This window comes from Arvicanthis niloticus, chromosome 22, assembly GCF_011762505.2.
Source record: "Arvicanthis niloticus isolate mArvNil1 chromosome 22, mArvNil1.pat.X, whole genome shotgun sequence".
Classification (NCBI taxonomy): Eukaryota; Metazoa; Chordata; class Mammalia; order Rodentia; family Muridae; genus Arvicanthis; species Arvicanthis niloticus.
The window spans coordinates 5376200-5437147 of record NC_133429.1 but is presented as its reverse complement, the minus strand read 5'-3'; the positions used below and the strand labels follow the sequence as shown (position 1 = coordinate 5437147).

At 45.9% G+C, this 60948-nt stretch overlaps 2 protein-coding genes, 1 long non-coding RNA gene and 1 other non-coding gene across 6 annotated transcripts; 2 read left to right on the top strand and 2 right to left on the bottom strand.

Moving 5' to 3' along the window:
• Positions 1-1414: 1414 nt before the first annotated feature.
• On the top strand, positions 1415-14743 carry Rab11b (RAB11B, member RAS oncogene family). The gene is made up of 5 exons (XM_076919756.1): positions 1415-1703; positions 11539-11734; positions 12462-12655; positions 12949-13029; positions 13728-14743. Exons 1-5 carry the CDS (start codon positions 1664-1666, stop codon positions 13871-13873), a joined length of 657 nt encoding a protein of 218 aa, XP_076775871.1. The 5' UTR covers positions 1415-1663; the 3' UTR covers positions 13874-14743.
• An 11217-nt stretch (positions 14744-25960) lies between these two features.
• On the bottom strand, positions 25961-26069 carry LOC143436520 (U6 spliceosomal RNA). The gene has a single exon (XR_013106487.1). It is a non-coding gene; the product is annotated as a U6 spliceosomal RNA (small nuclear RNA).
• A 3966-nt stretch (positions 26070-30035) lies between these two features.
• LOC143435963 (uncharacterized) lies at positions 30036-39131 on the bottom strand. Its single transcript, XR_013106245.1, has 4 exons — positions 38452-39131; positions 38101-38173; positions 31307-31339; positions 30036-30251 (listed from the first exon to the last, which is right to left on the bottom strand). It is a non-coding gene; the product is annotated as an uncharacterized LOC143435963 (long non-coding RNA).
• Positions 32788-56885, top strand: Marchf2 (membrane associated ring-CH-type finger 2). Of its 3 annotated transcripts, none has more exons than XM_076919752.1 (5): positions 32788-32946; positions 42160-42387; positions 48660-48855; positions 52617-52826; positions 56254-56885. In XM_076919752.1, the coding sequence occupies exons 2-5, from the start codon at positions 42212-42214 to the stop codon at positions 56410-56412; spliced, it is 741 nt and encodes a 246-aa protein (XP_076775867.1). In that variant the 5' UTR covers positions 32788-32946; positions 42160-42211; the 3' UTR covers positions 56413-56885. The 3 variants fall into 3 exon arrangements, with proteins under 3 accessions (XP_076775867.1, XP_076775869.1, XP_076775868.1); XM_076919754.1 differs by having other exon boundaries at positions 56240-56885; XM_076919753.1 differs by having other exon boundaries at positions 56204-56885.
• Positions 56886-60948: the final 4063 nt, after the last annotated feature.

Genomic DNA, 60948 nt, shown 5'->3' with positions numbered 1-60948 from the left:
CACATAATCTCAAGAATACATAAGCAGAGGAAGAAAATGAGATCAGAGAGGGAACTTCTAAGTTACCAGCGTACAAGAGAATCAGTTCAAAGTTGATTGCATGAGGTGGAACGTCTTTTAATCCCAGCACTGGTGTGTGTGTGTGTGTGTGTGTGTGTGTGTGTGTGTATGTGTGGCAGAGCCAGGTGAATCTCTACACAGCAAGTTCTAGGCTATCTGGAGCTACACAGGGATACCCTGTGTCCAAATAAACAGAACAACAAAAAAGGAAGTTAGTTCAAAGTAATCCATAAATACACATTGTTAGCATTCCTTCTAGGCTCCGTCCCAGTTACCTGGCAATAGCTAGGTATGCCTGACTCACTAGAAAAGGGGCTTTTTGCCCCACTCCTCTTTTTTGGGGTTGTTTTTGTTGTTTTTTGAGACAGGGTTTCTCTGTGTAGCCCTGGCTATCCTGGAACTCACTCTATAGACCAGGCTGGCCTCGAACTCAGAAATCAATGTGCCTCTGCCTCCCAAGTGCTGGGATTAAAGGGGTGCGCCACCACTGCCAGGCACCTCTTTGCTCTCTTATCCTCCTACTTTCTAGGCCTTCTCTCCCGCCCTCCAAGTACTCCTGGCTAGCCTCTCCTCTAGAGACTACCCCCCCACCCCACCCCCCATCCCCGTCTCTACTCCTGCTTCAATTTGAAGCTAGCCAGGTAACAGGAGGCCTTGTCTCAAAATATAAACAGACAAAAAAAAAAAAAAAAAAAAAAAAAAAAAAAAAGCCGTGCAGTAGTGGCAAACTACTACCCATTTGGGAGGCAGGGAAAGGAGCCTGAGTTTGAGGCTAGCCTGGTCTACAGAGCAAGTTCCGGACAGCCAGGGCTACATGGAGAGACTCTGTCACAAAAAACCAATGAAGAAAAAAGAAAAAGGAAACCAGACAGGTATGGTCTGATTCGTATCACCAATTCCAGTCTAGCTAGGGTTTCATAGTGAAAATGTGTCTTAAAAAATATGAGTAATGGTGAAAGCAAAAAACAAGAGAACTTTTCAAGAAGAGGAATAAAAATGCCTAGGATCCTCATTTGTTTTGGAGGTACTGACATAAGCTTTAGGTTTAAACAAAGAACTGGGACACTGCAAACCAGAGAAGGCACCCCAATCAACACACATACGCCCGGAAATGGTCATTTATGGGGCTAGAATAAGAGGCCAGAGGAAACCCACTGATCTATGATGTCATCAGGACGTTTAAGTCCGTAACATCACCTAGAGGTAGCTCAATTTTCCTTCCCCTACAGGTCCGCTGGAAGGCCGAGTCAGAGTCCAGTCTCTCATTGGTTATGCACTCTGTCAATCCACTTCATTGTTCAAGTCTTCCGCCCCGCCTTCCCCCATCTGCTTTTGATAGGCTGCTGAATCTGTCACTTCGAAAAGGTCCGCATTCCTTCCGCCTTTCTCCAGGAGACCGAGGGCTAGAAGGGTGGATCCCAGGAGGCTCCCACCTCCCTGAGCTCGGCTCCTCAGTCTGATTGGTTTACCCAGGTGCCTGTCACTACCGCTTTCACCGTTGACTGGCCATCAGACCGCCGCTCTGCGCGGCGCCGGTTCCGCCCCCGTCGGGTGTTTGTGGTGGGGCTGCGGAGTCGCCGATCCCGCCGGAAGCGCCAGGACAATGGGGACCCGGGACGACGAGTACGATTACCTATTCAAAGGTGCGCCCAGTGGGGTACAAACAGGCGAGGTCGCGGTAGCGACTGGAGGGCCAAAGCCGTGCTACGGGAACAGAGGGCTCAGGGTGGAGCCCGGGGCTTCAGCGGGGCCTATCCGGGGTAGAGAGTCGGAGGAAGCCGGGGCAAGTGGAGTTCGCTAGGCTTCGGGCCCTAGTGCGCAGCGGTGAGAAAAGGGAGGCTCGGCGAGGCCTATGGACCCCGGATGCGCCGGGGCGGGGCCGGGGCCTTGAGGGGGTGGGGCTCGAAGTGGTAGGAGAGGCCGTTGGGGGCGGGGCGTCCTGGGGGCGGGGCTTTCCTGGGTTTGGCGGGCGAACTACGTTGAAAGAGGGCTTATAGGTGGTGTTAGGGCGATGGAGAAGGTTGTGGGCGTGCCCGCAAAGCCTGATTGGTTTGGGCCTTCTAGAGCTGATTGTTACAGGCGGGACCTACCTTGGAGTGGAGCCTGGGTCATGTGGTGCAGGAACCCTAAATTATGGTGCTTTGGAATTGAGTAGATTGGGGCCTGTCTGTGCATCACTAGTTCAGACTCTTGGTAATTGACGAAGATGTGATTCAGTTGGTAGCATGCCTCGCAATAGCATGCTCAAAGTCCTGGGTTTTATCCCCAACACCACATAAACCTTGGTGACAGTGCAGGCCTGTAGTCTCAACACTTGGGAGGTAGAGGTAGGAAGATAAAAGGTGCAGAGGCCAGGCTGGATTAACGGAACCCTTTCTAAAAGAAAAAAAGAAACACCATACACGGATGACATTAAATGCAGTACCTGCACTATTATGAGACTTTACAATAATGACTCCTTTTAGTCCTCTTTATGAGTTTATACAGCCCATATTATCCAGGAAACAGAGTTGGAGGATCTCTTTCCAAGCCAGCCTGGGCTGGTGAAGTAGCTCAGGTGTTGGTGTGTACTGCCAAGCCTGATAACCTGAGTTCAATCTTGAGGCCTACATGCTGAGAGTCAGCAAATTGTCCTCTGCCCTTCACGTGTACTCCATGTCACATGAGCCCGCATACATAGATACACAGAAAAAAATAGTGTAATTTATAGAGTGTGGTGGCACACACCTGTAATCCCAGCACTCAGGAAGCAGAGACAGACACAGCTCTGATTTCAAGACTAGCCTGGTCTACATAAAGGGGAGAGGCAGGAGTGGCAGGTCAACAGAATAAGAATTTTTCTTTTTAATTTTTTTTAAAGCTAACTTAGGTTACACAGCCATAGTATGTCCTCAAAACAAAAGGGAAAAACTGAAGTTCAAAGAGACAAGTTCCTAAGGGTGGAGTAGGGTTGAGCCCAGGACAGGTTTTGCCACTTACAGTATAAGTTTAGGGGCAAGGATTGAAGCTTAGGTATGGAAAAGACAGGTGTCATACCTCCCTTTGACACATGTCCAACTACAGGAAGTGCTTTCCTACTTAGTGAACCTCCATTTGTGTCATTGGGGTTCCTCATTTTTCTGTTGAGGATATTTAGGGATCTCTGGCATTGTGACACCTTCTATGCCAAGCTGGGCTTTTGGGTCCTCTAACCATTCAAGCTAGACTCTCTGATTGACAGTGAGTGATTTTTGAGAACTAACTCACACAGCACCATGGGCTGGGAGTGGGCTATATCTTAAGTGTGAGACTGATTAGCAGGTGTTAGATTCCAGGTATCACTTCAGAGGCAGAGTATGACCAGAGATTTGAAGGGCTCTCTGGTGACAGGTGGAACAGATTCAAGTTGTGCTGTGTCAGGGGCCTGTCCCCACTCAGACCACCCTGAGGAAGCTTCCAGGCAAAGCAGAGGATCTTTTCTCTTCAAGTCAGCACATCCAGGCGTCTGTGGTCATTCCCTGCTTGTTTTCGGCCTTTCACTGTTATAAATAGCCTGGCATTGAATGTGTGCCCAAGTCCTCTCTTTGCCCTGTGGATTGTTTCCTTGATGTGCATTCCCAGAAGTGCAGTTACTAGGTCAGGGGCGATGGAACTCCATTGCCATTCCTGGTACTTGTCTCCAGAGCTCACTTCCTGGAAGCACCAATCAGCTCCTGCAGCAGCTGGCAACAGGGGAGTGGCCGCCTGCCCCCACTGGCCTCCTTTCCTGGTCTGGCAGGTACCTTCTTCAGTAAGTCATAGTAGCTGCCTAACCCCCAAGGTTAGCATTCTGCCAGTGCTCACCCCAGGTCTCCTCTCCATTCCTTGGGTCTCATCTGAGGATTAACATTTGTCCTTTTCCTTCAGACTTTAAACCATTAAATCAGAAAACGGAGCACTGGGAAATTAAAAGGGGAGAGAGAAAACTAGCAGCAGGCAGGCCACTATCATCTATCGCATCACTTGCCTGCGTATGGCAAATCCGTAAGAATGTGAATACGCTACACCTGCCAGCCCCCTTTGAGACTCACAGCCTTCAGATGCTCAGGCTTAGGGCAGGTCAGCCATTATACCAACAGTGATGACCTGGCCAGCCTTGGGGAGGCGTCTTATATTCAGTGGCAAGATGAATTCAAGGCCAGCGTAGGCTACGTGGCAAGACCTTGTCTCAAGAAAAAACAAAACAAAATCTGTTGTTGCAGTAGAAGTATTGACGGGCCGATTGTCACTACACGGCTCTCTTTGCCACCTGTAGGAGCTCTGGAGCCCTGCCTTACCCTGAAAGCCCTGTGCTGAACTCCCCAACTTTGCCTGTCCCTATCTCCTTATCCCAGGCTTTGGTCACATTTCTTTGACATGGAGGGCCACGGGTCTGTGCTTGAGGCAGTGGCTGCTCTGCACAAACACAGTTTTGGCAGCTGCATCATCCTTTGGCTCCTTTGACCTTAAGACTAGGGCCAAGAGGTCTCAAGAGTGGGTGGCCACATGCCATCTGTTTTCCTCCATAAATAGTCTCTTTTGCCCCAGGAGTGAGGTTGTTTATTTTTACCTAATTATAGATCCTCACGTTTCTTCTACCAACATTTTCTCCTGTTAGCCACTGGCCATTTTCCCAACCTGCTGGTGGGTCTCCAGGGATAGCCCTGACTTCTCTGAGGAACACCGAGTTAGGGTTACTGCACTGGGACCACCTAAGCCCCAGAGTTCCCAGCCATTAGTGCCTACCCAGTCTTCAAGGACATAGGTCATGTGGGAAGTACAGGGAGTCTGTTGTTTTGAGTTGACCCAACCCTGCCCAAGGACATAAAAATGACTAGACACCAGGGACAGGGCTAGCCCTAGAATTTATAGTCCTCTGCCAAGTACACCACACTAGGCAGCATGTCTCCCAGGCCTTCTGTGCTAGTGACTGTCACTAGCTTCAGAGATTAAGGCGACAATCCTCCCCGTGCCAGTCCTGGAATAGTTAGCACCACTTCCTGTAGTACACCTTCCCTACATCAGGTCTCCAGGGGTGCCATCCTGTCACAGGACAGGCCGGAGCATCCAGGGCTCCTGAGAGATGTCAGATCTTTGTTTTTGCCAACTGGGCTTGCCTGTTCAAGCAGCCAAATGGCATATCCAGAGGGACCTTTTCCCAGCCAGCAAATCCACGACTTTGGAAATGCTGGGGGCTGTGTCCTGAAGGGCCCATTATTTTCCCAGGACAACTGATCACTTGTTTTCTTGACAATGCTATTTCACACCCATTCTACATGTAGAGCCAGCCCAGTCACCGCTCTGGTGTATCAGGCACCCTGTGCCAGGGATGGCCTGAGCAGCCTAGCCTTCCTGCCGTTCCCTTGGGCATGGTCTATTGACTCTCAGCCTGGTCTGTGCATTCTTGTCCTAAGTGTGTTACCTCGGACGGAGGATTTGGTCTCTGGGGTTGAGTATTCCTAGCTGCAGTGGGATTATTGACATTTGTGTCTGTCCTTGGGGTGGCCCTGGGAATTTACTAAGCATAGGCCCATGATGCATTTGGGCATAAGCTTGCCCCCAGATACAGTCCTGGTCATAGTGCAGATGCTGTGGCTAAGGGTCTCAGAGGCTGTGCAACAGAGGCAAGAGTGAGAAGACAGCAAGGGTGTGAGGGACCTCCTGAGCAGGGCACATTTTCCATGTTACTCCTGTGGGCATGAGAATTGGGAACAAAATTCTCCTGGCTGTGGCAGCTCCTGAGGGAAGGAAGTGAAGGGCGGGTGCTGTGGGGAGTGATTCCTGCAGTCCAGCCTGCTTCTCTATGGCTCAGAAGTCAGTCAGTCCTTGGCTCTGGGCTATAGGCTCTCGTGTGCTAGCTCCACATCTAGCCTTCTCAGAACTTGGCTTCTTTTTTCATTGTTTTATTTATTTATATCCAAAATGCTGCCCCCTCCCAGAACCTGATATTCTAATTCTGGGTACCCACAAAGTCTTGGAAGCCTGTCATTACAGTCTTGCGAATCGGGCATGTGATAGTTACATGGAGAACAAAAGCCTCAAGTGAGGAATCTCACAGAATATTGGATTTTGAAGATGAGGCAGAGTTTGCTGGCTATCCCTGATGAATGCCCAGGTGGTGGGAACCTGGGAAATAGGCAGGCTGGAGTGCACTGGGCTTCACTGCCTGTAGGAGTAGAACCAGGACCCCTGAGTTGTGTGCCAGGGAGAATGACAGGGAAGACATGAGATTAAGATGGAAGAGAAATACCTTGTTCCAGAGACCTGAATTCAGATTCTGCTTAGATAATTTCCCAGGCAATGCATAGTTGCCCTAGACATGCATTGCTTGGTGAATGTGTTCGGGGCGTGGGGGGCAGATCTGCAGATAAACACAGGCTCTCTTCTTTGCCTCCACTTCCCTGATCTCATTCCTCAACTGAACCTCAGTCTCCTTTTCTGTATAATGGGCTGTATGTGGTGGTGTATGTCATCTTAGCAGCCTCTTTTTGTTCCCCCTCTTAGTAATCAGTTTGTGGATTTAGGGGTGTTGTTTGTTTTGTAGTTTTATTTTTTTGGGGGGGTTTGGTTTGAGATAGAGTCTCACCATGTATCCCTGGCTGGCCTACACTTGCCTTCCAAGTGCTAGGATTAAAGTCATGTGCCACCACACCAGGCTTATTTTCTTTTTGAGAGTCTCATGAAGCTTAGACCTGTTTCACACTCACTATGTAACCAAGGATGATAATGAATTTCTGATCTTCTGTCTCCATGTCCAGAGTAATTTCAGGGTATACCATCAGGCCTGGTTTTATGCCCACCACACCCAGTTTAATGCAGTGCTAGGGGTTAAACCCAGGGCTTTATGCGGATTTAGACAAGCACTGTACCAACTGAGCAGCATCCCCAGTACTGTTTGTCCATTGAGACAGGGACTCAACATGTAGTTCAAGCTGACATTGAGTTTACTATGTAGCCCAAGGTGTCTTTAAACTCATAATTCTCTTGCTGCAGTCTCCTGAGTCCTGGAATTATAGGCATGTATCACTATGCTTGCATGCCTCAGTCTTATTATTCTTGGCTCTAAAGCAGCCATCCCCAGAGGTGAAATGGGTTAGGCTCCCTGTTTTGCCCCATCCTCACCTGTGTCCTGAGTGGGGTGACCTGGGCATCTTCCCAGTATGTTACAGGTGTGTCTGGATTCAGACAAGATAGGCAGGGGAGACCCTTCCAGATGCTTTGGGGTGTGCTCTATTTTACAGTCATTTGTTGGCACTTACTGTGTGCCAGGCCCTGTGCCAGGCCTGGGGATACAACAGGGAGCAAGACTATCGAAGATTCCTGCTTATGGGACAGATAGCCACAAAAAAGAAAAAGTGAAACTAGACCCATGTGAAGATTGCAAGAGCTGGGGGCGTAGTGGGAGGGACCGAGGACAGAGAACAGGGAGGGTTGGGAAAGCAGAGTTAGAGTAGGAGTGTGGGAAGAGTCTTCCTGACCAGTGGCGTCCAAAGAGCTTACAAAGACATGAGCGAGGGCCAGAGAGAGAATGATCAGACCCTCAGTTAGGACTGTGTTGATGTGTTAGGGGCAGAGCAAGGGGCCCATGTAGCTGGCTGTTGTGTATGGGAGAGAGAAGAAGGAAGAGAAGGAGGCTTCAGGACACATACGACTGTGCCTTGTAGGCACCAGGGAAGACCTGGGCTTTGATTCTTAGGGACTTAGGACCCATCTAAGTTCTTAGGCTCCTAAGACCCTGGCTGGGGCATGCAGTGTGGCTCTGGTGCTCACAGTTGTTTGCTTCTGGCTGTGAGGAGTACACGCTTTTGGCTGGGACCTCAAGAGAAAGGTGATACTGTGGTAACAGTGTAAGTTGAAAATGTGGCCTTTGAAGGTGGTAAAGAACAGGAATCCAGATAGACAGATAGTTTCTCTCTCTCTCTCTCTCTCTCTCTCTCTCTCTCTCTCTCTCTCTCTCTCTCTCTGTCAAGCAATTGAGTTTATATAGACAAGTACACATACAGCCTAGAATGCATGAGACCCTGGATTCTCAACCCTAGCATCACACACAGCAGGTAGGCAAGGTACCAAATACCTGTAGTCCCCACACTCGAGAGGAAGAGGCAAAATGATCAATATTTCTAGGTATTTCTCAGGTACATAGTGAACTGAAGGCCAGCTTGGGCTACTTGAGACCCTATCTCAAAAGAAAGTAGACATATAGGTATAATCCAGTATGTCTTCAGCATCTGAAGCCACCTGATGGAACGCATATGGAAACAGAACATTGTATTGCTGGTCCCTAGAAGCATCCTAGTGTCCCTTCAGTTACAAAGGGGGTGCAGGATTGATCATAGAGTATGAGAGGAAGAAAGAACTGAAGATGACTGTGACTATCAGTAGTTAGCATGAGTACCTTCCAGATTGAGTGAGTCATTGACTGAGCTAGGGAATGTGAAGGTGGCACCTAGTAAGTTGATTTGGGTGAGTAGGACACTCTAGTCTGTTGTGCTGATCTGAAACACCGGGGCTAGTGTCAGGATATAAAGGCAGAGGGTACACCAATCTGGGCTGGCAGAGTGGAGGTTAATGTAAGAGTCACCAGCAGTATTTGCAGCCAGAAGTCTGGATAGGGTCACCTGGGGACCCAGACCTGTGGCTTCTTTCTGTTTTCAAGTAGAAGGAAGGATAGCTTACAGTAGCTCTAAGATGGGCAGACAGTGTGGCATCACCGAAGCACAGGAAGAAACAATGTAGGAGGAGGAGAGCCTTCTGAGCTGCTGCATGGAGACCAGGCACTGACAGTTGTTCTCTTTCTTGTTGTAGCCACTGGGGTATCTGTAGGTTGGTATATAGGGCCCTGAGTTCCCCCTGAGGGCTCTTCCTACTGCGTGCTCTTCAGTCTGCTCAGCAGGGCCAGTGAGCTTGGCTTCAAGTCTGTTGCCTGGCTGTATCCTGTCCACTGTACCATGGGGTTCTGATCCCAGGATGGATGCCCCTTCCACTCCCCATACCCTGGATGACAATGCTCAGTCTGGGGCCTGGGAGGCCTTGGAGAACTGGAGGCAGAGACAGAAATACAGATAGTACTTTCTAGGGATTAAGTGTGCAGAAAGGAGAAAATTAGGGCAATGCCCAGAGTGGTAAAGCATCAAGAGAGTGTATTCTTAGCCTGGCCTTTTGGTACACTCCTATAATCCCAGCACCTAGGAGGCTGAGGCTTTGTGCATGAGAAGATGAAAATGGGGTCAGCAGAGCTACATTGTAAGACCCTGCCTCACTGTCCTCTTACTCTCCCCCTTCCCCCACAAAAATGTATTCTTTTCTAGAAAGAGAAATCAGACAGGTAAGCTGAGCAGCTAACCGTGGCTGTAGGAGAGGAAGGGGGCTACCTGTTGGGCCTTGGGCCCTCCAGGCCTTCAAAGTCCCATGTAGGTCCTGGGTTCTTCCTGAGAGCTCTCCCACTGCTTGTCTCTCACATGCTCAGTAGAGCCAGTGAGCTCAGGTTCAGTCTGTGGCCCTGCCATGCTTGACTCTCCCTAGGCTGGGAGCCAGATCCTGGGTGAATACCCTTTCCTGTTCCTCAGGCCTTGGATAACCAGGCCTGCCGCTCTCTCCCTTGGCTCTCCACTGGTAGGCCCAACCTCAGCCACAGAGTTCCACACTTCTGCCTTAGGGACCACAAGATTTCTGCCTGAGGTATCTGATTAGATGTCTACTGCCTATTACATCTGCATTGTATACATGTGAGCACACATACACGGGTACAGACATGTGAGCATGTGCACAAGTGAATCCTGGGACTAAGAACAGCCCTCCCAGGCCCTAGAGCCCCTGGAGGCTGTGTCTTCCAAGCCAGGTTAGGGTTCACATTACATCCTGAAACCAGTCAGTTCTCCTGCATAGTTTGTCTATTGATGTCACAACCTGTATCCTTTTTTTTTTTTTTTTTTGGTTTTCCAAGACAGGGTTTCTCTGTGTAGTCCTGGCTGGCTGTCCTGGAACTCACTCTGTAGACCAGGCTGGCCTCGAACTCAGAAATCCGCCTGCCTCTGCCTCCCAAGTGCTGGGATTAAAGGTGTGCGCCACCACCGCCCGGCGGGATCTTTAACCCATAATACTTTCTCCTAGCCATGTTGTCCTGATAACCATTCTGGAATAGATTTCCATTTTGTTACTGTTGTTGTTTTGAGACACTGTCTCATGTAGCACAGGCTTGCCTCATGAAGTTTGTTAGGTAGCCAAGAATAACCTTTTATTTCTTCCCTTTTATTTCTTTTCTTTCTTTCTTTCTTTCTTTCTTTCTTTCTTTCTTTCTTTCTTTCTTTCTTTTTTTTTAATGGGGGTGGGGAGCAAGCATAGCTTTTTGAGACAGGATCTCACTGTGTAGCCTTGAATGTCCTGGAGTTTGATATGTAGACCAGGCTGGCCTCTCAAGTGCTGGGATTAAAGATCTTAGATTTCTGATCTGCCTGCCTCCACTTCTTGAGTTCTGGGATTACAGTTCTGTTATTACAGGCATGCACCACCACGCTCAGTTTATACAGTGCTGGAGATTGAACCCAAGGCTTGACCCATGGTAGACAGACAGTCTTCCATCTGAGCTGCAGCCCTAGGTTTACATCTTCATGATTGGCTCCAGCTGCAAGGAGGCATGCACAGGACTACACAGAGACCTTTTCTTCCTGTCACTGTTACAAGGCTAGCTTTTAGGCTGAAGGAAGCCATACACACATATACCTTGTAAAGAGATGATAGTGATGGGACCCTCTAGGAGCACTGAGTAGAGTAATCCTGACCTCAGGCAGGAGTGTATTTGGGCTGCAGCTGGAACACATGTTTCTGTTGCTCATTTAACTGTCAGTAGTACTACAGGTGAATGAAGTTGGTTTGTCTGAAGCAGCTGGAGAAGGAGAAGCATGGGCAGGGGAGGAGTATTGCTTCCTATTACTTAAAACAGCAGACACAAATTCTAGTGGATATTAACCCTACTGAATGACCCATCCTGTGCCCTGAACAAAGCCACGGTAATAATGACAAATGCTCACCTGTGTCCCTTCCTGTGAACTGCATGCTGGCCAGGTCCTGACTGTGTACTCTCATTTCCATCTTTCAAGTAAGCCAACTGCCTTCCTGTTCACACATGTAGAATTGGTGGCCCAGAAAGGTTAAATAACTTGCTCAAGGTCACTCAGCTCCAGGACTTTCTGTGACCATTCTTGACTTACTCAGCTATCAGACTATGGGGTTGGTGAGTCTCAAGCCATCCTGCCTGCAGCTTGGCCTGGGAGGTCACCATATTCTAGCTGGGACAGTCTTCTTCTGAAGACAAGAGACAAGCAAAGGTATCTGTGCTGACTGTTTCTGTTACCTGTGTGTGTTCCCAGCATGTCTGTGGGTGGCAGAAGTCGGGAAGCCATCATGTAGGTTTGGAGGGTGGATATGGGAAGCAGTGGGTGCTGCCAGATCCTCACCTCTCTTTCCTCTCTCCCCGCCCCCAAGTGGTGCTCATTGGGGACTCGGGTGTAGGTAAGAGCAACCTGCTGTCCCGCTTCACCAGGAACGAGTTCAACCTAGAGAGCAAGAGCACCATTGGAGTGGAGTTCGCCACTCGCAGCATTCAGGTGGACGGCAAGACCATCAAGGCGCAGATCTGGGACACTGCGGGCCAGGAGCGCTACCGTGCCATTACCTCTGCGTGAGTCTAGCTCCGGTCCAGACCTGGAGATGGCTAGGGTGTGTGGGCATGGGACATGGGGGCTTGGAAGAGTGTGTAGTGGCTGAGCTGGAGCACAGAAAGCCTGGGATCAGGAAGTAGGAGGGTACCCAAGAGCTGGGGGACCCAGAGGCAGACCAGCACCCAGCCTGTTGCAGAACCTGGCCATGAGGTTATTACTGGGTGAACAGTGAAGCTGTAGCTTAGGTCTTCCATTTTCACCCAACCTCACCCAGGCAGCCTACCTGCTTTCCTGTTCCTGGCATCATCTCCCAGTCTTAACATACATTTTGCCTTCCAATTGCTAAGACCCACCCAGCCTGCCTCTTTCTGCATCCCTGAGCCCCCTGGCTGTCCTCTCACCTCACTTCCTATGCTTTGCATTTTCTTCACCATGGCCTCATCATGGGTCCTTCATCTTCAGAGGATGGAAATGGTCCCATCTGTGGTATAGGCCTGTTTGCACAGTGGTCATTGGTGCTTCTCCCTACACAGCTGCTGTATCTTCTCCTTCTGTTGATGGCCTTTGGGTGTCTTCTGTTCCTGAGCCCCAGATTCCCTCCTCAGTCTCTCCCATTCCTGAAGGGCCTCCTTCAAAGATAGGATGGCTGCCCTTTGTCTGGGCCCCGTGCTTGGGCCATTCTCTGGGGTTCCCATGAGGCTGCCACCGACCTCCTGTCTAAGGTTCATGTCTGCACCTACTCTGCAGGTATTACCGTGGTGCAGTGGGTGCACTGCTGGTGTATGACATTGCCAAGCACTTGACATATGAGAATGTGGAGCGCTGGCTGAAGGAGCTACGGGATCATGCAGATAGCAACATTGTCATCATGCTGGTGGGAAACAAGAGTGACCTGCGCCACCTTCGGGCTGTGCCCACTGACGAGGCCCGTGCCTTTGCAGGTGAGCTTGTAGCAGACATGCCAGTAAGTGGTAGGACTGTGCTCTGAGAACTAGACTGACAGGTTCAGAGAATCATCTAGAAGTCAGGCACCCACCTCCTCCAGTCATAGTGCTTGTGTTCAGCTTCTTGTCCCTGAGCAGACAACCTCTTGGTTCCACACACTAGCAGCAGATCCTGAGTTGGCAGGTGGCAGGTATGATCCTGGAGAGGGTTACACTGAGAGGAGTATCGTGAGAGGGGTGTGGGAGCCAGACCCTCTCCTCTCATCAAGAGAGAATTTTCTCTTTTCCAGAAAAGAACAACTTGTCCTTCATTGAGACCTCAGCCCTGGATTCCACCAATGTAGAGGAAGCATTCAAGAACATCCTCACAGGTAGGTCCAGGGTCTGGGTGGATATAAGGATGGTGCTTTATGTGTAGGACCCAGTACAGACCTTCCTGCCCCACAGAGTCAGGACGTATCTAGCCCTTGCTGGCATATGGGCACAGAGGTCCGCACCTAAGTCCCTGTGATATGGGCCCTTCTGAGGCTGCAGGGGAAAGAAGGAACAAGCAGCCTGGGCTAGGTAGGACCAGTTCTGTGACCTGCTCCTGCCCCTGCCCACTTGCCTGTGCCTGGGAACCTCCAGGAGCCTAGCCCTGAATTCTGTTTTGCTGTGATATGGTAGGGGCTCCTTACAGCATGGTGGGGAATTGTCTTTGTTTCCTATTGCTGTGATAAAATACTCTTTTTTTAAAAAGGCAAATTCAGCATTTATTTTGGCTGACAGCTCAAGGTACTAGAAGCAGCTGGTCACATCATCACAGTCAGGAGACTGGGGATGCATGCAAGCTACTGCTTAGATCCCTCTCTCCATTGTACAGTCCAGCATCCCTGCAGGGAATGGCTCTGCCCGTGTCAATTAACGTCATCAAGATCCTCCCCTATGGGCATGCACAGAGGCCCTTCTCCCAGGTGATTCTAGGTTCTGTCAAGCTGAAGATTAGGAATCATCTAGCCTGTATCCCGAAGAAAGGTAAATTGCCTTCACCAGGGTACACAACTTGCTCACTAAAACCTCTCTGTTGCAGAAATCTACCGCATTGTGTCACAGAAGCAAATCGCTGACCGTGCAGCCCATGATGAGTCCCCTGGCAACAATGTGGTAGACATCAGTGTGCCGCCCACCACCGATGGACAGAAACCCAATAAGCTGCAGTGCTGCCAGAACCTGTGACTGCCCTGCGCCTCCACCCAGCGTGCGTGCACGTCCTCGGTCCTTGGCCAGCCCCTCACCAGTGTCCTCCCGGCCCCTCCCTTGTCCCTCTAGGACAGGCTGCTCCCACCCTCCAAGTGAGCTCCGCCTGCCAGCCCGATGGCCCAGGAAGAGCAGGAGTCCAGTGGCCTCTCCTGTCCAGCCTGCTCGAGAGAAGCTAGAAGCCCTTTGCTTAAGTACCTGCTCTTGGATATTGTGGGCATCTTGACAGGGTAGGGAGGTTGGTAAGATGGACAGGGCCAGCCAGAGGTGAGGAAGATGAGTGGAAGGAGCTGGCTTCTCCTGTTTTCCATGTCAGACTCCAGGGAGCGATCACCTCCTTCCCTCTCTGGCCAGTTGACCCAGCTGGCCCTGCATCCCCACCCCAAACCCTCTATGAGCTGATACCCGAAGAGCCAGGCATCAGGGGCTGAGCAGGTGGACTTTCTGGGCTCTGCCTCCTGCCTATACCACCATAGCCAGCGCCAGCACGGCCTCCAGCATTCCCAGGCCTGCGCACTCCTGCTCCTGCCTGTAGATTTATGCTGGGAGAAGACACCCTTGCCCCATCTCCCTCCTCCTCTGCACGCAGCGCTCTCCTCTGCCCGAACCCACTTCTCTGTCTCGTCTCCTTGTCTGGTCAGGAACCTGTCTGCAAGTGAAGCAATATCTCCATGTTTTGTATATACAACTGCTCTTGTAGCCTTTGGTTTTTGTTATTGTAGAGAAACACAGATTCTTTATACACTTTGTAAAATTTACGCCAAACCCCAGCTCTCGAACTCTTATTCTCCCTGTAGCCCTTGCACTGTTGCCCGTTACTAAAATGTATAAGCCACTTCTGTACAGAAACCCACCGCTCAAGCCTCTGTCTTCTTTCTTTCCACCAAGTGATGCACCTGAACCAGGGCCCTTTTACTTGTCCCCAATAGTAGGTTAGTCTAGTACCTGCCGAAGGCAGTGGGTAGGCATACTGATCTTGCACAATAGGCTGTTAGATGAGGATCCTGGGCCCCAAGGAAGAGGGGTGGGGGGGTGAGTCCTATGCAAGTGGCTCCTGTAGTATGGAAGAAGGAAATGCTGGTGGCCTGAAGTGGCAGCCTTCACTTGGAAGAAGCTTCACCTGGGAGAAGCTGTACCTGTCTTCCCCAAATAGCTTGTATGTAGGATTGCCAGACCTGGGGGTGCCCCCTGGTGTGAAGGGGAAACATGAGCATATCCATGGCTAGCCATTTCCACCTGCTGCCAACAATGGCCTCCTCGTCTGGGGTCCTGGCAAGAGGGCTTCTTTGGTAACAGTAGGTGATGTCAGCCCTACCATGGCTGTCTTTACTCAAGACTGACACTTGATGAGGACAGTGGAGGATGCCAGTACTACAAGGTGAGTGCCTCTTGATTTTCACTGGCTCTTCCCAGAACCCATCTCCCTTTCCCCTGTGTCGAAAGCTGACAGTAGCAAGATGTGTGCTTCCCTATCCCTGAAGGAAATCTTACGCTCCAGGTACAGCCAGCTGCTCTAGAAGCCCTAGTCTCTGGATTAAGAGAACCTGGGGTGCCCTGCCTCCTGACTCTGGAATGAATGTAGCATCCTTGTGTTGGGGGGCGGGGTGTCAATCCCAGATATATCTCTGATCCAAGCTGGGCACACTGGCTCACACTTGTTATCTTATACTTTGGAGATAGTAACAGGAGATCAGGAGTTCAAGGCTAGCTTCAACTACATGAGACCCTGTCTAAGAAAATTAAAATAAAGGAAAAACTAAAGACCCCAAAGAAGCTGGAGTGGATCTTCAGGGCATGTCACAAACCAGAAGTCAGCCTAGGTCAAAGCTGCTGATGGGAGGTGGACTGCCTAGCAGACATAAGCAGGAAGTGGCACAGATCTCAGACTCAGTTCACAAGAACTGCCAATGGGGTTGACATATTGGAAGGATCAGTTGTCCTCTGATTCCCACATAACGCTAAATATTAAAAATTATATATCATTGGGCTGGGCCGATGGCTCTGGGTAAAAGTACTGCATGAGTTTAGATCCCAGAACTCACTACTCACTTAAAACTGGACTCACTAATGCAAACACCTGTAATCCTAGCAATCCTTCTGGGAAATGAAAGGCAGAGACAGGATATTCAGAAGCTCATAGTCAGCTTCTGCAGGAGTGAAACAAGAAAGACCCTATCTCACCGGGCGGTGGTGGCGCACGCCTTTAATCCCAGCACTTGGGAGGCAGAGACAGGCGGATTTCTGAGTTCGAGACCAGCCTGGTCTACAGATTGAGTTCTAGGACAGCCAGGGCTACACAGAGATATCCTGTCTTGGTGGGGAGATGGGAAAGACCCTATCTCAAACCATGTGGAAGATGAGGACTCTCTACAAAGTTGTCCTCTGACCTCCACCCTTAGGAAAGACTATTTGCACACATAAATGTGCACACATAAGCCCACATGCAATGTACACACAAATATGCACATGTACAGCCACGTGTAATGTGCACACACAAATGTATCCACATAGAGTGTACACTTAGATGCTCTCATAGTGTACACACATACATAAGTAGACATGCACTCACATGCAAAGTACATGCAACAACACATACTTTGGTTGTAAAAAGTGGAAACAACCGCCGGGCAGTGGTGGTGCAGGCCTTTAGTCCCAACACTTGGGAGGCAGAGGCAGGCAGATTTCTGAGTTTTCTGAGTTCGAGGCCAGCCTGGTCTACAGAGTGAGTTCCAGGACAGCCAGAGCTACACAGAGAAACCCTGTTTCCGAAAAAAAAAAAAAAAACCAAAACAAAACAAACAACAACAACAAAAAAAAGTGGAAACAATCAAGCTAGACCTGATCTGGAAACTTCCTGCCTAGCTTTCATAATGCCAGAAGCTATGTAGGCTGCTAGAGGAAAACCATCACTGATAGCTCTGCCTGTAGACCCTGTATGCTACAGTCCTAGTATGTTAGGTAAGATATGACTGCTGGTGCAATAGTGGCATGACTTTATTGAGTAGCAGTGCCTTTCCGATTTAAAACTAAAGCCCATTCCACAGAGGAGAGTTCACATTTAGTACTGTAAGCCTAGTCAAAAGCCTGCAGCTAAGGATGCTGTAAGCTCTTGTAGGGTACACATGACTGCATTCACCTACACCAGCGTGGTCTCTCATAACAATAAGTAAATAAAATTAAAGTGCATATAACTCATTTGTTGTTTGGTCAAGCTTTTAGCTGCTGTGTCCAGGTAGGGACTAGACTACAGCCTGGATTATTATAGAATTGTTGGATTTATAACTTAGCCCACTGTCATAGTGTAGCAAGGGACTGGGGAAAACAGTATCAAGATCAACACATGAAAGACAAAAAGAGACAAACAAAAGCATCGGAAACCCTTGCCCACATGCAACAAACAACATGCTCAAGAAAGCCCATGAACTTGGGAGACAGGAGTATCTCTGAGTTTGAGGCCAGTCTGGTCTACATAGCAATTTGCAGGACAAACAGAACTACACAGGAAAAAGAAAAAGCCCAAGATATAAAAATGTGGGGAAGTAGGAACAATGCTAATGACCTCTAAAGAATCACGAGCCTTGTGGCTTAGCACTTCTGAGTACATCTTTTCCTCTCAGCTCACAGAGCTCCGGCTGTCCCGGGCTTGCTTTGTAATCCAGGCAGCCCTTGAGCTCAGAGATCTGCCTGCCTCTGCCTCCTGAGTGCTGGGGTTAAAGGCGTGTGCCACTGTGCCCAGCTTTGCTTTTTCTTTTCTTTTTTTTTTTTTTTTTTGAAACATTACATGTATACATGTTTCGACTGCATGTATGTCTGTGTACCACATGCATGCAGTTTCCACAGAGGCCAGAAGAGCGATGTCTACTGGAGTTACAAATGGTTGTAAGCTGCCATGTGAGTGCTGGGAATTGAACCTGAGTCCTCTAAAAAGAGCAACTAGTGCTATTAATCACGGAGCCATCTTCCTTTCTTTTCTTTTCTTTTCTTTTTTTTTTTTTTTGTTTGTTTGTTTGTTTGTTTTTTGTGTTTCGAGACAGGGTTTCTCTGTGTAGTCCTGGCTGTCCTGGAACTCACGCTGTAGACCAGGCTGGCCTCAAACTCAGAAACCCACCTGCCTCTGCCTCTCAAGTGCTGGGATTAAAGGCATGCGCCACCATTGCCCGGCTTTCCTTTTCTTTATAAACTTGCTTTCTTTTTTTGTCTTTATATATGTATATGTTGAGTTTGTAGTGTGTAGATGGTGTATGTTTGTATGTGTGTATAGATGCACCATACCTAAAGGAGTACCAGAGGTAGGTAGCAGTGTCTTCCTTTATTTGAGGTACGATTTCTCCCAGAATCTGGAATGTGCATTTTTTTTTCTACTGGGCTGGTAACCAGCAAGCCCAGGAAATCCCCGCCTCTCCTTATATCATCACTGCTGGGATCACAGATTCAAGCAGACATTTGGTTTGTTACATGGATGATGGGACTCAAATTCTGGTCTTCTTGCTTACACAGAAAGTGCTCTTAACCACTAACCCATCATCCAGCCCCAGACTGTTTGTATTTCTAACCATATGTCCTAGGTGCAACTCTCTGTCTTGGAACAGTAGACCCTGGAAACCTCAGTGGATGGCCTCAAAACGCTGACCCACACCTGAAACACTATGTTAGTGGTATTGGAAAGTATGGCCTTTCTGAGTTAACTAGAAACAAATGAGGTCACCAGAGTATGCATGATAGCATTGCGGCTTCATAAGATGAAGAATCAAGAACTCAGCTGGCACACTTAGTATCTCACCCTGCAGTTCCTTCTGCCACATTACAGAGTTGTAAGATGTTCTTTACCAGATGTTGCACCTTGCTCCTAGACCTCTCAGTCACCATAATGGAGAATTAAATGAGCCTCTATACTTTAAAAAAATTATCTATGTATATATGTTTTTATGTATGTATGTATATATGTATCTATCTATCTATCTATCTATCTATCTATCTATCTATCTATCTAAGCTCAGTGGACAATTCATTTTCAGGAATTCTCCTTTGATGTGTGGGTTCCAGGGATCAAACTGAAGTTATGAGACTTGGTGGCAGGCACCCTTACCTGCTGATTATCTAACTGACTCCCCTCTTTCCAAAATCCTGCTCCCAAACCCTTTGTCACAGCAGCTAAAATGATCTTAGACAGGCAATGTGAATGTGGCTAGGAGTTTGATTTCGAGTTGGGAGAGGCTATTGGGCAGATGAATAACTATTCTGGACAGAGGGAGCCAGGTTTCCTGCAGTCAAAATGAAGATTCTGGGATAATTTTGGTTCTTGGTTAGTATTAGAAGATTATTTTGGCTGGTTTAATATCATCTTGACACAAGGTAGAGACATCTGAAAGAAGAGAATCTCAACTGAAAAAAAAAAATGCCCGCATAAGATCCAGCTGTAAGGCATTTTCTTAATTAGTGAGTGATGGGGGGGCGGGCCACTGTGGGTTGTGTCACCCCTAAGCTGGTGGTGCTGGGTTCTATAAGAAAGCAGGCTAAGCAAGCCATGAAGAACAAGTCAATAAGCAGCACTCGTCTTCTGCATTAGCTTCTGCTTCCAGGCTCTTACCCTGTTTGAGTTCCTGTCCTGACATTCTTTAGTGATGAATTACAATATGAAAGTATAAGCCAAATAAACCCTTTCTTTCCCAGCTTGCTTTTTTGTCATGGTACTTCATCACAGCAATAGAATTCCTAACTAAGACAAAGGTATTTTGTTGCTTTGGAATTTTGTTGTTGTGTTCTTTTGTTTCTTTGTTTTTTATTTTTTTGTTTTGTTTTTGAGACAGGGTCTCTATGTAGCCCTGGCTGTCCCGGAACTTACTACATAGACCAGGGTGGTCTCAGACTCAGGAGATCCTCCCGCATCTACCTCTCAAGTGCTGGACTTTGTTGTTTTTAATGAGACAAGGTCTTGGTGTCTAGCACAGACTGGCCCCACACTTGCAGCCACCTCCTGCCTTGCTTCCCATGTGCATTCCCATTAAAGTGCTGCTTATTCTGACTGAATTATAAGTATTCAGTCAAGCTTTTGTCATTTAAACTATTTTATTATTGCCATTACTATAATTATTATTACTGAGAATATATATATGTTTGATATGCATGCACATGCCACAGTGCATGTGTGAAGGTCAGAGAACAAGTTTGTGAAGTCAGTCTTCTTTTTTTTTTTTTTTTTTAACCTTCACCTGCTATATTAGTTTTCTGTTGTGACAAAACACCATGTCCAAGGCAAAGTATCAGAGAAAGAACTTATTTTGGCTCACAGTTCAGAGGAAAAAGGGTCAATTATGGTAGTGACGTATAACAGCAAGCAGGGGGCATGTGGCAAAAGCAAGAAGCTGAGAGGTTACATCGAGTATAAAAACAAAGCACAGAGTGAAAGGAACATGGCATGAGGCTTTACATTCTCAAAGCCTGTCCCCAGGGTCATACTCCTTCCTTTTCTACACATAAACCTCCCCCAAATAATGCATCTGGAAAACAAATGTTCAAATATCAGAGCCTATAAGGGAACATTTTTCATTGAAATAACCACACATGGCTTCCAGCGCTGGAATTTGGGTATTCAGATGTATTAGTTACTTTTCTGTTGCTGTGATAAAGCACCATGGTGAAAACAACTTATAGAAGGAAGCATTTCTTGGGGATTTACAGTTCCATAAGGATAGGAGTTACGGTACGTTGTATGAAAATGGCCCACATAGACTGAGAGAGTGACATTATTGAAGGTTTGGCCTTGTTGGAGGAAGTGTGTCTCAATCTCCTGCTGCTTGCAAATCAAGATGCAGAGCTCTCAGCTCCTTCTCCAGCACCATGTCTGGCTGCATGCTGTTATGCTTTCTGCCATGATGATAATGAACTAAGCCTCTAAAACCTCTCAACTCTGTAAGCTAGCCCCAGTGACATGTGTTCCTCTGTAAGAGTTGTCGTGGTCATGGTGTCTCCTCACAGCAATAGAAACACTATCTAAGGCAGGAGTCCATCGTGGCTGGGAGCATGGTAGCAGGCAGGTAGGCATGTCATTGGAGCAGCAGATGAGAGCTCACATCCTGATCCAGAGTCAGGAAACAGAGAGCACATTGGGGGGAGGCTATTGGCTTTTAAAACCTGGAAGCCTTCCCCTAGTGGTACATCTTACCAATGAGGCCACATCTTCTCAATTCCATTAACTGATTGAGTATTCAAATATATGAGCCTATGGGCACCATTCTCATTCAAACCATCTCTGTCTGTCTCTCTCCAGTCTCTGTGTGCGTGCGTGCATGTGTTTAATGACAGTGTCTCAGGCCATATGAGCTGGTACCTTCCCTTTTGCTTAGGATGCTAGGCTCACACCAACTGCCACTGAAATCTAGAAAGTCTAGATACTGCAGAACTCAAGCCTCGGTCTCTGTGCTCTTAACAGCTTACGATTCTGATTATTATAATAAGCCAGCTGGCATTTGAGGTCAAACTAAAAAAGGATCAGTGTATCCGGGAGCACCATGCAGAACCTACAGGAAGGAAGGGGGCTTTAAGGCAGGGATGGATGCTTTTAATCAGAAAGAAAAGCTGCATGTGAGCAGGAGGGAGAAGGTATGGGGGCACAAGAGAAGAAACACTGCATGTAAATAATTTATGAAATCAGTTTATCTTGAAATAGTAACAACAGCAGGTCACACCTTTGAGGTTGGGAGCCTGGTAGTTTCTCAGTCCTTGAGACTAGATGCCTCAGCAATTGAAGTAATTCACAGTGTCCATTGTTTCCACGCTGGAGAAGTCAACAACATAATGGCTGCCAAATGCACAGAAGTGGGTGCCTCAGCAATCCCAAGAAAACTTGGAGGGTTCCACCCACAGTGGAAGCACGGAAATGCTGGCTCTGACATCAGTGAAGGAGCTGTCATCAGTAACAACCACAGCAGGGTACATACATGCACTCAGTGATGAGAGGGTTGAAGCAGACAAGAGAATGATCATCATTCTGCCCTACACCATTTATCTGGCTGCCTGCAAATTGATGCATTTTTCCACATTGACTAATACAACTAGGACAATTTCTCGACTGACTTTCCTCACCAGGTGATTCTAATTTGTAGTGAGACGACATTAAAACCAACCTTCATATTATTACTTTATATGCATATGGTGCATATGTGTGGATGTGGACACACATGTGACATGGTGCAAATGTAGAGGCCAGAGGCCAAGTTTTTTATATATATAATTTTTTATTATTTACATTTCAAATGTCCCTTTTCCTGGTCTCCCCTCCTCAAACCCCCTCCCTCTCCCTACCTCCTTTGCCTCTAAGAGGGTGTTCCCCCACCTACCCATCCACTCCCAGCTCACCCCTCCAGCATCCCCCTTCAATGGAGCAACAAGCCTCTACAGGACCAAGGGCCTCCTCTCCCATTGATGCCAGATAAGGCCATCCTCTGCTACATATGTTGTAAAAGCTATGAACCCACCCATGTATACTCTTTGGTTGGTGGTTTAGTCCCTGGGAGCTCTGTGGGGTCCAGTAAGTTGATATTGTTGTTCTTCCTATGGGGTTGCATTCTGTTCAGCTCCTTCAGTCCTTCCCCTAAGTCTTTCACTGGGGACCCTAGGTTCATTCTGATGGTTGGCTATGAGTATTTGCATCTGTATTGGTCAGGTGCTGGCTGGCAGAGCTTCTCAGGGAACAGCCACACCAGGTTCCTGTCAGCAAGAGCTTCTTGGCAACAGCAATAGTGTCAGGGTTTGGTGTCTGCAGATGGGATGGATCCGAAGATGGGCTGGTCTCTGGATGGCCTTTCCTTCCATCTCTACTCCATTTTGGTTCCTATGCTTCCTTTAAACAGGGACAATTCTAGGTTAAAAAATTGAGATGGGTGGGTGGCCTCATCCCTCCCACTGAAGGCTGTGTAGACTCTTCAGGCTCCACCTCCCTGCTGTTTTGGCTAATATCCCCACTGGGTCCTGGGAGCCTCTCAAATCCATGGCATCTGGGGCTTTCTAGTGGTTCCCCCTCCCCATCCCTCATACCCCACTGCCATTTATTTCTATTCATTCTCCTGGCCCTCTGGACATCTCTCCAGTCTCTTCCCATACCTGGTCCTGTCACCCTCTTTTCCCCTCCCCTCCCCTCTCTTACCCAGATCCCTCCTTCCTTCCCTCTGCATCTATGATTATTTTGTTCCCCATGCTAAGTGAGATTGAAGAATCCATACTTTGGCCTTCCTCCTTGTTAAGCTTCATATGGTCTGTGAGTTGTATCATGAGTATTCTGAGCTTTGGGGCTAATATCCATTTATCAGTGAGTACATACCATGTATGTCTTTTGGATCTGGGTTACCTGACTCCAGATGATATTTTCTAGTTCCATCCATTTGCCTGCAAAATTCATGAAGTCATCATTTTTAATAGCTGAGTAGTACTCCACTGTGTAAATGTATCACATTTTCTGCATTCATTCTTCCATTGAGAGACATCTGGGATACTAGCTTCTGGCTATTATAAATAAGGCTATTATTAACATAGAGGAGCATGTGTTCTTGTTATATGTTGGAGCATCTTTTGAGTATATGCCTATGTCTTTTTATTGGGAAAGTAAGTCCATTGATGTTGAGAGATATTAAAGACCAATGATTGTTGGTTCCTGTTTTGTTGTTAGAGGTGGTATTATGTTTGTGTGGTTCTCTTCTTTTAGGTTTGTTGTGAAATGATTCATTTTTTGGTTTTCCTTGGGTGTAGTTTCCCTTCTATTATACTCTGTAGGGCTGGATTAGTGGAAAGATATTGTTTAAATTTGGTTTTGTCATGGAATATCTTGGTTTCTCCATCTATGGTGATTGAGAGTTTTGCTGGGTATAGTTGCCTGGGTTGGCATTTATATTTTGTTTTGTTTTGTTTTTTTTTTTAAGATTGGCAAGACATCTGTCCAGCATCTTCTGGCTGTTTAGAGCCTCTGTTGAGAAATCTGGTGTAATTCTCATAGGTCTGCTTTAAATGCTACTTGGCCTTTTTCCCTTACCACTTTTAATATTCTTTCTTTGTTCTGTGCATTTAGTGTTTTGATTATTATGTGACTGGAGGAATTTCTGTTTTGGTCCAATCTATTTGATGTTTTGTAGGCTTCTTGTACATTTATGGCCAACTCTTTCTTTAGGTTAGGGAAGTTTTTGAGTATGATTTTGTTGAAGATGTTTTCTGGCCCTTTGAAATGAGAATCTTTACTCTCTTCTATTTCTATTATTCGTAGGTTTTCATGGTGTCCTAAATTTCCTAGATGTTTTGGGTTAGGAGCTTCTTGCACTCTGTATTTTCTTTGACTGTTGTGTCAATATCTTCTATGGTGTCTTCTACACCTGAGATTCTCTCCTCTATCTTCTGTATTCTGTTGGTGATGCTTTCATCTATGACTCCTGATCTCTTTCCTAGGTTTTCCATCTCCAGAGTTGTCTCCTTTTGTGATTTCTTTAGTGTTTTTATTTCCAGTTTTAGATCCTGGATGGTTTTGTTCGATCCTTCACCTGTCTGGTTGTATTTTCTTGTACCTCTTTAAGACATTTGTGTTTTCTCTTTAAGGTTTTCTACCTGTTTCCCTGTGTTGTCCTGTATTTCTTTAAGGAAGTTATGTCCTCCTTAAGGTCCTCTATCATCTTCATGATATGGGATTCTAGGTCAGAATCTTGCTTTTCAGACATGTTAGGGTATCCAGGGCTTGCTGTGGTGAGAGAATTGGATTCAGATGGTGCCACGTAGCATTGGTTTCTGTTGCTTATGTTCTTACACTTGCCTCTCACATCTGGTTATCTCTGGTGTTAACTGACCTTGCTGTCTCTGATTGGAGCCTGTCCCTCCTCTGAGCCTGATTATGATGGACCTCCTCAAGTCAGACTGTCATGGGGTCTGCAGCTCCCCATCTATGAGCCTGGTTATAACAGACCTCCTGTGAGCCTGGTTTATAAAGGACCTACTGAAAGTCAAGCTGTCTATGGTTGTGGGAGGACTCTGGAGCACCTGCTCTGTCCCCAGGCACAATTGTGGACCAGAAGGATGACGTGTTTCAAGCAAGGCAGATAGGTCCTGCTTAAGCCCCTTGGAGTCTGTGGGGGTCCCAGTTAGGTCAGGTATTGGGACAGGAGGGGCTCACCTGTAAACCTGATTGTGACAGATCCATTGAGAGTCAAGCTGTCTCTGTGTGTGGGATAGGGACTGTAGCGCTGGCTCTGCCCCTGGCAGAGTTGTGGGATGGAAGCCAGAGGCCAAGTTTTAAGAATCATGTCTTCTAACTACTGTGATTCTGGGGATAGACTCAGGTCATCAGGCTTATTCTGCAAGTGCTGTACCCACTGACCCATCTTGCCAGTCCTTGTTTTTCAGGGAAAGGGAGGTCTCATACTGTAACCCAGACTGGCCTAGAAACAGATATAGAGAGGTCTTCTTTTCTCACCTTCAAGAGTACTTGGATTACACATGTGCTCCACTGGTCTGGCCTCACATTTTTGTCAAATTCAAAAGAAACTCTAGACAAATGGCTATCTGTGGTGCCTATGAGCATACCAAAGTGCATGCTGGCCTCCAGGTTCTCTCAGCTTCACAGATGCCTGTCCCAGTGTCCATGCTGGCATCCAGGTTCTCTCAGCTTCACAGATGCCTGTCCCAGTGTCCATGCTGGCATCTTGGCTCTTCTCACCTCTTCTCACCCTGCCTTTTACCCTCAATTTCTCCAACTCATGGCTTCCCTCCAGTTTCGCCTTATTCCCTTATAACACTGCCATTTTCACTATGAACTCTCTTGGTCCCCAATCTCTTTTGTCTTTCTCTCTTAGCTCTCTTTTCTTGCTCTTCTCTCTGTCTCCTTTGCCTGAAATCTTCTTTTTCTCTTGCTTCCCACTCCCTCTCCTCTCATGGCCAAGTTTAATCTGTGGGCCCTGTTCAACCTAGCAGTTCCCTTGTTCTGGACTCCTCCAGATGCCTCTGGTTATAGTGTCCCTCCCTCATCTCTGTAATAAAGACCTTCCCCTCAATTATACTTTGGAGAGGTCATGTCCTCGGTTTATACAAGTTTTCCCTGTAAATGTGGAATGCTTAATGAATTTTTAGGTGATCCTTGCTTGCAGGGCCCATGCTAATCTTCTCTGTATCATTCTAATTTTAGTTCATGTGCTGCTGAAACAAGCAACAGATTGCGTGTGAGTGAGTGAGTGAGTGAGCATGTGTCTGTCTGTGTGTGTGGTATCTGTGGATTTTTGGATGCTGATGTGCCCTCTAGTGTTCACCGGAGCATTTCAGGGATCAGTGCTGGCTATCCTGCTCCATTATCTTATGCTTCTTCAGAGAGAGGCGGAGTCTCTCTGAACCTGGAACAAAATCGGGAGCCAGGAAATGTGAGCGATCCTCCACTCTCTACCTCCTTACAGTGCTAAAGTTACAGACAGACACTGCTACATGTCTTTACATGAGTGCTGAGGATTTGAACTCACATTCTCAGGCCTATGTAGCAAGTATTCTTACCCACTGAGCTATCCCCTAAGCTGAGATTTCAAATTTAAATTTATTTTTTATTATACGTGTGTATTTTGCCAACATGTATGTCTGTGCACCACATACATGCCTGGGCCCCACAGAGGCCAGGAGATGAAGTTAGGTCCCCTGAGACTAGAATTATATATATACTTCTCTAGTCTCATTCTCCATCCCCCCAGATAATTTCTAGCTATCATTTGCCAGATCCTGGCCAGAGGTAGAGGTTACAAGTCATCCTGAAATATATTGCTGGGCTGGTAAATAGACAAGATGGAATCAAAAACTATCTTCCAGTAGGATTCACCATACAGCCTTGACAAGAGAGGACAAATAACTTACAGAGAGGAACTGTGCCTTTTCCTTCAGCTTGCTAAGTCAAGATTGCCTTGAGCTCACAATCCTTCTCTATTTCTGGAGTGCTGGGATGACAGGCATGGACTACCGAATCCAGTTTATGTGGTGGTAGTGATAGACTCAGGGCTATTTTATATTTTTTTTTCCTTTTCTTTATTTTTTCTTTGTTTGAGACAGGGTCTCATATAGCCTGGACTGGCTTTTATTGTGTACCCAAGGATGACCTTGAAGTTTCTATCTTCCTGCATCCACTGTCCAACTGCTAGGAATATTGGGGTGCACTATAAGGCCCAGTTTTATATACTGCTAAATGTAGACCCCAGGGCTTGGTGTGTGCTAGGCATGTACTCTACCAACTGAACATCTTTATTCTCTCTCTCTCTCTCTCTCTCTCTCTCTCTCTCTCTTTCTTTCTCTCGTCAGGATCTTTCTATGTAGCCCTAGCTGATCTGGAACTCACTATATAGACCAGGCTGGCCTTGAACTTACAGAGATCAATCTGTCTCTGCCTCTCTATACTTTTATAGATTAAGGGCATATACCATTACACCTGTTTCCAAAATGAATATGTTTAATGAGCATGAAGTTATGGAAACTTGAAGCTAAACTTTAAAAAAAAAAAGATATAAAAGCCTCCTACTGGGCTGGAGAGATGGCTCAGGGGTTAAAAACACTGGCTGCTCTTCCAGAGGTCCTGAGTTCAATTCACATGGTGGCTCACAACCATCTGTAGTGGGATCTTCTGTGTAATGTAATGCCCTCTTCTGGTGTGTCTGAAGACAGCAACATTGTACTCATAATAAATAAATAAATAAATAAATAAATAAATAAATCTTTTCAAAAAAAGCCTCCTACTATACTAATCAAAGGAATAGACGTAAAAGCAAGGAACTCTACCGGGCTAGAAACAGAAACAGGTGGAGATCTTATATCCTTCCATAAACAAGTAAACAAAACACACAAACCATTTTGCGTGTCCAAAACTGGAGGTAGATGAGGCCCCTTGGAGGGTAAAAATGTCTGTTCACTCTGTGTCTGTCCATTTCTCTGTCTCTATCTATCTGCCTCTGTCTCTGTCCCTGTCTCTGTCTCTGTCTCTCTCATACAGACACATATCCACTACACCAATAACAATGACGACAATAATGAACAAATAAGCAAACAAGATGGGATTGTAGTCCAGTTGGCCGAGTGCTCAGATAGTGCAGGGACCCTGGGTTCATCCCCAGCATCACACAAACCACTCATGGTGGGCAGGCCTGTCATCTCAGCACTCTTGAGGTGGAAACAGGAGGATCAGGAGTTCATGGCCATCCATAGTTAGGTAGCTGGTTGAAGGGCAGTGTGGAATAAAAATAAAATAAGACAAGTGTAAAGGCCAGCAAAACATCTCAGTGGGTAAAGGTACTTGCTGCCAGGCCTGACAATGTGAGTTTAATCTCAGGGACTCACATAGTGGAAGGAGAGGACTGATTCCTGCAAGTTGTCTTCTGATGTCCACTTGAGTACCATGACAGGCACTTGTGTGGGGAAAGCGCACACATATACAAAACTAATAAGAAAGTGAAATTTTTTTTTAAAACAAAGGGATGAAGTCCTTAAGACCATATTTTCCTCTAGCCTTGTATAAAAAATTGTCTCTGTGTGTCTGGAGGGTGGCTCAGCAGTTAAGAGCTCTATCTGCTCTTGTAGAGGACATAGGTTAGATTCCCAGAACCCACAGGGGCACTTCACAGCCATTTGTAACTCCAGTTGCAGGGATCTAATGCCTTCTTCTGGATTCTGCATGAACTGCATTTACCTGGTAGACAGGCAAAACACTCATAAAATAAAAAAATAAATCTTAAAAAATGTAAGCAGTCTCTGTGGTAGAAGAGACAATGAAACAATGCATCTTATCCTTGGGCCAGATCTTCTTTGTCCAGAAAAAGACTCCTTAGCCTATGTCACAGCTAAATTTATATCGGTTCTAGCCTTTAGCTCACAGCTTTTTATGATTGTAAAGAGCTACGCTCACGGTGGATAGAAAGCAGTCCTCTTCTCAATTTGGCCAAAGTGTAAAAGAAAAATATTTTTAGGGCTGGAGAGATGGCTCAGTTGTTAAGAGCACTGACTGCTTTTCCAGAGGTCCTGAGTTCAATTCCCAGCAACCACATGGTGGCTCACAACCATCTGTAATGGGATCTGATGCCTTCTTCTGGTGTGTCTGAACACAGAAAATTTGGTTTTATCATATACATTAAATAAATAAATAAATAAATAAATAAAAAGAAAAATATTTTTAAAGACTAGGTTGTTAGTCTAGGCTGAACTTTAACTTGATATGTCTAGGTAAGGATGGCATTGAACCCTTGATCCTTTGGTCTCCACTTTCTGAATAATGGAATACAAACATGGGACACTATGCCTTGTTGTATAATGGAATCCTGGGCTCTGTGAAAAAACTCTACCAAGTAAGCTATATCCTCATCCCAAAACTATAAGCAGATTGATGCTACTATCCCAATTTCTGTTTTTTAATTTTTTTTTTTGCGAAATGGAGAAACTAAGGTGGTGAGTTTACTGACCTACATGCCCAGAAACAACAGTAATAATCAAATCAGACAATAATCATCAAAAGATATCAAATTGCTTGCAAACATTTGTTGACAAACAATATTTAATTCATTCCAAAATATTTTCTCATAAGTCACTTATTGACAGTATGGCCCACTAACTCACGCTAGAGAAACAGGAAGGCAACATTTCAACTCAGCATAGTCAGTAGTGGAGGTTATCAACACTATATGCATCCTGAGAACATGGCATTGTTTTTGTACTTTCTGCAGAAGAACAATGTGAGGAAGAAATGTAGATGTTTTCAAATGAAGAGCTAGTCTACATAATATGTAGCCTGTCATTTTGAAAAGTATCAAGGTCATGAAGACAAGGCATAATTGAGGAACTGTTCCCAACCCCACTCCTGGGTGCTAGGGATGAACCCACTACCTTGCTCATGTTAGAGAGGGCCTCTACTGTTGAGCTAGGACCTTAGCCCCTCACGGGGGATTCTAGGCCCTGAAGTTTATCACCTAGCCCTATCTTTAAAAGATGCCATTCAAACTTTAAAAAGGCTTTGAGAATTACATGGTAATATAGGGTTGATGTTAAATTTCTGATCTTGAAGGTTGTCTTCTGATTATATGGAACAATGTGCTCATATTCAGAAAATGGCTGAGCACGGTATCGTACAACTACATTCCTAGTATGTGGGAGGCTGAGGCAGGAAGATTGCCATGACTCAAGAATAGCTTGAATTACATAGTAAGATCCTATTTCACAAACCAAAGTTGGGGCTGGGGCTACTGCTCAGTTGGTAGAGTGCTTGCATAGCATGCTTAAAGCGAGGGGTTCCGTCCAGAGTGGTGAGGCCGAGCCGTCCCAGCTCAGAGGAGATAAAGGCAAGAGCTGCACACTTTGGCTACTCAGCAAATTGGAGGCCAGCCTGGAATACATGAGATCCTGTTTCAGAACAAACAGATAAGAACAACGAAACAAGAATAAAGAAAGACAGATAATGGATAGTTCCAAGATGGCAATATGTGTACCATTGCAGAACAAGTGCGTATTCAGAGAGGCAGAGGCAAGGGGACACTGTGCCGGCAAAGGGAGGACTACATAAGTGATTTTGAATCACTTATCCTTGGAGAGAGTGAACAGCAAGAGTGGTGTCAGCCTGAGGCAGTGCAAACATTGTTCAGCAAATGTCCTTGAATAAACATTTTTGTAGAGTTTCAGTGTCCTCTATAATAATTTTTGTTATGATAGTTACGAGGCATGGGTGAGTGAAATATTCTCTTTTATAATTTCTGGGTTTTATGTTTTTGTTTTTGTTTTTTTGTTTTTTTTTCTGCTGACACGAGGTCTCACTATGGCTGTGTCAAGTAAGCTGGCCTACTTCACAGAACCTACACTTCACGGAGAGTTCCCTGTTTGAAGAATGGGGCTTGGATTAAAGGCCTGTGTCACCACACCTAACTTTTCTTTTAGGTTTTTTTTTTTTTTTTATTATTATTATATGTAGGTACACTGTAGCTGTCTTCAGACACCCCATACGAGGGCATCAGATCTCATTACAGATGGTTGTGAGCCACCATGTGGTTGCTGGGATTTGAACTCATGACCTCCAGGAGAGCAGTCAGTGCTCTTAACTGCTGAGCCATCTCACCAGCCCCACACCTAACTTTTTAAACTTCTTTTTACTATTGCTGTTGGAACTGGACAAAAGTGACTCTACATTGTTTCTGATATGTTCATATTTTGTTGGCAATTAAAAAAATGTTACAAAAGTTAGGCATGTTGACTCATGCCAACCATGCCCACATTTAGAACTTGGAAGCAGGAGTTCAAGGTCATCCTTGGCTGTATATACACTTCAAAGCCACACCAGGCTTTATGAAACCCTCTAGCAAAAAATCAAACCTAACCAAATCATCATCACCACAACCACCACCAACAACAAATGAAGCTTACGGTGTAGCTCAGTGGTGAAGCACCTACCTCATAATGAGGCTTCTGGCTCCATCACAGGCACTGTAATAGTAAGAACAGTTCATACTGATAAAGTGGGATTGTAGTGGCATATGCCTATAATCTTACGCTTGTGAGGGTGAGGTGGGACCTGGGCTACATAGTAAGACCCTATCGCTAACAAACACGATGATTACAAACTGCTAATGTTTGTCTCACAAGATTTATATTTGTTAATGTGTCACCAGGGTTTTGCACATATTCGGACCGCAATAATGCTTTTATTTATTTTTTTTAATACAGAATTTTGATCTGTTTTCCTTGACGTGGTTGGGCTCACTTCCTGTGTAGTTGAGGATGACCTTGAACCTCCTGAGTGCTGGGATTATAGCATGTACCACCAAGCCCAGGGCTTTGTGTATGCTGGGCAAGTACTCCTAAGTGTTATATTAGAGCAAGGTCTCTCACTGAAAGTAGTCCTACATTGGCAGTCAGCAAACCCCAGCCACCTTACTGTCCACACCATCTACAGCACTGAGGGTACAGGAATTTCCAGTCACATTCAGCTCTATTGTGTGGATGCTGGGAATTTTAACTCAGATCCTCATGTTTGTCAGGCAAAAGCTCTTGCCCACTGAGCCATCTCAAGAGCTCTTTCTACCATCTGTTGCTCCATTTTTTGAATGTATCTCTTGCTCGGATGACTGATGAATAAAATGATGGCTTTAGTTTTCTCCACAGAACTCTAACCCTTATTGGGCTAATTTTCTTTTGCAAAATGTGATCATATCCTTTCTCCTCACCCTAGGATTGGAAACTGTGATAAAAATGTATCTTTGGCCTGGCAGTGGTGGCGCACGCCTTTAATCCCAGCACTTGGGAGGCAGAGGCCTCCTGGGAGTTCAAGGCCAGCCTGGTTTACAGAGTGAGTTCCAGGTCAGCTAGGACTACAGAGAGAAACCCTGTCTCGAAAAACAAAAAAACAAACAAACAAACAAACAAAAAAAAACAACAAAAAAAAAGTATCTCTGTTCGTACTGTTTGTGCCTAGCACGCAAGAAAAACTTGATTCCGTTCTAGCTCCAGATAACACTGGGTGGAGGCCAGAGGATCAGAGAGGTTCAAGGTCATCCTTGCCTACAAAGTGAGTTCGAGGTTAGGCTGATACTAGATTAAAACTATCTTCCATTAAAAAAAAGAAAAAAAGAAAAAAAAAACGGGGAAAAAAGGACCGGAAAGAAGTTACTTGGCAAGTGTCAAGTTGTTTACTTAAGCGCGCCTTTGTTCTGCAGCAGGCTCTGGCAGCAAGTCTACCGCCAGAGCTTGGGATGGGGGAGGAGCCGGGATGAGGCGGGGCCCATTTGGGGGGTGGAGCCAAAACGCGGCAGGGGCGGAACCAGAAGCTGCGGCACCGCGGGGCCTGGACCGCCCAGGACGTCCCGTATTTTGAAGGCCCCACCTCCTTGGGCGGGACATGTACGCTGATTGGTAGATGGTGCTCAGAGGCAGTCTCCATTGGTTCACCGTGCTGTCGGCTCGGCGGGCGGTGCCCGGACGCAGGTGCCCGCCGGAGCCGGAGCAAGCCGCTGCTGACGGGCCGGGCCGGGTCGGGACCCGGGCCAGGGAGAACCGAGGGGCCTCCGCGGCCGCCCGGCCCGGCCGCGGAACAGGTAGGCACGGAACAGCGAGCGGGTCTGGCCTGAGTATGTAGGCAGGTCTCCTAGGTCCCGGGTTCGAGGCCCCGGCTGAGTACTCGGGCGGGACAGACAGGGCTGCACCCTTGGCCTTAGCCCTGCTCAGGACGCAGGCACCTCAGTTATTATTTCGAGGTTGGTGAGAGGTCTCCGGGCCTCGCCACGCAGTAGAAACCTCTGTAAGCCTCGGTTTCCCCATCTTTAAAAAGTGGGTCATCTCGGAGCCAACCTGCTTTAGGAGATGGCTGATGAGAAGAGCGTCTGGTGGTCAATAAGTGGCTACTGTCACTCTGAAACTCCCTTCATAACAGTTCTGTCTGGATAATTTTTAACGTTATAAAGAGTTGTGCGCTTCACAAAAAGCTACTCAGAGTGCACTGTACTGAAAATGTTGTTTTTCAAACAGTAGTGAGGGACTGCCAAGATGGCTCAGCTGGTCAAGGTGCTTGTCCGAGTTCAGTCCTGAGGTCTCATATGATGAAAGAAAAACTGACAACAGAAAGTTGCTTTTTGAACTCCATTAGGCACACCCTTGCATGAGTACACCCACATACATGTGCACAAATACACACAAAATAAATATAATTGAAAACACTTTTAAAAAACTCTGTAGTCAGAATTTATGTGGTTAGTGGGAAACATACTAGGTAGAAGTACTAAAAGTAATTCCTTTCATCTAAATGAGCAAATTGAAGTTCAGGGAAGTTAAAGCTGTTGCCCAAGGCCACACAGCAAATACGAACTAGAACTTCTGGAATTAGAATTTAGTTTCTGGACTCCGGGTGTAGCTCAGTACTTGCCTAGCATGCACTACGCCCTGATTTTATCACAGTACTGCCAACCCCCCACCTCCACCCCCTAAAGTAAGAAAGAGACAGATGAGGCCCAGAAAAGCAAATTAACTTGAACTAGGACAATAACAGTATCAGTGGTAGAGCCGGGATAAAGTGCCTAGGTCATGGAGCATGGTGGTACAGGCCTGTTAGGTCAGCTACTTTGGAGGGTGAGACAGGAAGACTTCAAGGCCTGGCTTGGTTACTTAGTGTAACTTTTTTTTGTTTGTTTGGTTGGTTTTATTTTGATTGTATTTTTGAGAAGGTCTTACTCTGTAGCCTTGGCTGTCCTGGAACTCCTTATGGAGAACAGGCTGGCTTTGAATTCTTAGAGATCCGATTGCCTCTGCCTTCCAAGTGCTGGGACTAAACCTGTGTGCCACCATGTCACTTTTTTTTTTTATATGTATGAGTGCCTCTGTGAATTTATGTTTATTATGTAAGAACCCTTGGAGGCCAGAAGAGGGTGCTGGATCCCCTGGAACTAGAGTAACAGGTGGTTGCGAGCCCCGCATGGGGGCTGGGAACCAAACCTGGGTCCTCTGTAAGGGCTGTAAATAGTCCTAAGTGCTGACCCATTTCTCTAGCCCATGATTGTGTTTTTAACACTTATCCATTTGTGTGTTTTGTTCGTGTGTGAGTTTGTGAGCCCTTACCCAGTATAGCATGTGTAGAGATCAGAAGACAGCTTGAGGAGTCGGTTCTGTCTTCCTACCGATTGGCTTCTGGGGATTCAACTCAGCTCATCAGACATGGTGGTGGCATGCACCTTTACCCAAATAACCATCTAACCAGCCTTTTAAAAAAAAGCAAGCAAGTGGCCGGGCAGTGGTGGCGCACGCCTTTAATCCCAGCACTTGGGAGGCAGAGGCAGGTGGATTTCTGAGTTCGAGGCTAGCCTGGTCTACAGAGTGAGTTCCAGGACAGCCAGGGCTACACAGAGAAACCCTGTCTCAAAAAACAAAAACAAAAAAAAAAAAAAAAAAAAGAAAAGAAAAGAAAAGAAAAAGCAAGCAAGTGAGCAAGCAAGCAAGCTAGCTAGCTAGCTCTGGAAGCTGGGCCTGGTGTCACATGCCTGTAGTCAGTCCAAGCTCTCAGGAGAATGAGGCAAACAAGGCAGGATGGCTGCTGTGGGTTACGTTACAACCAGAATCACATAGCCATAAAGTCTATACAAGTCTAGGTGAAAAAGAAAGGGCTGGAATGTAGTTCAGTGACAAGAGTTTTTACTGAACATATTTGAGGGCAGGTGTTACTGATGAAGCTTGATTCCTTTTCCTGAGAATCTATAGGCAGTTTATGGTTGCTGAGGGAGGGAGAAACACTCTCTTCAGTGATGAAGCTACTGGTAAGGTCACACTTACCTTACTCCTGTTTCTTATTGGCTTATTTCTTAAAAAAAAAAAAAAAAAAAAAAAAAAAAACCAAATATATTAATTTTTAAAAAAGAATCTGGCCGGGCGGTGGTGGAGCATGCCTTTAATCCCAGCACTTGGGAGGCAGAGGCAGGCGGATTTCTGAGTTCGAGGCCAGCCTGATCTACAGAGTAAGTTCCAGGACAGCCAGGGCTACACAGAGAAACCCTGTCTCGAAAAACAAACCAAACCAACCAAACAAAAAAAATCTGAGTGTGATGATACATTCCTGCTTCCTGCAATCTTGGCACACAGGAGGCCGAGGCAGGAGACTCACTAAGAGTTCAAGGCCAGTATGGATTATGCAATGAAGCACATAGGCAAACAAAGGAACAAACACTAGAGCTGGAGTTGGTTAAGAATTCTTGCTGCTCTTGCAGAGGACCTGGAATCAGTTCCCAGAACTTTCATGGTGGCTCACAGCCATCTGTAACTCCAGGTCTAGGGGATACAATTCCCCTCTTCTGGCCTCTTCAGGCACCCACTGGACATCCGTGCATGCGGGCAGAGCACTCATACATGTATAATAAGATTAATAAAACATAATAAAATTAATAAAAAATTAAACAAAACCCCTAATGTCTCTTGACCAGACAACTCACTCTATAGTTTAAATCCTGGCACTGTCTCTTGCTAGCTGTGCGACCTTTCTGAACTTTGGCCTCCTCAACCAGCTAGGCTAACTACTGGGCTTATGTCATAGTTTGTTGTGAAGACCTGATGAATCCATCCCAGTAGCCCTAGAACTGTTCCTCAGCATAGAGACTGGCAGGGAAACCTCTGAGGCTCATGTCTCCCAATCAGTTACAGAGCTGGAAGGAAGAAATGAATCCAGCAATACTACATGCAGTCACTCTGTGCCAGATCTAGGGCTAAGTGCTGGGGCAGCAGGAAAAATGTCCAGCAAGGTCCCTCTTTTCCAGAATTCACTGAAGAGCATGAAATGCGCATGACAGGTCTATTAACAAAGCATTTCAGAGAGGACCCCATGCCATGAGTGAATTGTGTGGATACCTGGGGTCATTTTAGCCAGAGTGGTCTGAGAGAGGTGCTCCAAGGATGTGACCTTTGAAGGAGACACGTCACAACAGTTCCTTGAAGTTTGAGCCTGGCAGGCAGATAGCTTGATAGTCTAATATTTTGTGTGCATTGTTTATTTTTGAGGCAGGATCTTATGTAGCCCAGGCTGTTCTCAAACTCAATATATAGCTGAGGATAACCTTGTTCTGACCCTCTTGCCTGAGTGCTGGGTGACAGGTGTGTACCCCCAAACCCTGAGTGTTGGGTGACAGGTGTGTACCCCCATACCCTGAGTGCTGGGTGACAGGTGTGTACCCCCAAACCCTGAGTGCTGGGTGACAGGTGTGTACCCCCATACCCTGAGTGCTGGGTGACAGGTGTGTACCCCCATACCCTGAGTGCTGGGTGACAGGTGTGTACCCCCATACCCTGAGTGCTGGGTGACAGGTGTGTACCCCCAAACCCTGAGTGCTGGGTGACAGGTGTGTACCCCCATACCCTGAGTGCTGGGTGACAGGTGTGTACCCCCAAACCCTGAGTGCTGGGTGACAGGTGTGTACCCCCATACCCTGAGTGCTGGGTGACAGGTGTGTACCCCCAAACCCTGAGTGCTGGGTGACAGGTGTGTACCCCCAAACCCTGAGTGCTGGGTGACAGGTGTGTACCCCCATACCCTGAGTGCTGGGTGACAGGTGTGTACCCCCATACCCTGAGTGCTGGGTGACAGGTGTGTACCCCCATACCCTGAGTGCTGGGTGACAGGTGTGTACCCCCATACCCTGAGTGCTGGGTGACAGGTGTGTACCCCCATACCCTGAGTGCTGGGTGACAGGTGTGTACCCCCATACCCTGAGTGCTGGGTGACAGGTGTGTACCCCCAAACCCTGAGTGCTGGGTGACAAATATGTACCCCCATACACAGTTTTATAATGTCATGGGGAGCAACCCAGTGCTGTCTGCATGCTAGAGAAGTATTCTATTGAGCCGTCACCCAGCCTTGGGATGCAGTGTTTAATGCATTTGTGCTGCTGTTATTGTTTTTTTTTAACTTATTATAGTGTGTGTTTGTGTGTGCGTTCTCTCTTTCCACCATGTGGTTCTGGGACTAGAACTCAGGTCATCAATGCCTTTACCTGCTGAGCCATTTTACTGGCTGATGTTTGTTTTGGTTTTTGAGGCAAGGCCTCTTGTAGCCCCACCTGGCCTTCAGCTCTGTGTAGCCAAAATAAACTTGAACTGTTGACCCTCCAGAGTGCGACTTGTGCTACTTGCCCAGCATTGCTGTTACTGTGTTGCAATTTAGGACTGATGTGAGCAGATTTACTAATATTGGTGGATTTCCCTCTGGATAGTAGGTAAAGTAAGGAGTTGTGATGATTCTTGCAATGAACACTTGTATAAATTCTGAGGTCTCTCATCTTCTAGTATCTGGAAGACAGAGGTAGGAGGATCAGGAGTTCCAGCCTGAGCTGTATAGTGAGAGACCCTGTCACCAAGAAGAGAAAGAGAGAGAGAGAGAGAGAGACAGAGAGAGAGACAGAGAGAGACAGAGAGAGAGAGGAGAGAGAGGAGAGAGAGGGGAGAGAGAGGAGAGAGAGAGGGAGACAGAGGCAGAGAATGAAGTGAGCAAGCACTGGGGATGTAGTTCAGTTGGTAGAGTGTTCCCCTAGCATGCACAAAGCCCTGGGTTCTGTCCCTAGAACTACATACACCAACATGGTGTTCCCAAAGTGACAGTGTTTGCGAGATGAAGGTACAAAGATCAAGAGTTCAAGGTTGGGACTACAGAGATGGCTCAGGGGTAAGAGCACTGCTCTTCCAGAGGACCTGGATTTAATTCCCAGCATCCACATGGTGGTCACCTGTAATCCAGTTCCAGGGGATCCAATGTTCTCTTCTTGCTTCATAGGCACCAGACATTCACATAGTATATACCTGTAGGCAAAATGCCCATGCACATAAAATAAAATACAAATAATTAAATTTAAAAACATTTTTAAAATGATAGTTATAGGTTATCTTTGATTGTACACGGAGTTCTAGGCCAGCCTAGAAATCTTGTCTTTAAAAAGAAAAGAAAAGAAAAGAAAAAAGAAAAGAGGGAGTGCAGGAGAGAAAGGACAGCAAGGGAAAAAAATCTAAGACAGATCAGCAGAGGTCGAGGTGGACTTTTTTCTGCATTCTCTTGGAGGAGCCAGCGCTTCCCCACTGACCTCTCAGCTGTACATTCTGGTTGAAGGGACATCAGTGTCCACAGCAAAGCAGGCCTGGCTGATGCCCGGTGCTGTTATCTCTGGCTCACAGCCTTCCTCCGGGCTGTGTCTGACTTTGGTTGATTCTTGCTTATCTGATCCCTGGCTCAGCTGTGGAGGCCTAGGAGGTTGTGCTTGGTTTTTAGCTGAGTTCTTCAGAGAAGAGCTGATTTGTCAACAGACTGTCTGGGTGCAAAAAGTCAGTTAATAATTTATTTTCCATGTCTTTGGGTCTTTGGATTTTCACAAGCAGTGCTGGTAAGAGTTGACTTGGGATCAGGGTGGCCTTATCAGTTGGAACTTACGAATACTATTAGGGTTGCTGTGGGCTCTGGATTTAACTTAGAGATAAGAGTCCTGGGTGTTGGACAAATTGAAACCAGTGAGCTTTAACTCTGGATTGATACCTAAGGAGCCTTCTGTTACTTTCATGGATTTTTCAGAAGAGTCATGCCTAATGGCACATTCCTATGACCTCAGCTATTTGAAGAGCTGAGGTAGGAGAGTCTTTCAAGGTCTGCCTAGGCTACAGAACAAGTTTCAGACCATGTCAGCTTGAGTATCTTGGTGATACTCTGTCTAAAATTGAAACACTATGGGCCAGTGAGATAGTTTGTAGGCCATCAAGCCTGATGACCTGAGTGTGAGCCTCCAAAACCTACTTAGGGGAGAACTAACCTTCATATACACTCTATACCGCATCCACTCCCTCCTCCATAAATGAGTGTAATATAAAATTAATAAAAAATTTAAAAATCAAAAAGAAAAAGTTTTAAAATGTGTATGTGGTAGTGGTGGTGGAGGAGCTGGGAGTATAGCTTTGTGATAGCATGCCTGCCTAGTAAGGCAGGTCTCTAAGTGCAAGCCTTACTACTAGAAAGGAGAAAACATTCATAGAAGCCATTTACACCAATTGAGAAGCCAGAATCCTAGTCATGCTACTCTGGAGAAGAGGACCAGTCTTCGCAGGGGTTTCCTTTTGCTGATTAGAACCTGAGGCCAAGGGCAGAATCCCACCAAAGTTACCCAGAAAAGACTTCAGAATGGCTACCTAAGGTGTTCATTATCTTCTGTAGCTTCTCCTTGGGAACCGAGGACAGAGCAACTGGTCTTCTGGGGACACAAAAGTATCATTTCGTTGTTGATGAACTGAGGTCTCCCAGAGTGCACAGTTGGATAGAGGCCATGAGTCACAAGGGGCCTGAGTGACTCACCATTCTGGTGCAAAACATTAAGTTCCTATCCAGTTCCCTTCTTCCCTCCCCCCTCTTGTGTGTGTGTGTTTGTGTGTGCGTGTGCGTGTGCGTGTGCGTGTGCGTGTGCGTGTGCGTGTGCGTGTGTGTTGGGAATTGAACCCGGAGCCCCATACTCTCACTGATAGGGCAGTGCTTTATATGTATGTCTCAGGCCCTCACTGCATTCTAGGCAGGTACTCTACCTCTGAGTCATGCTCACAGCCTCTCTAGATGCATTCTACCTTCACTAAAGATAGCTTAATATGTTTTGAGCTCAGTCTCAAGGATCTGGTCGTAGCTAGAACAGGGTGATTCTGGCTGTGTAAAAAACCAGCATAGTGCCTGGCACACAGGTCACTTTCAGTGAGTGTTCATTATCTCCTGTCTATGGCTGTGTAAAAAACCAGCATAGTGCGTGGCACACAGGTGTGCAGTCACTTTCAGTGAGTGTTCATTATCTCCTGTCTATGGCTGTGTAAAAAACCAGCATAGTGCCTGGCACACAGGTGTGCAGTCACTTTCAGGGAGTGTTCATTATCTCCTGTCTATGGCTGTGTAAAAAACCAGCATAGTGCGTGGCACACAGGTGTGCAGTCACTTTCAGTGAGTGTTCATTATCTCCTGTCTATGTGAAACTGTGATGATTTGGAGGATTAGGAAGTGGGGCCTGTTTTTTTTTTTTTTTTTTTTTTTTTTCTAAAAGAATGCGAGAAAATCCAACACAAGCCTCAGCTGTCCTCTAAGCCTGGCCTAAGTTATGCACATCAGCTCGTAGAGTTCTCACCTACATTTCACAAATGGAGAGATTCAAAGAGGCAAGTCTTTGTCCATAGTCTTAGAGCCCCATTTTAGTGTCACTTCTGTCACTTACTGATAAAATACCATGACAAAAGCAACTTAGAGGATGTCTCAGGGCTTTACTGCTGTGAACAGATGCCATGACCAAGGCAAGTCTTAACTGAGGCTGGTTTACACATGCTGAGGTTCAGTCCATTACCATCAAGGTGGGAGCATGGCAGCATCCAGGCAGGCATGGTGCTAGAGATGCTGAGAGTTCTACATCTGCATCTGAAGGCTGCCAGCAGAAGACTGACTTCCAAGCAGTTAGGATGAGGGTCTTAAAGCCCACACCCACAGTGACACACCTACTCCAACAGGCCACACCTCTTCCAACAGGGCTGCACCTTCTAATAGTGCCACCCCCTGGCATATATAGAGGAAAAGAAAGGGTTTGTTTTGGCTCACAGCTCCAGGCTGTCACTTCAGGGAAGTCACAGTAAGAAGGGCTGGAGGGCATTCATCATATCACATCTATAATCAGGAACAGAGAACAGTGAATGCATGTAGGCTAGTGCTCAACTCGCTCTGTCCTTTTCAGTTCAGCCCAGTGTGTAGCCCACCTGCATTCAGGGTGGGTCTTACCACCTCAAGAAACCAACAGGTAAAAGCACTTGTCATCAACCTTGGTCTGAGATTAACCCCTAGGATCCATATTGTGGAAGAAGAGAACTGAGTTCTGCAAGCTCTCTTCAGACTCACACATGCACGATGTAGAACATACATGTCCACATACATAACATATACACACAAAACAAGCATAATTTAAAAAGGAAAAAAATGTCTCCTAAGGACATGTGGTTACATCCCAACCTAGCCTAGACAATTCCTCATTGAGGGTCCCTTCCCAGCTGATTCTTGATTGTGTCAGTTTGACAAGTAAATAATCTTCACAATCTCTGACAAGACAAGACTCAAGAGCCAGGCATGATCTATAATCTGGCATTCAGAAGGCTTAGATCTCAAGTTCCAGGCTAGCCTGCACTACAGAGTGAGATCAGGGGCTGTGGCAAAGGCTTAGAGGTTAAGAGCACTGGTCGCTCTTCCTTAGGACCTGGGTTCGATTCCCAGCAACCACATGGTGGCAAGCAACCATGTCTACTCCAGTTCCAGAAGGTCTCTGCAGGCACCAGGCAATAGTTCACAGACAGACCTGCAGCAAAATACCCATATACATAAACATAAAGTAAAACAGAGTGAGATTAAAAGAGGGACTCAGGCTGGGGACACTACTCTATGGGTAGATGCTAGCTGCAGAAATGTGAGGACTTTAGTTTACACCCCCAGAACCCATGTAAAGTCAGGCACAATAAACCTTACATGTAATCCTAGTCCTCATACTGTGAAATGGGAGGAAGGGACAGGAGAATCGCTGGATGCTGGGGTGAGCAGGCCTGGTGTACACAGCAAGGTGGAAGACGGGGTATTCTCCTGCCTCTGATCTCTGCTCATGTACCCTTGCTCATGTTCACTTGCACTCATATATATTTGCAAGCACATGAACATACACTCACATATACCTAAAAATATGAAGAGACAAAACTGTTACTGTGACTCATTGATTTTGCCTTTGATCTCTCTGCCTCCCTCCCCCCAGGCTCCTGGGACCATGGGCCTCAAGCCCTGAGGACAGGAGGCTCCCTGTGGCCATGACGACAGGTGACTGTTGCCACCTCCCTGGCTCCCTATGTGACTGCTCCAGCAGCCCTGCCTTTTCCAAGGTTGTGGAGGCCACAGGGCTTGGGCCACCTCAATATGTAGCACAAGTGACTTCAAGGGATGGCCGGCTGCTCTCAACTGTCATCCGGGCTTTGGATACTCCGAGGTGAGTAGTGACCAGTAGCCAGGCTTTTGTCCCCATTTCTCTTTGGGTTGAATGATATTCTACTAGTCTGAAGCCAGGAGTCCAGTCACTGAGAGAGGCAGAGGGATTGATATGCCAGAGAACAAAAGCCAGACACTGATGTTGGAGAGATGGCTCATTGGTCAAAGGACCTGCTGCTGCTGCTCTTTTAGAAACAGGAGTTCAGTTCCAAGCGCCAACAATGGGCAGTTCATAACTGTCTAACTCTATTTCTAGGGAATCCAATACCCTCTTCTGGTCTCCTTGGGTACTCCCTCCTCACAGAGACAAATAAATTTGTGTGTGTGTTTGTACGTGTGTACACATCAGCGCACATACACATACACCCCAAGTATCTGGGGTGTTTGTCTATCAAGGGAGCTAGAGAGATGGCCCAGTCGATAAAATGCTTGCTGTGCAAGCTTGAAGACCTGAGTTCCATCCCTAGAATCTATATAAAAAACTGAGCACTCTGGCCTGTGATTGTAATCCCAGTCTAGGGAGGCAGAGACAAGCAGTTCTCTGGAACTCTCTGGTGAACCAAGCTACCTTAATTAGTGAGTCTTAGGCCAATTAGAGACTTTTTCTTGAAAAACATGGTGGACATCCCCTGAGGAATAGCACCTGATGTTGACTTCTGGCTTTTTTTTTTTTTTTTTTTTTTGGTTTTTCAAGACAGCGTCTCTCTGTGTAATCCTGGCTGTCCTGGAACTTACTCTATAGACCAGGCTGGCCTGGAACTCAGAAATCTGTCTGCCTCTGCCTCCCAAGTGCCGGGATTAAAGGCGTGCACCACTGCTGCCTGGCGACTTTTGGCCTTTACATACACACACCTACTCCAACAAGGCCTCATTACCTAATAGTGTCACTCCCTATGGGCCTGTGGGGACCGTTTTCTTTAAAACCACAACAGGCCCAATGAGACACAAAAGTACAGTTCTACCAAAGTCTAGCTGTGGGGACCAGTGAGTTTACAGGGCTTACTTATAGAGCATGAGTGTGTGGTTACTTATAGGAACATGGGTACCCCAGTGTCTTAGTTTGGGTTTTATGACTGTGAACAGACACCATGACCAAGGCAACTCTTATAAAGGACAGCATTTAATTGGGACTGGCTTACAGGTTCAGAGGTTCAGTCCAGTATCACCAAGGCAGGAGCATAGCAATGTCTAGGCAGACATGGGGCTGGAGGAGGTGAAGAGTTCCACCTCTTGTTCTGAAGGCAGCTAGGAGTAGATTGGTCTCCAGCCCGCTAGGATGATGGTCTTAAAACCCACCTGCACAGTGACACACATACTCCAAGAAGGTCACACCTACTCCCCAAAGGCCATATCTCCTAATAGTGCCACTCCCTTGGCCAAGCATATACAAACCATCATACCCAGAATTGCTGAATCACCGGAAAATCTCACCCAGCATTGATGAAGACTTTCCTATAGCATCATACCTGAAGTCCCCTTTCATGAAGCTCCCATGTACTGTATATAGTCTAGCATCTCCTAGACCATAAAAGATGATGTGTAACTGAGAAATAATGGAGTGTATTTAGCAGGAAGAGATGCAGGAGTTAGTGTCTGGGTCACAGGGGAGGATTCAGTGACCTTATCACCTCCTCCTCCTAGGAGGGAAGGCCGGTAGTCAACAGGCTGGGTCTTGAAGGTTACTGGCAAATAATTCCGGCTACTCTGATGAAGATGATGACGACGACGGCTGTCATGCCCAGAGGTTAGGGCTGCACAATACCAGTGACCTTGGGCTGTGGAGAAGCAATGCAGAGAGTGAGGACTGCTGGGACAGCACCTAGGATGAAACTCCTATGGATGCCTTTCTCTCAAGTGACCTGGAACAAATTGAAACGTCTCTCTAGTCAGATTGTTCCAGTCCTCAGAATGTGGGGATGTGCTGCACCTGTTCATAGTGAAGGTTTCTTAATTATGAGCAACCACTGTAAGCTGAAAGGACCATAAGCTGAAAATGCTGGGCTGGTGAGATGTCTCCGTGTATAAAAAACTGGCCCGTGTGCCTGGCAGCCTGAACTCAACCCTAGGAACCCACATAAAGGTGAAAGAGACGGAACCACAGCAAGGCGGCAGGAGACACGGGCAGACCCTAAGAGCTTGTTGGCTAGCTGGAAGTGCAGACTTCTCGTTCAATGAGAAATCCTAGGAAGACACCTGCTCTGTGTCTTCACATGCTCGCTCACAGGCACATGCACCTGTAACTCAGTGTGACACACACACACACACACAGAGAGAGAGAGAGAGAGAGAGAGAGAGAGAGAGAGAGAGAGAGAGAGAGAGAGAGAGAGGTTATAACTTTTCCAGGCCTTCGTTTCTTTCCCTTTCCTTGCCTTCTCTTTTCTCTTTGCCCTCACACTTCCTTTTCATCCTTCCTCCTCCTCCTCCTCCTCCTCCTCCTCCTCCTCCTCCTCCTCCTCCTCCTCCTCCTCCTTCTTCTTCTTCTTCTTTTTTAATTTCTGATGACATTATTCCATGTAACCTATTCTGACCCTAAAGCTTGTTTTGTAGCTTGGCTGGCCTTAAAGTCCTGAACTTCCCACCTCTGCCTTCTACTACTGGGATTACAGATGTGTGCCACATTGACTAGCTTTCTTGGACTTTTCAACATCTATAAAATGGAAGCAAGTAAGCACTTTCTTCCAAGCTTTGTAAGAATGAGATAAATGAAGCCCAGTATTGCACGCACTTGTAATACAGCCTGTAGCCACAGGTCTGGAACCAAGGGCAGAAGAACATCAGTTTGAGTTTGGCTTGTGCAGCACAGTGAGCCCCAAGTTCAGCCTGGGTTATGCAGTGATTCCAAGGAGACCCTGTTTCAAAAAGCAAGATAAAGGAGCATGATGTTGGACATAACTCAAGAGGCAGAGGCAGGTGGATTTTTGTGAGTTCAAGGTTAGCTTGGTCTATATAACAAATTCCAGGCCAGCCAGAGCTACATAGTGAGATTGTGTCTTTAAATACATGTAAAAACAAAGTATTAGTCATGGTGGCAGATGCCTGGCATCCCAGTACTGGAGAGATAGTTACAGGAGGGTCAGAAATTCAAGATTGTCCTCAGCTCTGGTAGCAAGTTAGAGGCCAACCTGTGGGGTTTTAGACCCTGTCTAAAAATAAACAAACAAACAAACAAGATTGAAATCAGGTGTGGTGGCATATGTCATTAATCCTTGTTCTTGAAAGTCAGAGGCTGGCATATCTATGAGTTTGAGGCTCGCCTGATCTACATAGTGAGCTCCAGGACAATCAAGGCTACATAATGAAACAATGTCTTTTTTTTTTTTTTTTTTTTGATTTTTCTTTTTCAAGACAGGGTTCTCTATGTAGCCTTGGAAACCATGTTGTAAAATAAATAAAAGCATGCTTGATAGATGGTTCAGTTGGTAAAAGGCCTGCTATACAAGTATAAAGACTTACATTCAAACCCCCCAGAATCCATGTACTCAAGCCTGCAAACCTTTAACACTCCTACAGACAGGTAGGGATGGAGACAGGCGAGACTACTCAGAAGCTCAGAGGAGCAAGCCTGCCATATACAGTACTGAACACTGACCCTGCCTCAATGAGGTACTTGTCCTCTGTCTGACCTCCACCCATATGTCATGACACACACACTCATACATACATACATACATACATACACACATAATACACACATACACTCACACATACACTCACACTTATAAGATAAACTAGTTACATGAAGCAACAAAACAAAATGGCCACAGAAGTACTGCATATATGGGGAGTGCTCAATAAACTGTTAACTTTGCCCTCTCTGCTTGCCTTTGTTGGAATTAGTGTTCCTGAGTTCCCAGGCCTTCCCAGTAAGCAGACGTGGCTCTTAAGATTCTCACTGATTCTTTTTCCTGAGTTGATTTCCGGAATGATGGGGAGTCCTTTTCTGTGGAGATCTCTCTCTCTCTCTCTCTCTCTCTCTCTCTCTCTCTCTCTCTCTCTCTGTGTGTGTGTGTGTGTGTGTGTGTGTATACTGCAGGCTTGTGTAAGAGTGTGTATGTCTGAGTACACATACATGTGCAGCTGTGGTACATGTGTGCTTGTGTGTTTGTGGAGTGTACATGTATGCTTGTGTGTTTGTGGAGGTCAGAGGCTGACATCAGGTGTCTTTCTTGGTTTCTTCCCAACACACACACACACACACACACACACACACACACTTGAATGTTGAGCCTGGGTCTCTCACTTGAACTCAGAGCTTGATGACTTTGCTAGTTTAAATTACACATGGGCCACCACACCCAGCTGTTATTTTTGTAGGCCCTGAGGATCCAACTCCAGTTCTTATGCTTGCAGGCAAACTCTTTACCAGCTGAAGGGCTCCTCAGTCTCACCAGTCTCACCAGTGGACCTTTGGCCCTGCCAAAGAAAACAGCATCTTCAAGACTGGGCTAGAAGGAAAGATGTAAGCTCAGGCTGAGCTCTGTCTCGAACTCCTGATCTTCCTGTTTCTATCCGAAGCACTGGCTTCACGGATGTGTGGGTGTGGTGGTGGACATGCTGGCTTCATGGACGTGTGGGTGTGGTGGTGGACATGGAACCCAAGGCTGTTTGACTGCTAAGCAAGCATGCTACCAACTGAGCCTAAACCCCAAGCCCTCTGCTGAGCGATTTTAAAAGTAGCCAGGCCTCAACCACACAACAGGAAGGCTGGAGAAAACAGCTGGGGTGTGGAAAACACCCTGATCGAGAATTAAAAGCTTGTGCTTTCTCCTTCTTCTTCTCCTTGTGTGTGTGTTTGAAAAGTTACGCCTGACAACTATGCTTTCTGGACAGAAATATTTAGAAAACAATGACTCATGTACTGGATAGTCCATGGGTCCACTAAAGCCACACCTCCTGCCTTTCTGAGCTGCTCCAGGAAGAATACAACTTCCCCAGAGACTGGGCTGTGATTAGAGACTCCCCAAAGCAGCTGTGTATTCATGTTTTCTGTGCCTCTTGGCCCATCCCACCCTTTGTCTTCCTCAGCCATGCATAGAAAAGCAAATGAATGATTTTTTTTACATGCACAGGTTTCTCAAGACAGTGTGACCTTTATGTGCAGATCTTGTGTTTGTAATGTATATATGTATGTGTAATCATGTGTGTGTGTGATGTGTGTTAGTGTGTGTGTATATGATCATGTGTCTGCCATAATTCTTGAGGACTGTATTAGTTATTTGTCTTGTTGCTTTGACAAAACACTTGACAAAAGCAACTTAAGAAAGGAAGGGTTTGCTGGGCAGTGGTGGCGCACGCCTTTAATCCCAGCACTTGGGAGGCAGAGGCAGGCGGATTTCTGAGTTTGAGGCCAGCCTGGTCTACAGAGTGAATTCCAAAAAACCAAAAAAGAAAAAAAAAGAAAAGAAAAGAAATAAAGGAAAGGTTTATTCTGAATTATAGTTCCAAGCTCCTGTCCGTCATGTCAGGGAAGTCATAGTGGCAGAAGAAGCACCAGATGGTTGCTCTCATTGCGCCCATAGTTAGGAAGCTTAGAAATCAGAGAGATGAATGCTTGTGTTCAATTACCTTTTTCCTTTAAAAAATTATTAGTATGTATGTTTGTGTGTGCACCTCTTATGTATATGCTATGGCATATGTCTGGAGGTCAGAAGAATTTTCCACCGTGTGGGTTTTACGAATTGAACTCAGGTCATTGGGCCTGTCAGCAAGCTCCTTTATCTACTGAGCCATCTTGTGTCTCAGCTTCTTCCTTTTTATTCAGTCCGGGATCCCAGCCCATGGAATGGTAAAATCCATGTTTGGGGTGGGTCTTCCCACTTCCTTTAACTTAGCTTAGAAAATCTCTCATAGACACACCCATCGATTTGTCTCCAAAGTGATTCTACCTCCTGTCAAGTTGACAATATAAATCATCAGAAGGACCAAGAATGGACCACAGAAGGACCACCAAGAGTTGATAGTCACCTAGGAATATCATGATAGTATTTCACCAAAAGAAGAGAGCATTAGGCAGGTAGATGGATGGACAGGATGCTTACTCTAGGCTACAAAGAGCCCACAGTAGTACTGGAGAGGGAACATATGCGCCTACCAATGGGAGTTTGAAAAGTTATGTGAAGAGGACATCTGGAGCTGGGCTGCTGAAGGATGAGCAGGGGTTTACCAAACAGCAACCTGGGAGTGACAGCTTGTAACCTAGCAAATACTGATGTCAGTATAAACAAGAAGCCTTATCTTCCATCATTCACATGTCTTATCTCTGTGTCCCTCCAGTGACTGTCCCTTCTGCCGAATCTGCCATGAGGGAGCAAATGGGGAGAACTTGCTGTCCCCATGTGGCTGCACTGGTACACTGGGAGCTGTGCACAAGAGCTGCCTGGAGAAATGGCTGTCTTCCTCCAACACCAGCTACTGCGAGCTGTGCCACACTGAGTTTGCAGTGGAAAAGCGGCCCCGACCTCTCACAGAGGTATATGGCTTGGGGGAGACTGGACACCCAGAGGAAGGAAGGGCAGTTTGAGGACAGATGTAGCAGCTGCCCACATCAGCTGGGAAAGCTGATTATGTCCCTGCCAATGCTGGGAGGGATCTGCTGATATGTGGGAACCCAAGTGGCCAGAGGCTGCAGGTCTGCAAGCCCCTCCCTGCCATATCCCACCCCCTCTCCTCTGGGATTGTTGTTTTGCTTTGTTTTTGAAACAGACTCTCAGATGTTTTAGGCTGTCCTCAAAGTAGCTTTTAGCTGAAGATGACTTTCCAAGTCCCGATCATCCAGCCTCCACTTTGCAAGTGTTGGGATTACAGGCATGTTGGATCACCTCAGGTTTATGCAGTACTAGCAGTGGAACCCAGGGCTTCATGCATGCTAGGCTAGTGCTCTATAAATGAGTCATAATCCCAGTCCTAGCCAGCTCCCCGCTTTTAATATTAGCCTTTAATTTGCTACTTTTTTCCTGTCTCTGTTTATGAGTATAAGCATGTACCACCATGCTGGGATGTTTTTGTTTGTTTATTTTTTTTGTAAAGTATGTTGTCATTTTATCTCAGGGAGGTTGACTGTCATGATCACATGGCTTGAACCCTAGGGCTACCATTGTTAGGTTTTGGTTTTGGTTTTTGGTTTTTTGTTTTGTTTTGTTTTTTAATATTTTTGAGACATGCTCTCAAGTGGCCCACAGCTTGCTTTATAACAGACTGGCTTTAAAATCCTGATCCTGGGATTAATAAGTACACCACCTAGGTTTTTATTTGTTTACATCTGTCTGTCTGTCTGTCTGGGGTAGTTTTTGAGGCAGGGTCTCACTAAGTGGCTGTAGAACTAGTCTAGAAATTCCTATGAAGACCAGGCTGGGCTCACAGAGATTTGCCTGCCTCTGCTTCCTGAGGGCTGGAATTAAAGATATGTTCTACCATGCCATCCTATTGTTTCTTCTTAAAATACTTTTTAAAGAATTAAATTATATGTATATGTGTTTCTCTCTCTCTCTCTTTCTCTTTTTCTCTCTTTCTCTCTCTCGTGTGTGTGACACACATTTGCCATGTCATATGCATGTTTGTTATAGGACAGCATGCAGAAATTAGTTATCTTCTGTGGGACCTGGGATTGAATTCAACCTGTCAGGCTTGGTACTTAGCAAGTGCCTTTACCTGCTGAGTCATCTCATCAGCTACCTGTCTGTCTGTCTATCTATCTATCTATCTATCTATCTATCTATCACCTACCTACCTACCTACCTACCTACCTACCTACCTATTATAGGCCCAGTTGGCCTGAAACTTGGAATTCTCCAGTTCCAGCCTTTTCTGGTTGCTGGGGTTACCAGTAGTTGCTACCAAGCTCAGATCACCAGGTATTTCTTTGAGCACCTCTGGTGTGCCCAGTTTTGTCAAGTGCTGGTTCCAGTCACCAAGACACCCACAGTTAATAATGTCCACATGATCTCCAGACAGACTAGTTGGTAGGGATAATTATGAGGGTATCTTAGTTCCTGTTCTCTTTGTTGTGTTAAAATACCCTGACAAAAACAAGTTAAACAGGAAAGACTTTGTTATGACTCAGAATTCCAGGTCACACTCCATATCTTAAGTAAAGTCTTAGTGGTAGGACCATCTGTCTCAAACACGATGGTTGATGACATTGTATTATAGTCCAGAAGTGGAGAGGGAGCAACACCAGTGCTCATAGCTCTCCTTTTACTGTCCAGGCTAGCCTATGCGATGGTGCCACCCATCAATTCACAGTAAGAGTCTTCTTACCTCAGTTAATATAATTAAGAACATCCCTCACAGGCAGGTCCACAGGCCACCCTGCTGGAGATAATTCTTCCTTGAGACTCTGATCCCCTGTGATTCCAGATTCTGTCAAATTGACTATTAACACTAAACATCACAGGGCTGCAGAGATGGCTCAGTGGTTAAGAGCAGTTCCAGAGGACCCAGGTTCAATTCTAGACACTCACATGGCAGCTCACATCTGTTTGTCACTTCAGTTTCAGGGGATCTGGCACCCTTCCACAGATATACATAGAGGCAAAACACTAGTGCACAAAGATTGGGATTGTATAAGTGAGGGGGAGACTTTGGCTGAGAGTGAATCCCCAAGTTGAGATCTGAAGCTAATCAAGGCTGCAGGATACCTGTTGGGTAACACTATTCTTGGGGATATTCGAACAAACATCTGAGTTGTTTGAACAAAAAACTGAGATGGCTAGTGGTTAAAGTGCTTGCCATATAAGCATGAACAGCACTGGATTAAACTGTGTAGAACAATGTCCAGTCCTGAGACCAGGAAGTGCTGCCTAGAGCAGTCAAGGCTACATAGGTCACTTGGGAGCTTACAGTTTTAGAGGGTGCATGGCAGGAAGCATGGCAGCAGTCAGGCAGGCAGACAGTTTAGTATTTGAGAGCTTATATTTTATCTGTAAGTAGGAGACAGAGAACAGCTAAGTGGAAATGATGTGTGGTTTCAAAGCTTTAAAGCCTTCCCCGAGTGACATGTCTCCTCCAACTAGGCCACACCTCCTAAGTCTTCCCTAATAGTTCCATCAACTGGGGACTGTTTTCAACTGTATGAGCATATGTAGGTCATCTTTACTCAAACCACCACTCTCTAAGTCGTCTGTTGAGGAAGGTTCTCACATAGTCTAGGAGAACCGTATACCTGCAGAGGCTGACCTTGAACTCATAATACTTATTCATACATCTCTCAGGTATAGGGATCACAGGATTACATCTCCATCACCTCTGTTTCTTTCTTTTCTAGGGTGATATTAGTAGTTGAACTTAGGGCCTCACTCATGCCAGGCAAGTGCTGAACCATTTAATTATATACCTAGATATAATATTGTAAATAATTTTGAGCTGGGCATTGTACCATACTTTCAGCACTTGGAAGCACAAGAGCCAGAAGTTCAAGGTCCACTTGGTTTGCATGAGACTGTCTGAGAAAACAATTAACTACCCCCATGACAGTGGTAGTGATCATGATGATGATAATTATAAACACACACACACACACACACACACACACACACACACACACACACACAGAGTTTCACAGTGTGGAATTTTCTACTTCTGTACCACAATGGCACACCTTTAATCCCAGCACTGGGGAGGCAGAGGCAGAGGCAGGAAGATCTCTGTGAGCTTCAAGGCCTACCTGGTCTACATAGCAAGTTCTAGGACAGTCAGAACCACATAGAAAGATCCTCAGAAGGAAACAAACAAACAAAGCATTTATTTTTATTTTCTGTTTAGGTATATGTGTGTATATTTACTTGGGTGCAGGTGCTGAGAGGCCAGTAGAAGACATGGGATCTCCTGGAGCTGGAGTTTCAGGTGGTTGGTTATGTGCCCTTAACATGGATGATGGGACCTGAACTCTAGTCCTTTGGAAGTAGCAAGTGCTCTTAACTTCTGGCCCAGCTCTCCGGTCCCCTTTCCCCATTATGCTGTGTTTTAGGGTTTCAGATTTTTGGAACGTTTTGGATTGTAGATTTTCAGAATAGGAATAGTCAGTCTGCTCTAGCTATGTGAATTTCTTCGAATGGATTAACTCTTCTTTTATTCTGATGCCCCCATTTGCACATCAGAAAAATGGGGCAAGTACTCAGCTGACTCAGTTTTATTAATAGAAATATGGAGGCTAGGCTTACAGCGCCACCCTAACCCTATCCATTCTGCAGCACCCCTCCACATAACCCCTCTTCATCATCTGCTCCTCTATAGTGGCTAAAAGACCCAGGGCCGCGCACTGAGAAGCGGACACTGTGCTGTGACATGGTGTGCTTCGTGTTCATCACACCACTGGCCGCCATCTCAGGCTGGCTGTGCCTGCGAGGGGCCCAGGACCACCTCCGTCTGCATAGCCGGCTGGAGGCCGTGGGGCTCATTGCCCTCACCATCGCCCTCTTCACCATCTATGTTCTCTGGACACTGGTGAGTGGGTAAAGCCCATGTGGGTGGGCTCAGCTGGGATCCCTAGGCTGTGTGTGAGTGTTGCTTCTGCTGAAAGTGGTTCCCTCAGCTTCCTGTTGTTCCAGGTTGGCATGGTAACACAGGTCCAGGGATGCCCCCAGCAGTGAGCCTTTTGCTCCAAGTGTACAAGGGATCTAATCACTATGGGTCAGATGGGAAGAAGGAAGGCAGATCAGTACAAGGCTGAAGCTAGGAAGAGATTTGGAGTGAAGTGGAACAGATACATATTAAGAAACTGAGGGTAGGTGAGACATCTCAGCAGTAAAGTAGCTGGCGCTGAGTTTGACCCCCTGGACCTATATGGTGGAAGATGAGAGCTGATTCCAGGTTGCCATCTGTCCTAACATAAGGGTGCCGTGAGATATGCTGCCATGGAAATAACTAAATAAATGTAGTAAAAATTTTAGAAACCTAAAAAATTATGAGCCCTCACCTCTCCCTGCTGAATTGTTGGCTTTTGATAGACTCTGGAGAAGGGGAGACTTTGTCTTCAGTTGTGTATCCACGGCTGGGCCCACCAGGTTCTGGTGTATACAAGAATCCATGGTCACACAGAGTAAAACAAAAGACATGAATATGGGGAAAGGCTTTGTAGGGAGGAAGGGTTTAATGAGGGTGGGGGTAGTGTTGAGAGAGAGTGGGGGTGAGAGTAATCAGAATGTACATATGCATATATGAAATTGTGAAAGAAGACATTAAGTTAATATAAAAAGTTAAGAAAGACACAGAAAGAAAAAAAGAAAGGAATAAATAAATAAATAAATAAATAAATAAATAAATCTGGCCAGGATGAAGCTCAGTTGGTGGAATACTTACAGTTTTGCTTAGCGGTGTCTTAAGTGCTGCCAGTGTTTGTATAACAGGGATGTGATGTGATTCTCAAGGTGCATTACTCATAAAGGGACACATTTATAAACTGCATGAAAGCATACATATGTGCTGCTTTACTAGACCTGCTTGTTTCATCCTTTGCTAATGTCCTTTCATTGTGTGGATGTGCTGCATTTATTTCATCAATTTAACTCCATGCGTTACCGTGGAGTTAGTCCCTAGCACTTAGAGAGCATTGTATATGTTTATAAGTATATGGGTGCAGATGTGCGTATACATACACATATATGTGGAGGTCAGAGAGACCCCAGTACTGGGTGTCTTCCTCAATCACTGTCCATCTTATTTGTATATTTGATATCATATTAATTTGTTTTGTGTGTGTTTGTGTGTATGTATGAGCCATGGCATGTATGTGGAGGTGAGAGCACAGCTTTAAGAAAGCTGTTCTTTCCTTCTACCATAAGGGTTCTGGGGATTGAATTTGGGTCTTGAAGTATCCCTTATCCTCTGAGCCATTTCTTCAGCCCATGCACTTAAAAAAATTTTTTTTTAATTTTTTTGAGATGTAATCTAGAACTCAGAGAGATTTGCATGCCTATGTTTCTCAAGTACACTTACTTATTTTCTTATTTACTTACTTATTTACAGTCTCTGGCTGTACCTGGAACCTACTGTTTTGTCTAGACTGGCTGATCAGGGATCTCTAGAAATCTGCCTCTCTGACCTGCAGCACTGGTGTTACATATACATTGCACAATGCACAGCTTTTTTTTTTTTTTTTTTTAATTGCAAGCTTTGGGTGTCTGAACTCAGGTCCTCACATTCATGTGGCAGACGCTTTATCAACTGAGCCATTTCCTTAGTGCCCTTGCCCACTTCCCTTTTTGAGACAGGGTCTCAGTAGCCCCTCACACTTGCTGTGTGGCCAGAATGATCTTGAATTCCTGATTCTCATATCTCTACTTCTAACTGCTGAGATACTACCGCATCTGGTTTATGTGGTACTAGTGTACATTTTTATATTACTCTTCTCTTCTCCACCTGTTTGTCTCTCTCTCTTCCAACACCCCTGGTGACCACCCATCTTTTTATTGTCTCCATAGTTTTTCCTCTTCTGGAATGTCGGAGTCATACAGCATGACAGCATGTAGCCTATTTAAATTGGCCTCTTTCGCTTAGTTGTTTGAATTTAAGTTTTCTCCATGCCTTATTATGGTTTGATGGCCCACTTTTGTTGTTCCAGACTGAGTATTGAATCCATGGCTCTCATATACTAAGCAAGCATGCCACTATTGAACTCATCCCCAGCCCTGTTTCTATATTGTTATTTTAAGACAGTATCACTAAGTTACTCAGACAGGCCTTGAACTCTCTCTGTAGTCCTGGCAGACCTTAGATTTGTGATTGTCCTGTCTTAGTTTTCTGAGTAACTATTGAGGTTACATTCCTACAGTACCAGCTGGACTCCTTTTAACAGCTCTCGATTCTTTTAGTGTGTGTGTGTGTGTGTGTGTGTGTGTGTGTGTGTGTGTGTGTGTATGTGTGTATGACTGTGTATATAAGAGTGTTGTGTGTGTTTCTGTATGTGTGAGTGATGGTGTCTTAGTTAGGGTTTTATTGCTGTGAATAGACACCATTACCAAGGGCAAGTCTTATAAGGACAACATTTAACTGGGGCTGGCTTACAGGTTCAGAGGTTCAGTTCGTTGTCCTCAGGGCATGAGCGTGGTAGCATCCAGGCAGGCATGGTGCAGAAGGAGTTCTACATCTTCATCTGAAAGCTGCTGGCAGAATACTGGCTTCAGGCAGCTAGGAGGGGGGGGGGGGTCTTATAGTTCACACCCACAGTGACACACCTACTCCAACAGGGCCACACCTTCTGATAGTGCCTCTCCCTGGGCTGAGCATATGCAAATCATCACAGATTGTGTGTGTGTGTGTGTGTGTGTGTGTGTGTGTGTGTGTACATGTGTGTGTAGGGGGAATACATGTGTATGTACACATGTGAGTGCTGACAGCTAGCCAGTCCTAGAAGTCTCTTGTCTACCTCCCTCTCTCTCCTCCCCAGTTTTGGGGATACAGGTGTGGTACAGGGTCTTGCTTAGCTTTTTACATGGATGCTGGGACTTTGAACTTATGTCCTCAAGCAAGTTCTCTTACCCATTGAGCCATCTTCCCAGTCCTGTAAATGCACTACCATTTTTATCCTCTTACATATGAAGAGACACCATGGTTGCTTCCAGGTTGGGCAGTTATGTGATTGGTTGGGGTTAAATAATCCCAAGAGACTGGTAAGACTCCATTCTCATCAACTGTTAGAAGAGCCATGCTCCCTGCTGGGGTCAAGGTGGTGGTCCCCCATTTTTACAGGACTTGAAGTTTATCAAAGTATCTTCAGAGGACCAAATAGGTGAGTGTATGCATAGTATACAAGAAATGCCCAGAGGTGGCACTGCTTCTAGGCTTGACCCATGACAAATGCCAGGGCTCCCTTTCCTCCCCAGGGTGGAGGCCTGTCTCTACCTTCCAACCCACTGCAGGACTGCCCCCGCAGGTCTCTTTCCGATACCATTGCCAGCTGTACTCGGAATGGAGGAAGACCAATCAGAAAGTTCGCCTGAAGATTCGTGAAGCAGATGGCTCCGAGGACCCCCACCACTCCTTGCTGGCTACTGGACTCTTAAAAAAGGTGGCAGAGGAGACCCCTGTGTGAAGGCCTGGCTGTCAGGGCTCTGAGGTAGTGGACAGACCAGAGTCAGATGGCAATGCACTGGCATTTGGAAAGATGGAAGCTGCCTGACTTTTCATGCACAGCTCTGATGCTTCTCAGGCCAATAGCAACAGCAAGCAGAGCCTGCTCTGTGATCCTGTGTGAACATATTTTCAAGGGTTTTGTTTTGCACATTATTGTATATGACAAGCACAGATGGACAGATTTGAGCTTTGGATGGAGTAGGCACCCCTATCTCATTCTGAGATCTGTTTGACAACTTTTGGACAGCAGCTTTAGCTGCTGGTGTCAAGGGTGCCCGTTGGACTCAAAGGTTCCAGCAAGCTTCTTGCATTATTCTGCACCTAGCTGGCTTGCTTTACTGGCACTCTTGACTTACAAACTTATAAAGTTGCACTGCATTTCAAAAACCCACCCCTGAATGAATAAAAGGAGCCCTTGCTGGCTAATGTGGACGCATTAGTTATGTTTCTAAACTGCTCCAAGTGAGTGATTCTATGGGGCGAAAGTATAAGATGCTTGGCTTGTTGTGTGGGATCTGATATGAAGCTGTTTTCTTTTCTTTCTTATTTTTATGATGAAGGAACTTAAGTAGACGTACAGAGATGGCTCGGTGGTTAAGAACACTGCTCTTGGAAAGGACTGGGGTTTGATTCCTAGTACTCTTATGGCAGCTTGTGACTGTCTCTAACTCCAGGTTCAGGGGATCCAGTGCCTTCTTTTGGCTCCCACAGACACTGCTCATATATGGTGTATATATATATATATATATATATATATATATATATATATATATATATATATATATGCAGGCAAGATACCCATACACATAAAATACATTTTTTAAAAAGGTAACTTAAGGGAGAAAGCATTTAGTTTTAGCTCACAGCTACAGGTACAGTCTCTCATGGTGGGAAAATCAAACACAATTAAGTTAGATATTTCTATATCAATCAGTACAATTAAGATGATCCCCACAGTCATGCCCAGAGAGGCTCATCTCACAGGGGACTCTAGATTCTGTCAAGTTGACAGTTAAAGCTAACCATCAGGGAAGCCTAAAGAAAAAGTAAAGTCAGGGTTTTTGTTTTTGTTGTTTCTGTTGTTGTTTTAATAAGAATAGAATGCAGGGCCTTGGGAGATGACTCAGTGGCTAAAGTGCTTGCTACATAAGCATGAAGACTTCCCATCTCTATAACCTAAATAGATTAGAAGTATTTGTGTTTCTGTCCTCTAGGAAATCCTAGTAGCAAGTTGGCCAGCTAAACCAACCATATGGGCAAAGCTCTGAGTACAGTTGAGACACTGCCTCAATGTATAGGGTGGAAAAGATGAGTTAAGATAGCATTAGCCTCTGGCCTCTGCACGTACATGCACCGGTATAAACAGGCATGCACATACACATACATGAGGGGAAAAAAATCAAAGAACAGGAAATGGGCTTATCTTATTATTTTATCATTTTTAAATTATTTATTATTGGCATTGCTGGGATAGGTCAGAAGAAACCTTCTTAGTAAAGCAGTCTCTCCTTCTGCCTTCATGTGGGTTTCAGGGATCTAACTCAGGCTGTCAGGTTTGCACAAGTGCTCTCACTCATTGAGCACAACCAACCCCCCCCCCCCCACTGGCCTGGGCAGGATTTATGGTGAGTTATCTTTTAAAAATATTTTGTAAAGATTTCATTCTTGTGTAAAAGTGTTTTGTTTTCTCTGCCTGTGAGTGTACCATGTGTGCAGTGCTCAAGGAAGCCAGAAGAGGGCAAGAGAGTCCCTGGAACTAGATGGAGTTATAGATGGTTGTTAGCTGACTGACATATGGGTGCTAGAAACATAACCTTTGTCTTCTATAAGAACAGCAAGTGCTCTTAACCACTGAACCATCTCTCTGGCCACAGTAAATGATCCTTTTAAGTTATTTTAGCTGGTGATGTAGTTCAGTGACTGAGTACTTGAGTAACAAAGACAAAGTTCTGGGCTAGATTCCCAGGATCATTAAATAAAGTTTTAAATATAATTATAACACACACACACACACACAGTCTCTAAGTAGCTCTGGCAGGCTGGAACTCAAAGAGATTCTCTTGTTTCTGCCTCCTGAGTGCTGCAATTACTAAAGGTATACAACACCATGCCCAGCAAAATATCTGTGTGTGTGTATACTATATATATGTAATTTATATATACATATATATTTTTAAAATGCTATTGGGGATTGAATTCAAGCTTCACATATTCTAGGGAAATGATCTACCGTGGAGTGATACACTTAGCAACAAATGACTTTAAGAATAAACAGGTAGAGGGAGTGTGAGCTGGAGAAATGGCTCAGTGGTTAAGAGCACTGGGCTGCTCTTTTATTGAAGGGGACCTGGGTTTAATTCTCAGGATCCATGCAATGACTCACAACCATCTGTATCTCTAGTTTCAGGGGCTCCAACATGCTCTACTGGTCTCCAGTGACACCAGGTATACACATGGTACACAGACACACAGCAGGCAAAACACCCATACACATAAAATAAATCACAAAGGACCTGTTGTGGTGGTGTGTTATCTTTAATCCAGCACACAGATTTAGAGGTAGGCTTTGTGAGTTTGAGGGCAGCCTGAAATACATATCAAGTTTCAGACTTCCCAGGCTCCATGTCTCAAGAAGATAACATAGGCCACGTGTGTTGACATGTACAGCTGTCCATGTTCCAGCAGGAGGCAGAGGCAGTGCAGAGGCAGGGGAGCTCTTTGAGTTTAAGGCTGTCCTGGTCTATAATAGAGAGTTTCAGAACAGCTTAAATATTTTATCTCAAATAATAGTGATGACAATGGTAACAACAATAAAACAAACAAAACCAAAAATAATAAAAAATACTTGACAGTTTACAAGGGCCATGTATGTAACTCAGTGGTACAAAATACGCTTAGCGTGTGGGAGGTCCTGGTTCTATCCCAAGAGGAAAAGGTAAGAACAGTTTTCACACACTTTATATTTCCAAGTTGCCAGACCCCATTATACTCACTAATAACTAAGGCGCTGGGCGGTGGTGGCGCACGCCTTTAATCCCAGCACTTGGGAGGCAGAGGCAGGTGGATTTCTGAGTTTGAGGCCAGCCTGGTCTACAGAGTGAGTTCCAGGTCAGTCAGGGCTACACAGAGAAACCCTGTCTCGAAAACAAACAAACAAACAAACAAACAAACAAAAAAAACCCAAAAAAACAAAAAAAAATAACTAAGGGTAATTCTCTCTATACCTATATGAGATTACTATGGATGAGACCCAGTTCTGAGCTTGTTTCATATCTCCCCTCTTCTCTGGGGAAAGAACAGTTATTACCTCAATTTTTAAAGGTGGGAAGACAGAGGTCCAGAATATTAAAACCTTTATCTGAAGTTCCCCAGCATTAGGAGCTGGGAATGCCCGATGTTAAGCTTTGTGCCGTATCCCCTGGCAGACTCAGTGAAGATGCAGCATGTGGCTCTGACAATAACAGCATCTGTTGCTCCTCATTCTCTTTTGTTTACTTGGCCCTGGAATAATATAAATAGGTTGTCCTCAAATTTGTGGTAGTACTCTTGTCTCTGCCTCTGGAGTACTAAGTACAGGTATGTGCCACCATGCCTGGCCAGCTCACTTTTGAGCTCTTGTTGCATGTTGAGTTATGTAACAGTCCAGGGTTCTTGGCATTTTCCTGCATTTAATGCGCAGGGCAGCCCTGAAAGGTGGTTTCTGGGGTACATATTTATTTATCTATTTATCTATTTACTTACTACTTATTCATTGTTTTTTTTTTTTTTTTTTTTTTTTTTTTTTTTTTTTTGAGACAGGATTTCTCTATGTAGCCCTGGCCTCGAACTCACAGAGATCCACCTCCTCTGACTCCTAAGTAAAGGCATGTACCACTACTGTCCAGCAGGAGTCTTTCATTAACCCTACTTCCAGATGAACAAATTGAACCTCAGAGCAGCAGTCTCATCATCCCAGTGGATCCAATACAGTCTGGTCTTTCCTGTTGTTTTCTGCACTCATCTCTTGCCTGGTACATAGTCTCATCCACCGGATGAGGGGACGGTGGCACAGTATCTTGCTGCCCTGACTGGAAGCTTGAGGGAAGCCAGTTTTTTTTAGAAGGTGAAGACTCAGAGGCTGGAATCTGTTTGGCCTATAGGAGACTTTATGGCTGGAACAATATGCTTGAGGAACAGAGCTGAGATCATCAGACATTAGGTGACTAGTGAACTGATATCCATAAAAGAACCTTACATAAGCACACACAAGCATCTTCCCTCTTCTGGCCTACCTAGCTTGGCACCTACTTCTCATCATAACCTTGGAATGCAGAGCCACTGGAAATGGTGTAAGGGTACCCTAGGAGGTGCCATCAAAGAGAGAGAGAAAAGGAGGGAGGGAGAAAGGGAAGGAGGGAAAGAAGGGGAAAAGAGGAGGCAGGGAAACGAGGGTGGGAGGGAGGTTTCTGTTATATATCTCTTCTAATGCTTTGAACTGCATGGAGAGTTTTAGTTT

Coding starts and splice junctions, on each gene's coding strand:
- Rab11b (XM_076919756.1), top strand. CDS start 1,664: ATGGGGACCCGGGACGACGAGTACGATTACCTATTCAAAG. Junction 1,704..11,538: donor GTACGATTACCTATTCAAAG/GTGCGCCCAGTG, acceptor CCCGCCCCCAAG/TGGTGCTCATTGGGGACTCG. Junction 13,030..13,727: donor ATTCAAGAACATCCTCACAG/GTAGGTCCAGGG, acceptor TCTCTGTTGCAG/AAATCTACCGCATTGTGTCA.
- Marchf2 (XM_076919752.1), top strand. CDS start 42,212: ATGACGACAGGTGACTGTTGCCACCTCCCTGGCTCCCTATGTGACTGC. Junction 42,388..48,659: donor CGGGCTTTGGATACTCCGAG/GTGAGTAGTGAC, acceptor GTGTCCCTCCAG/TGACTGTCCCTTCTGCCGAA. Junction 52,827..56,253: donor TCTATGTTCTCTGGACACTG/GTGAGTGGGTAA, acceptor CTGCCCCCGCAG/GTCTCTTTCCGATACCATTG.